Raw genomic sequence first — 60,948 nt, forward strand, 5'->3', positions numbered from 1 at the left:
TTTGTACATAAAGATAAATAAAGGAATGGAAAAGTGTTGGTTTTTGGGACCATTGGTGTTAAATTTTGACCAGAAGTAAATATAATCTAACCCAACCACGTGGTTCAAGATTCAAAGATATCTGGAAATGAAATTAACTAAACAATGACAAAAAAGCAATAAAGAAAACGACATAAAAACCATAAATATTAAATGAAAAATTAGTTTTAGTTTTAGTTTTTGGGACAAAACAAAGCAAATTTTAAGGGAAATTTGATTTTCTATACTTATTAAATTTAAAAATTTGTTTTTTAAACCAATATATTTTACACTATAAAAAATATGCCAATTTTTTGAAAATCCCAAAAATACCCCTCTCATAACTCAAATCTTTTCTCTTTCCCTAAAACCGAATGAAAAAAAAAATAAATAAATAATAAAGCCCAGGTCCGATGGTCGGACCATGGGATCCGATCAATCGGACCCATCGGACCCCATGGTCCGACCATCGGGCCACTATCTCTCTTCCTCTCTCTGAAAAATATTCAAAACAAAAAAAAGGGCCCTGGTCCGACCATCGGACCAGACCCTTTTTTTTTCAATCGTTTTCAGAGAGGAAGAGAGAGAAGGGGGCTGGGGCGTGGGTGAGGGTCGTCGGGGTTGGGGTTTTTGTGGGTGAGGGTGGTGGCTGCCGTGGGTTGCTCGTGGGTGAGGGTGGTGGGTGCCGTGGGTGAGGGTGGTGGGTGCCGTGGGTGGTGGGTGCCGTGGGTGGTGGGTTGGTGAGTTGAGAGAGTCGGCTGAGAGTGAGGGAGGAGAGAGAAAGGGTTTGAGTTATGAGGGGGTATTTTTGGGGTTTTCAAAAAATTGGCAAATTTTTTATAGTGTAAAATGTATTGGTTTTAAAAAAAAATAATAAGTTTAATACCTATAGAAAATCAAATTTCCCAACTTTAATTTATTGTTTGTTGTATTAGAATTGTCCTCTAACTTAGACTTAAGTCATCATGATGTGTGAGGTTGTTACGGACTTTTTTGCGACTAGCAAAATGCATAAAGGAGTCAATGCAACAAATATTGTCCTAATCCCTAAAGTCCAGAACCCGAAGAGAACCAACCACTTTCAGCCTATTTCTCTTTGCAATGTCTTGTATAAGGTCATTTCCAAGATCATTGCAAATAGAATTAAACCTATTCTTCCGAAACTTATTTGCCCTACTCAAGCCGCTTTTGTGCCCGGAAGGAACATTCAAGATAACAATGTTATAGTTCAGGAAATCATCCACTCATTTAATCGAAAAAGAGACAAAGAGGGTTTCTTTGCTATTAAAATTGATCTCATGAAAGCCTATGATAGGCTGAATTGGGGAGCTATTGATCAAGTGTTGTCTTGTTTTGGTATTCCCTTGAAATTTCGCAATTGGATATCCCAGTGCGTCGCCACCACTACTCTCAACATCTGCCTTAATGGGGGGCAAGTGGGATCGATTAACCCTTCCTGTGGCCTCCGCCAAGGGGATCCTCTGTCTCCTTACTTGTTCATTTGGACCGCTGAGATTCTATCTAGACTCCTAAATTGTGCCCTAGATAGGAACAATATTAAAGGTATAAGACTGAGTAGAGGAGGTCCGGTTCTATCTCATATATTCTTTGCTGATGACTTAATCTTAGTGGGGAGAGCTAACTTGGATGAAGTCAGAGGTTATAGGCAGTGTCTGGAGAGTTTTTGCTCTTGGTATGGGCAACAGGTTAATAAACTCAAAACCTCCATCTTCTTCAGTAAGAATACGCCAAGGGGCCTGAGACAGGAGATTAAAGAGATGTTGGGTATTGGATCTCCGGAAGGAAATGTTAAATACCTTGGATTACCCCTCTTCAGATCTCGTCAAAAGGATGCCGACTTCAACTTCATTTAGGATAATCTCTCTACAAAACTTCAAGGTTGGAAAGCTAAAACCCTCTCCAAAGCCGGCCGGGCGACTCTCATTAAGTCGGTAGGCCTGTCCATGCCGATGTATGCCATGCAAACTACTAAGCTATCTAATAGAATGGCATCCAGAAATGATAGTATGGTGCGTGACTTCTGGTGGGGTTTTGAGAAGGACAACCACGGGCTCTATCTTAAAGCTTGGGACAAGTTATGTCTTTCGAAATTTTTGGGAGGTTTGGGGTTTAGGAAATCGAGAGAAATGAATCAAGCTTTTATTGCCAAGTGGGGGTGGAATATCTTGAATGGAAGCCAATCTCTGTGTTGCAGAGTGCTTACTACTAAATATCTTAGAGGAAAAGAGTTTCTTAATTGTGATTCCAAGAGTTCTGATTCCTAGTTTTGGAAAATTGTCATTAAAACTAGGAACATACTAAGGAAAGGTGCTTGCAAGATGGTGGGGGGATGGAAGGGATACTCAAATCTGGGAGGATCCTTGGATTCCCCACTTAAAGGACTTCAGACCAAAGCCTCGCTCTTTAAATGTTGGAGATCACATTTTTGTGGCTGATCTAATCTCAGATGGCCGATGGGATGTTCATAAACTTAATAGCCTGTTTGATCATGTGACTGTGTCGGCTATTTTGAGAGGAGGAGTTCCATCTGGTTTGGGGCAGGACAAGTGGGTTTGGACTCTTGAAAAGGATGGACATTTCTCCTGGAAATTTGCCTATCTCTCTCAAGCGTTGGAGAGAGCTCCCCAGTGTGTTGTGGCTCCTTCTATGTTGAACAAACTCTGGAATAGTAAAGTGATGGAACGACACAAGGTTCTCTGGTGGTGCATTCCCTCCAATGCTCTCTCTCTCTTAGATCTGTTATTAAAAAGCGATTTCATATTGAGGAGGTGAGATGCCCTCTTTATGGGAGGGAGGAAGAAACTGTGGAACATCTATTCCTTACATGTGATATTGCTCTTCATGTCTGGCGCTCTTCTCCTTGGGGTATTTACCCCACTCAAGATAACGGAATTAGACTGTGGGATTGGGTCAAATTCATCTGGGATCTGTCTCACAAGGGATTAAATGGGGAAGAGGTTTTCCTTTATGCTTCTATTGTGGTCGACAATTTATGGCGTACTCGAAATGAGAAGGTCCACAATAATATTACTTTGAATATAACAAATTGCATTGATTCTATTCGATTTGCTTTTGCAGACTTGCGTGCTACTATTTTCCCTATCCCCACCCCGGGTCGAGAGGAGAGCTGGTTCCCCCCTCCTCAGGGCTGGATTAAACTGAACTGTGATGTCAGAGTGGGGCTTGATAGCATGTGTTTAGCGGCGGTGGCCAGAACCCATCTGGGTGAGGTGGTGAAGGTCCACACGGCTTGTTTGGATTTCACTGATGCGTTATGTGGGGAAGCGGCGGCTTGCTGTTTGGCTATCTCTGCAGCCTTAGAAGTGAAAGTCCAGTATATCGTTGTGGAGAGCGACTCGAGGGTAGTGATAAATGCCCTCAATGGGAAGGAGTCCCGTTGGGTCATTAGTAACTATGTCTCATTTTGTATCAGTCACTCTTCTTATTTTTCTAGTTGTATTTTCTCTAATATAAGCAGGATTTGTAATTTTGTTGCCCATAATGTGGCTAAGTGGGCCTTTTCCCACAATTTGGTTGGTGATATTTCGGTATCCACCATCTCTTTGAACATTTTAGTAATGACCGCGAGGTCTAGCTTGTTGATTAATCAAAAACGCTTTTATTCAAAAAAAAAAAAAAAAAGGAGGTCATCATGATGTGTTTGGAAGCCAAAAAGTGATGGGTGAAGAAATGTGTATATAGATATTAGGCACTCGTACTACTAAATTTATATTATAGGTATGAATAATGCTAAAATCTCTCCATGTAGTGTTATTTATATAATTAAGTATTAAGTTTTAAATAATTTAATTTAATAATTATTATAAAATATCAATAACTATTTATAAAGTGTCACTTTAACGTAATACTACTGATATTTAATAACAATATTTGTTGATATTTTACAAAGAGAAATGATAAACTACACCAATACACTTTCATATTACTATTAGTATAATTAAGTATTAAGTTCCACATAATTTTTTTTTTATCAAGAATGCAATATTATAAATTTAAACTTGCCCTGAAATCAAGTTACAAATGATGTATGCTTACTAGCCAATTCATGAACTATAATATTAAAATTACGACTAACATAAAAAAAAAATATATATCTCTCAAAGTTAATTTAGACAACAAATCCTTAATAATGGTTAAAGTTGATATTGAAAGTAAGTATTTGTAAATTTTAAGGCTTCATTACAAGGTGGTATTAAGTACTACTAATACTACATAACAATATTTTATGCAAATAATAATTATATAAATTTAACACAGAAAGTCTACAGTTTAATTTTTTTTAAAAGGGAGAACTTAATTATTTTCAAAGCACACAATAAATTAACTTTATCTATCTTTAAAATTAAGAGATTTATTTTAACTAACAAGGTATACACTTATACAATAGCTAGCTCATGATCTTGCTAAAATGGCATCATCTCTTGAGAATGTATAGTTTGGTGGCCTAGACTTCCAGTTTGTATTAGTGTATGACTATGTTTGCAGGCAGTTGCCTATTAATGAAGATTTCATTACTTAAAAAAAGTACACTTTGTAAAAGAAAAAATTGAGTTCATAACTTAATTACGTGAGTATATGAATTTGGTTATATATACTAATCACAATTTCTTCTTCCGTACTTATGACTATTTTCTCTTATACGCATCGTAAGTAATTGTTTGAACTTTATTTTTAACATTGTAAATTATTCAAAAAAAAATTCAAAGTTTATAAATGATTTTAAATAGCTATAACATACACAATCATGACAAAACTTAAACTAAATTTTTTTCTTAAATACCGAAATAGATATGATGTCTACCAAAAACCTTTCGGAGACTCTATTACAAAAATTACCAATAATATGTTACTTTTAACTATAAACTTATCAAACCAAAAAATTATAATCTTTTTCCTGAATGGAAATCGTAATTTTATTAATCATTGAAATTTGTTATAAAACACGGTAATAAGTCAGTCAGAATAGAATCTAAATCGAAATCTTAAAATAATTTAGAGCTCTTATAAAACTATAAGCTATTATATTAGTTGATGGTTTAACAAAAATACAAAAAAAATTAATTGATTACAATTATGAATAAGAGATAGTCTTATTAAAGGATGGAAGGATTGAAAATTCTAAAATTCTTATTAGGCCCACCATTTAGACTCTTTCTATTCATGGAATAACTTATAAGAGAAATTAAAAAAATAGATATTGTTAGAAATATATGAGAGATTATAATGGCAGAATAAAATAAAATGAATAAAGGATAAAAAAAAATATAACTTTAAGAAAAATACTACAAGGACAATAGATTAAATAGAGAGTTACAATACCAAAGCACAAAATAAAAATAAAAGAAAAAAGTTACAACTCAAAACTCAAAGATATAAATAAATGTAAATTATAAAAAATTGTATTTATTGTAGGAATTTTACCTTTCTAACCTACACACAACATAAATAAAATCAACTATTACACAAGGTCAAAATCGACCTTTCACCCTGAGTCAAAAACATAGTTGACTCTGTTGAATAATGAGTTAAACGACAAGCTTCAACCAAAACGCCTAGTCGTATTGAACAAATCCAATAACCTCAGAACCCTCTAGAACCAAGTCATTAACACAAACACACAATCCACAAATCGAAACCCTAGCAGAACTTCGAATTTCTTGAGAAGAAACTCGAAGACTGCTCACAACCCAAATATCCTAATCAACCCTTCCCAGATCAAAATAAAACCTTAGATTCATACACAAACAGAGATACAAAAAAAAGTAGGAGCTAGCAAAAAAAATATAGAGATTGCACCAAGATTTTATAGAGGTTCTTAAATGTTGCTGGGTACATCCTCTTTGAGCTCGCCTTAGAAAAAGCTCGTTTCCACTATTAGATTTTCAAGATCAAAGAGTTACAAAGCAAGATTCCAAATCACAGGTACAATTGATAATCCATTTTTATTACAGTGTTTATTTTCTCTCTCTCTAAATATTTTACTAACTCTTTCTTCTTCCTTTCTCTATGTATGTCTCCTTCTTGGGTTGGATCTCCGAGCCCTAAACCTAGGGCTCCAAGAATTAACCACTGTAAGTCTCTTTCTCTCAAATTTTTCTGTTCTGATAAGTGTTCGAAGTTGAGTATGCATGTTTATATAGCCTTAGGATGGATTGAGAGAGCTGGGAATTAGTTGTGGGAATTAGTTGCAACAGTTTTAATAAACTTTGCAACTAACTTCTGGATCTGTCAGAATAAGTTGTTAGAGGCCGAAGGCCACTTGTAGGTTTTATACTTGTAATCTTTGTTTTTGCTGATATGGACAGTGCACGTGGAGATTTATTTCAACATATATAATAGTGTACATATATGATATAGAATATATATATATAATATAAATAATACATAGTAAAGATATATATATATTATATTTAACGAATGTATATAGTATGTATATATTTATATGATAGTATATATATATAAGAGTGTTAAGAGGAGAAGAAGAGAACACTATAAAACTAGAGAATAGAACAAAGAATAAAAGAATAAATACCCAAAGTAGAGATAGGAATCACCAAAAGCTTGAACAAGGTTCCTACACTTTTGTCTAAAAAGATTATTTCTCCCTCTATGAAACACTTAGGGTTTTACGGAAACATTTCTGGGAATTATCAAGCCTCAAAGCTCTCTAGCTTGGTATTTGAAAGATAGAAGAGAATAGGATATCTCAAAGAATGAACTAAGTTCTCTATTTATAGTGTTTAAAGTTACATACTTTGAAATTTAAACACCCTACACCCAATGATTGTTACCATCTCTTAATTGGGTGTAAATGAAATTAAATGAGTAATTTGAGGGTTATGAGAGCTGTTAAAAAGTATTCACATTGTCAAAAACGTTCAAATCATAAAGCTAAAAAAACTAATAACTAGTTATTAGTTACTAAATTTTTCAATATTTGTAAATAACTCTCCAAAGCATTCCAAATAATTTCTAATTTATTCTATATCACTTATACACATTATAAATAATAAAATTAAATTCTCAACAACTATATTTACAATATAGTTTTAAATTTCAAAAGATTAAGTTATGTAAATACACTTTACACACTTAATTAATGATAATATAATAGAAGTTACAAAATGTAACTTTCAATCATATTATATAATTCTCAATCACAGGGATATTGGTGGCTAAACCACCTGAACTTTACGGTTTGTAACACTTAACCACAAAAACAAAAATTTTGGCAGCTAAACTACCTAAACTCCCATTCCGTTTTGCTCTGTACACCTCCGTCCAAAAATCACAGTTAAGTGCCACAGTGGACTGTCCACGTGTACACACTTGTACACGTGGCAAATTTTTAGTGGTCAACGTAATATTAGTTTTAAAAAATAATTATAAATATTTAAAAAAAATTAAAAATCAGAAAAAAAAAATTAATTAATTTTTCTTTTTTAATTTTTTTAATTTAAAAAAATTAAAAAATTAATTTTTTTTTTTTTTACTTTTTTTTTTTCTTTTTCTTCTTCTTCTTCTTCTTCTTCTTCTTCTTCTTCTTCTGCAGAAACCCTTCATCCCTGGGACCTCACAGCCTCAACCATAAACCCCCCGTGACCACCGACCTTGAACTCGAACCCCAGTGACCCCCTTCCTCACAGCCCAGAATCCCGACCTCAGACCCAAGCCCCACGACCCCCCACATCACAGCCGTGACCTCAGACCTTCAGACAACATAGAGAGAGAAAGACTAAGAGAGGTACCTCCAAGGAGAGATAGCGGATGCCAGTAAGAGATCTCATCGTCGAGAGCCACGCCACCGGTTAGTTTTGAAGGCTCCGGTGGTGAGACGAGAGAGAGAAAGAGAGAAAGGGGGTCGCTAGGGTTGGGGTTCAAGGCCGGTGGTCACTGGAGTTTTATGGTTGAGGCTGTGAGGTCCCAGGAATGGAGGGTTTCTGGAAAAAAAAAAAGAAGAAGAAAAAGAAAAAGAAAAAAAAGTAAATTATATTAAAAAAATTCAAAAAGAAAAAAAAATTATGATTTTTTTTTTAAAAATTTATAATTATTTTTCAAAACTAATATTACGTGGACCACTAAAATTTTGCCACGTGTACAAGTGTGTACACGTGGACAGTCTACCGTGGCACTTAACTGTAATTTTTGGACGGAGGTGTACATAGCAAAACGGAATGGGAGTTTAGATAGTTTAGCCGCCAAAATTTCGGTTTTTGTGGTTAAGTGTTATAAACCGTAAAGTTCAGGTGGTTTAACCGCCAATATCCCTACATTATATATTATGTTCATAATAATATACATATAAATATAAATTGAACACACTTTACAGTGTGCCTTAATCTACAATATATACTTAATTATATGAAATCAGAACTCGAAATTGTAAAAAGAGTTTATTAATTAAAAAAAAATGAGAAATTTATTTATTATTTATTGAGAACAACATGCATTTTATTATAATTGGTAAATGGTATAACCAAGGAATTCAGTCCTCCCAAATAGTAAAAAAATTGTACCATTTTAGAAAGAAAATATATAACACTGTTCTCAGAGCAGTTACAGTAGATTTTTCTAGGGTTTCCATTATATACAATATATATTATATAAAGATAAATATATATATTAATTAGCACGTGATAAATAACAGAGGTGTGTATGAGTTATGAGTTGTATTCCACTATTGATGTTCATATCGAGACCTAAGAATAATTCACTTCACTTCAGAACTGTATCTTATAGATTATTTTTGATAATATATAGGGAACTTAAATAATTATATACTGATAATTTAGTATATATTAGATGGAATTGTCTTGAAGCTAAGTCTGCACAACATATCATGTGTTCAACATTATTATTTTACCACAAAATAATCCATTTGTGTATATAATAATAATTTTCAGTATTGGTTTAGGTGCATGAAAGTGACAAATATTTATGTGTATATATACACCTCTAGCCATAAAATATGAGTAGATTTCATTAGATTTGTGTTTTTCATAATTAATGTCAAGAATATAATAGAAATAATGTTATTAATTAAACACAAAATTATGTATATGAAGAATAATTCTTGTGGTATAATTTATCTAAATGAAAAGATCTTCAAAAATTGTTTTAGTTATATAAAGTTAAATGTCATTCAAAAAGACATTTCCGAAATTTGTCCATCCAAAAAAAATCTCGTAATAAGATAGATATCGTCCAGAAGGGCATTAATCCTAGAAGTCTATCGTGTCCAATCGGAAGGAGTCTTTTCGAAGCTAGTCTTCCTCTGGAATGGAGTTCTGGATGGCTAGCTAGTTGTTCACTTTTAAGGGAGTTCCGAATAATTAACTCTAGTTGTTGCCTTTTCTATCCTAGAAGTCCCTTCAACATACGCTTTGGTCTTTTTTCCAGAAAGTGTACGTCTCATCTGGAATCACGTTACTTGTGTTGATGTGGAGATATTGTTTCTTGGAGTTTGTTAGGTTGGTTAAGTCGTAACTAACTTAACAACTTTGCACTTGCAACTATCGATCACTTTAGGATCTATATCCTAGATCTATAAATACCATCATACTCATCATTTACAAAGGTTTTGTATGAAGAATTTTTTGTAGATAAAGAAGATTGTTGAGTAAGAGTGTGAGAGATAAACACTTTGAGAGAATCTAACAGAGAGTCGATCTCTATTGTATTGTACATTGTTCTTGCTCAGTCAATAAAGAAGATTTTAGTGGTATTTCAGAATTAGAGTAGAGCTGTAGATCACATTGATCATATCAATACTCAGTTCATCCCTATTTTATCTTCAATTATCGTTTGTGAATTGTTAATCTTGTCAATGCTAATTGTTTGTTGATTTGATTCTGCACATTAGTTGTAATTTTTCCACAATTCTCTTAATGTCACGTGGTTGAACATTTGGGCTGGGTTGGGTACAAACCCGACCAACCTGCTTGGGCCTGACTCGTACAATCCAATTCTTGGAAAAAAAAATCGATAAAAAATGGATGTGTCAGGCTTAACCTGGTCACAATGAACAATGAACGGGCGAGTTCGGGTAGAGTTTTCACATGTGACCAGGTCCAAGTTAAACTCAAACACGCCCATAACCTCTCCTTTTCTCTACCACTTTAATTTTGACCAGATTGCCCCACCCCCACCCCTCTCCCTCTCTTCCACTTTGATTTAGGCCAGACCCCCCTAACTCTAAGGTTGCTGGAGACTGACCCCCCTCTCCTTCTCTATCTTCCCCTTGTGATTCACTTAGACTAGACCATCGATTTTCACCCTTGTACCCAAACTAGCCTTGCCACTACTCCCAGTCGCCACTACCCCCCTCCTCCTTCTTTCCCAACAACAATAAGAATAACATTGTTTTTTTATTATGTTTCAAATTTAATTTTATTTATAATATCATTTACAAATTATTTGAAAAAAAAAACAACTTTTATCAACTTGTGCACTTGTGAATCCGACCAACCCGGTTATTTTATAGACGAGTAAATGCTTTTTATTTTAGTTCAAAATTCATGAACTCAAAACTCAATCAACCCGTCTGATATTCAACTCTAATCATGTGTGTACATATATTATATAAAGTTTCAACATTTGTTTGATTTGAAGAGTAATTACAATAATTGTTAATAAAAGAAAGGTTACTTAGAACATTGAATTATATTATTTTTTGAGTAAGAAAAGAGATTTGGTGATGTAACGTTATCTTTTAGAGTAAATTATGTATATTAAATTATTATTTAGAGTGAAGAATTTTGAACATGTCCCATATCGTTTTTGTGGCTATCTAAGTTGGATTACTATAGCCATATATATATCACCAACTTAAAAAAAATTCCATACAAACTGTAATACTTCAACATTATTGAGGTTTGTAGAATTTAGTAGTGAGACGGCGTGAAAAAGAATATATGTATGTATTTTATTTTAAACTAAAAAGAGAATATGTAGACTAAAAATGAGTAACAATGGTACGAGTGCTAAATTAAAATTAAAAGTTGTTGCATAAATTTTAATACAAACGATCACTGTATCACTATTAATTAAAAATATACAAGGATACAAATAACAAAGGGGCTTCAACAACACAACCAACTCTCAACAAAAGGGAATTCAGTTACAACAAACAACTCAATATTCTCAAGATTCCAACACACTTCATAACAGATTATCACAACATCTTATCTGAGTCTCAACAACTAAATACAGTAACATAACAGTTTATACTCAACCATCAAAAAATTATAAAAGAAAAGAAAATCATATATGAGAGAATAAAGCTTTTACAACCTGCATTTGTGCATTGGCTCTAGAGTTTTTAGAGAGAAGCTCAGCTCTAATTTAGAGAGAGAAACCACTACAAGAAATGTCACTTTTGCTAGTATATTTTTGTGCTGGCAAAAGTTTAGTATTGCGCTAGTAAAATAGAATTTACTTTTGATGTGTTGGCAAAAGGGGTTGGCAAATTAACGTTGGTATTAGAACTTTTGACAGCACAAAATGAAAAGCCCGGGCAAAAATGACTTCTCCCAGCGCGTAAATGTGTTGGTAAAAGTTAGATTTTAGCCACTACAAATGTGCACTGGTAAAACTTTAACATTTTTGCCACTGCAGTTTGCAAAATGTATTGGTAAAAGTTACTTTTACCAGCGCAAAAGTGATATTTCTTGTAATGAACCCAAAAATACAAGAAAGAAATTGTGAGAATTAGAGAGAAAATAGAGAGATTTATACAGAGTTTTAAGCAGAAAATAGAGAGATTAAAGAGAAGCAAGAATGAGATTACCTTGTTGTTTTGTAGCTTGGAATCTCCAGCACCATTGTTTTGAACCCATTGAAGTTGATAGCTCGTGCACGATTAGGCCTTTGAGGGAGCTTGACGGAGATGTAACCTTGGTTTTAGGGTGAACTCTGAGAACAAGTTCTTCTTGTATTCTTCTTTTCTATTTGTTTGTGTATATCTCTAATCAACAACACTCAATCTAGATTGCTGTAGTTGTGTGTATACTTTTGTGTCTCTGTTCTTGTGTTTGGTTGCTGCAGGTTTGGACGGTTATATAAGAATATTTCTATATTGGGAAATATATTTCTATTTAAGGAAATAAATAAATAATTGATTTTGTGATAAATGAATATTTTATATTCATTGAATCTGGACAAAATCAACTACGTAATATTCTATATATGGTCAGATTTAAATATTCATTACCTGATTTGATTTCCTGAATTAATTGTCAAAATATTCTGACAATTAATGTGGCACAGATACTGATGGAGTATCTCACCTATAAATATAGGGTCTCGGTCCCCGAGCTCCTCACTCATTCTGTTTATACAGCAAAATCCATCTAAAGAGAGTTGAGAGAGCGAGGAAGCCCGATTACCCACATCAAACAGTTTCCTTCGCAGATCAAAGCTTGTGTTGGATTGAAGCTCAAAAATCAATGGCTGGAGGTATTTCGATCCTTATTCATAGTGTACATATGTTTTATTAATTCTGCACTTTATACATAATCATATATGTTTCAGTTTATACATATAAATGTCTAACAGGTTAGGGTTTAGAAGCTCAAGATAAGAGCTTGGAGAAGAAGAGCGGCAAGGGTTTGAAGAGTTGAAGAAGGAGAGAGGCTCGTTTGCTAGGGTTTCAAAGAGGAAGGGGTTTTTTCAGCTGCTAGGGGTTTCAGCTGAAAAGATTGGCTTGTATAACCATTGAAACGACTGTGTTTTGAGGAAGACAAGCTTGGTCCGCACAAGCTTGGGAAATGTCGTATTTGGCCTTAGGTTTTCTAATTTTGTGGTTTGTTGGTGTAGGGGCATTTCAGGTATTGTAATGAAAAATTGACAATAGCACTCATCTTATATATTTAGTTATATCATTATTTTTTTTATATTTTTAACAAATATTAATTAAATATTAAATTTTGCATCAATTCTTGCAATTATTTATACATTTAAGTACAATATTAAAAATTAATAAAAATATATCACAAAAATATTTTATGCCAAAAATAAAACACAATTTTCACATATTCCATTAATTAGATATAGGAAGAAAAAAATGATGGAAATATTTAGGGTGAAAAAAATTGAAACATGTCCCATCCAAGTAAAGATTACTAACACTATATATTACCAAGTTAAAGATAGAAGAACCATAAGAAAAATAATAACTGGACTTTATTGGGACCAAAAACAATCTATTAATAGTGAACTTAACAATGATTGCAAAATTTTCATTTATGTCATTCTTAGGGATCCCATTTCCATTCAGTCCTGGGCCCGTTTGGTACGCAGGACTGGATTGGATTAGACAGGCTAATTTGTCCAATCCAGTGTTTGGGCATGTTAGAAGTCTGGATAACTAATCCAGTTAACCTCATCTGTCTGGGATTATTTATCCCATCCAGCAGGGTGGGATAAATAATCCCATGCATGTGAGATTTTTTTTTATCGTTTTTTTTTAATTTAAATTTTATTAATATATTTTAAATTTAATAAGAATTTAAAGGAAATAATTATCACACATTTATTTATATATTTTTTTATCAAAAACTTATTCATTAAAATTAGTGAAAATGTATAATTTTGAATTATTATACATAAGTTTTTAAAATTTAGAATATTATTAATTAAATAATAGTTACTTAAATTGATTCTAAGAAAAAAAATATGACAATAAAATTATATATTATTTTTAAATTACTAAAAAAATTATATAAATATTTTAAAAAATTAATATTTATATTAAATTAGTGATTAAATTAGTGTTTAAGATAAACAATTTTATATTATTCAAGTATTTTTATTTTACTATTTTTATTATTTATTAAATAAAAAATATGACAAAATATTTTATTATATATTTATGATATATTCTTAATTATATATGATATATTATTTTTTTTTGCGACGAATTATTTATTTATATTTATTTATTATTATATATTTTAATTTTAATTTATTATTATATATTTTTATTTAATTTAAGTTTTTTTTTTTCTAAAAGCAAATAAATAAAAGTCCAGTCCATTCTTAAACCAAACACATGATTACTTTCAACATAATCCAATCTTGTCCAGTCCAGTCCAATCTTTTTCAGTCCAATCTAGTCCAATCCTGCGTACCAAACGGGCCCTAAAGGAAATATATTTACATTGCATGAACAAAGCTTGTAAATGATAAGTACCAAACAAGGCTAATAAGGAAGAGAGAATAGATGGTGTATAAAAAGAGCAATTAATTAGCCAATTTGAATAGCACAAAAATAAAACTAGAGATCCAATGTTGAAGGCTCATCACACAATCACAGGAGAAAATAGTAAAGAAAATTGAATCTCAAAGTTCAAACTATGTATTGATAATTGAATAATTATTGGTAAATCAACAATGTAAAAAAGAGATTATTATGAGATTATGAGCAATTGAAAGAGGCATTGCTAAAAAATTCTTCCAAGCAATTTAATTGAGTAATAAGTCGCCAAGTAGATCATCGGAGAAAAATTTATGGGAAAATTTATATAAAATAATAATAATAATAATAAATATTAAAAAAAATTGTTTAGAGTAACAAAGTTACCTTAGAATAATTAGAGGTAACCAGTTATTTTATATTATTTTCTCCATATTTTCTAAAAATTTTGTTGTAAAACAACTTTTTTTGAAAAAAAAAAAAAAGAAGCTATATTCTTCTCTATTAAATGTCTAAATCTCACTTTTTTTCTTCCATTTAAACACTTTGGTTTTGATTTTGTTATTTTTTTTAGGTATATAGAGACACCATTACATTGGCATTCCTACTCATAGTGTGGTGATTGAGATTGAGAATGTGAACAAGTTAAAAATGGCGCTTTATGTTACTCATACTATAAATTTTTAAGAAATTCAAAGAGAAGAATCGACGTCGAATCGAGCTGGTTATGGAGATTAAAAGAGTTTTTGAAGAGTTGAATATAAAATATCATCTTCTACCTAAAACAATTCATGTCAACCCCCATGGTTTGGACTCAAATTTAGTTCAATAATGATTTTTGGAGTATATTTTAAAAAAATTAATTTTAGACCTTGGGTTTAGTAAAATATTACAATTAGATCCTAGGGTTACAATATTCATAAATATGACCAAAATACCCTTTATATATAACGAGAGTTATACAATTTTTGGACATTATAATGATCTTGCATTTCTAGAAATTCTATTATGTATTTTAATTTTCTTTTTGAAAAATGTTAAAATTAAAAATCTAATTTGGGTGTTAATCAAAATATTTTTAAATATAGTTAAAAATACTCTTGCATTTACGAATGAATTAAAGAATAATTTTAAGTTAATACTCATAATGAAAAGAAAAATAAAGGTTTTTAATTATTGAAATTTCTAAAAATATAAGTGGTTCAAATAGAAATTTGCTACACATAAATTGTGTGTTAAACTTTTCGAGCATTGTTGTGAGGTATTATTAGTGGTGCTAAGCACTATCCAAGATGTAATATTTATTTTATGTGAAATTTTTAAAAATATCATTTTTTTTTATGTTTTATTATCAATTTTGCAGCTTAAAATTTTTAATTATAAAATATGTTTGTAGTTTTAAAATTACAAAAATACAATTTGCTCAGTAAAAAGTAAAAAAAAAAAAAATTACTTAATAACGAGAAATCAACCTCACAACAACTATAAAATAACTAAAAATAACCAAAAAAATAATTTCATAACAACTATAAATAAACTATAAAATAATTAAGAAACAGTTTACAATTTTTACTGAAGAGATATTTTTATAAATAAAAAAATTTAAAGAGTAAAAAATGAAAATTTTTCTGTGTTTATGTAATTTTATAATATTTTCCAAATGTTTGGTATATTATATAAATTTTTCTTATTTTATTATATATTTTAATACATTGTAATATTACTATTACAAATAGAAAAAGATTGGGTTGGGCTTCAAAACTTGGAGTATCAAAGAGTTATAATCATGGGAAATTTTCATATATATACGTAAGAAATAAATTAATTATACAAATAACGTTCTCAAAATAATTAACATAAATCTTGTGACACATCAGCAAAGTTATAACGTCAAACAAAACATACATTTACTGCAATTAGAGAAGGAATCCTCAACTAACCTCCACACAAACGTACCACCTTGTTTTCAAATTATTGCTTGACTAACAATTGAATAAATACCTTAAAATATTATCCAATTAATTTGCCAAATCATACAATCCTAAAATAAAAACTAGAAACCTTCATCAGAAAACTCCATTAAAACCGATCAAAAAAGCTTCAATCGTGAACCAGAAATTAGAAAGCTTCAACCATGAAACGAAAAATCAACCAAACAGTCGGTATAGCATTTCAATCAAAAATCTGAAACAAAAAACAACTTTACCTTTCACATTGTGATCGACAATTACTGAATCATCATCATCGTCATCGATGCTTCATCTCTATTGTTTTTCTCATAACTTCAAATAGTAATTGTACAACCAAAAGCTTCAACCATGTAATTTTAAAATACATTAATATCCAAGCTAATTAGTAAACGAAACAAAAATATTGATTAATATACCTTTAAAAATAGTACAATTTTATGAATATAACTTTAATAAATTGCCATCAATTTTTTTTTCGAAACATAATATCTAAGAAAAAAACTTTTTACTTATCTTATGTTGCATAAAGTATATAAATATATAATATTTTCATGAAAAATAGTGCACAACTACAATTAGTATGTTTAATTAACTATTCACTAATCAAATATATATATAATTATAATTAGATATTTTTATTTATAAAAAGTATACATTTATCGATAATTGTGAAGATTAAAGATGATAATGAATGCAAATATTTCTGGACAAATTAGAAAAAGAAAATGATGATCAGACCAGATGTGTCTATACTAGCATATATAAACTTATTAGTGTATTTTAGTATATTGAAATAAATTTATATTCTTTGTTTACAAGTAACATTTTTGTATAGCCTATCATCGGATATGCTAATAAATCTACTATTTTAATTTGGTATATTGAAATAAATTTTTATTTTTCTTTTCCTTTATTAAAACAACAATTCAATATTTTATTGTGACAGTCAGTAGTCCCGTGATCCGTAAGGGGAAATATCGGGTAAGCTGTGCAATCCCACATCGCCTGGGGAAGGTCTAATGGGATGATTCTGAGACTGTGTAGGTATGGGACTACACAGCTAAAGAGAGCTTAAATGGATTGATTGGTACTACCTATATCAACAAGGTGCATCTTGTTTTTCGGTAGCCCATCTCGAAAGAACTCCATAGTTAAGCGTGCTTGGCCTGGAGTAATTTCAAGGATGGGTGACCTCCTGGGAAGTTTTCCCAGGATGTGTGTGAGTGAGGACAAAGCACACTGAAAATACTCGTGTTGGTCTGTAGGGTCAGTCATTAGTCCATGAAGCAGCCAGAGTGATGAACTCGTGTATAAGAGTCATTAGTCCGTGGGTGTAAGGGCCCAATGGAGGCTTGAAGCGGGGACGTTACAAATGGTATCAGAGCCTTGACCCAGCCGGAAGTGTGGTCGACGAGGACGTTGGACCCCGTAAGGGGGGGTGATTGTGACAGTCAGTAGTCCCGTGATCCGTAAGGGGAAATACCGGGTAAGCTGTGCAATCCCACATCGCCTGGGGAAGGTCTAATGGGATGATTCTGAGATTGTGTAGGTATGGGACTACACAGCTAAAGAGAGCTTAAATGGATTGATTGGTACTACCTATATCAACAAGGTGCATCTTGTTTTTCGGTAGCCCATCTCGAAAGAACTCCATAGTTAAGCGTGCTTGGCCTGGAGTAATTTCAAGGATGGGTGACCTCCTGGGAAGTTTTCCCAGGATGTGTGTGAGTGAGGACAAAGCACACTGAAAATACTCGTGTTGGTCTGTAGGGTCAGTCATTAGTCCATGAAGCAGCCAGAGTGATGAACTCGTGTATAAGAGTCATTAGTCCGTGGGTGTAAGGGCCCAATGGAGGCTTGAAGCGGGGACGTTACATTTATTGTATATAACATACTATTATATATGTTAATAAACTTACTAGTTTCTGTTTGTTGGAATAACATTTTATTTTTTTTCAATATAGAGTAAACTAAAATCAAACATAATAATATACGTTAATAAACCTATTAGTCTATTTTTTATATATTAGAACAACAATATTCATTTTTTTGTTTCAAACACAATGTGCGCCTATAAAATAACAAAATAGTTAGTTTATTTTTTTTCGGTCAAGACATCAAATCTAGTTGTATACAAAGTACATGACTGTAATATATCTTACATAGTAAACTTGGATAACAATATATGCACTTGTCAAAAATTTGAATATGATGAAATGTCTTGCTCATAAGTTTATTTGGTATATATATCTATACTCATATATGGCAAATAAACTTATTAGTTTATTTTGGCATATTAAAATAGATTTTTATTTTTTTAGTTTACATAGTAGCCTTTTTGTATAGTCTATCATCGTATATGCTAATAAATCTATTAGTTTATTTTGGCATATATTAAAATAAATTTTTATTTTTCTTTTCGTATAATGGAACAACAATTCATTTCATTTTTTATAGTCTACCATTATATATGTCAATAAACCTACTAGTTTTTGTTGTCATTGGAACAACATTTTATTTTTTTCAATACAGAGTAAACTATGAAATCAAACATAGCGATATACACCAATAAACCTATTAGTCTATTTTTCGTATATTATATTGGAACAATAATTTATTTTTATTTCAAACACAATGCGTGCCTGTAAAATAACAAACTAATTAATCTATTTTTTTAAGTCGAGACATCAAATCTAGTTGTATACAAAGTACATGACTGTAACACATCTTACTAGTAAACTTGGATAACGTGTCTTACTGTAACATGTTTTATTAAAAAATACATTAATTCTAAAATAATATACTCTTAAACAAAATTAATCCCAAATTCCTTTATTATTTTTGTGGGTTTTCAAAAGTAACCTTTTGGTTACTTATTACTTATGATGCCAGTAAGAAATTAATTAGTTACTTTTTTTTTACGTAAAAAAAATATTTTTAAATTATATAATTTAATATACAATTTGGTTACCTCTAAAACCTTATTTGTAAACATCTTAATAATTAGCTAATTCTAAGTTAAATTGTGATCTTATTATTTAAAATATAGTTGGGTAATCTTAATGTTTATTTTTGAAACTAATGAGTTCTTATATAATATAATAAGCTACTATTTTTGTTTACCAATTATTTTATATACCTTTTTGTGACTTTGAAACTTATGTGTTTGTTTTTAGATTATATTAAATTAATTTATTATTTTAAATACTTTTATGTTATTTTTTATTTTACTTTTGTAAAAAATATTTATGTTACTTTCAAATCTGTTTAATAAAATAATAAGTTACAATAAAATTTTTTTAAAAAAACACAAATTAGTTTTGATATAGTATAACAAATAAGGATAGATATGAAATAATTTTATTTAGTATACTTCATAATAATATTTAAATTAATTATAATTTGGATAATATACCAATTAGTTACTTTTCATAAAAGGATTCATTTTAAATAGAAATATCTCATGTAGATAAACGTTAAATTTTAAATTAGTTATTTTAAACTATATCATCATCTTTGCTTTATATTATGTTCATTTATGTTATATTACAGTATCTTATTATTTAAAAAATAAGAGAGAAAGAATTTTTTTTTTAGAAGTTGAAGAGAAGAGAGAAAGAAATATTTATTTTATTTTATTCTTTTTTATGTATAGTTATTTAATTTTTTTAATATTGCAAGCTTGTCTCTTAAATAAAAAACAAAAGAGAAAATGACTGTTAGTTTAGTTATAAAATGTAAAATTGTATAATAATTTAAAAAACGTTAGAAAGGAACGTTAAAATTAATATTTAGATAGATTGAGTTATTATTGATAATAAAAGACAAAAAAGGTATGTACATGTAAATTATCCTATAATCAATGTTTGAACATTAGGAGTTTGGAATTGTAATTTAGAGTAATTACAAGTTTTGCTATATTTGTTTTACTAGATAATTACACAGTAATTATAATTGAAAGTTATTGAGAAGTATTAATTACTCTCCAATTCTTATAATTCAAATTAAGTATAATGATATTGTATAATTATACAATATTAACAAATTGTGTAATTAGTAACTCCTTTACCCAACACTAACTATGCAATTACTAAGTGACATGATATCTAAACACGCATTATTATATTATAAAATAGAATGTAATTACTCTCATATATAATAACACTACTTAATAATTACATAATTATTTTCAAAAATACCAGTTTAACTACTTTTTAATAGACCAAACATGTCAATTGGTATTGGATAAAGCCAGTGAGGCTAGTTTAGTGATACCCAAACCTCTAAAACATTAATAAATTATAATATGTTACACTATTTTTTTTTTTCTAGCAGCCTATGTGTAGCCACATAATTTTGCAGCAAATTATCATTATTATTAATAATTAATTAATTACATTTAAATTATTAGTTTAAAGACATGTCAAAATTTAATACATAAAACACCAAGAATGTATAATAATAATCAAGTTAATTAAAATATTTATCTCTTTTTGACATATACTAAATTATGCTCCTGAACTGTTTCAAATCACTAAAAAAATTTCTCGAATTACTAAGATTGTTATATTTAGGGCTCGTTTGGCACAGCTTTTGGAAAAGCTAAAAGCTGCTTTTCAAAAAAGTTGTAACAAAAAGGTGTTTGGTAATCTTTGGGATTAACTTCAGTTGTGCTAGGCAAATTTCCTTGAGGGCGAGTTGCTACCTGAGTTGCTAGCTGGCCCATTTGAGTCTGCAGGTCTTTAATTGAAGATCTAGTTTCAGTCATGAATTGAAGCAGTAAATCTGTTTGCAAACTAGAATTTCCACCAGAGGCTTGTTGCTGATTAAACTGTTGGTTCTGATTCTGGTTCTGATTTCGTTGCTGATAGAACCCACTGTTTCTTCTGTTATTACCCTGGTTGAACCCATAATTGTTGTTGTTATTCTGTGAAAAATTTCCAATAGCTTTAGCTTCATCCATTAGCAAATCATCCACATCTGCTTGACACTCTGAAAAGTGATGATTTCCTCCACATATCTCACAAACAATTTGGGCTTGTTTAGCTTGCTCTGCAATTATTTTTGTCAATGCCTCAACCTGAGCTGTTAACTTAGTGATGGCATCAACCTCTAACACACCAACTACCTTCTTAGATTGACTCCTTTCAGTTGGCCACTGCTGATTGTTTAGAGCCATCTCCTCCAATAGATCATAAGCCTCATTAGCACTCTTTCTCATAAAAGCTCCGCCCGCTGCTGCATCTATTAGAGTTCTAGTGTTACCAACCAACCCGTTGTAGAAGTTGAGGTAGATGAGGAGATAAAAGTTCAACCAGTGCCAACACCAACACCAACAGCAGAAAAGGCTACTGATAGCCCAGCACAACCACAACAGTCTCCACCAATTAGCATTGATCACCATGTGAAAATACCCTACCCTCAGAGGCTCCAAAAGTCAAGTTTAGACAAGCAGTTCACCAAGTTTCTAGAAGTCTTCAAAAGACTTCACATTAACATTCCCTTTGCTGAAGCTTTAGAGCAGATGCCAAGTTATGTGAAGTTCATGAAGGAAATTCTGTCAAAGAAGAGAAAGATGGAGGATTACGAGACAGTGGCTCTAACTGAAGAGTGCAGCACTATTCTACAGAAGAAACTCCCTCCAAAACTCAGAGATCCAGGGAGCTTCACTATTCCTTGTACTATCGGAAGAATTGAAGGAATAAATGCACTATGTGATTTGGGAGCCAGCATAAACTTAATGCCTTTATCAGTGTTTAAAAGATTGCAGCTGGGTGAAGCAAAACCAACCACGGTAACTCTCCAATTGGCGGATCGATCACTAGCTCATCCTAGAGGAGTCATTGAGGATGTGTTAGTTAAAGTTGACAAGTTCATCTTTCCAACTGATTTCATTGTTCTGGATATGGAAGAAGATAGCAACGTCCCAATCATTCTTGGGAGACCATTCTTGGCAACTGGCCAAGCCTTGATCGATGTTCAGAAGGGTGAATTAAAGCTGAGAGTCCAAGGAGAAGAAGTGGTCTTTAATGTACTAAAGGCTATGACATACCCAAAGGCAAGTGATAACTGTTTCTTCATTGATTTGATTGATGAAATTGTGGGTGAGAAAAAGCTGCTAGATGATTCTCTTGAACTAAGTTTAACTGAAGATGAATTGACGGAGCAAGAAGGACAAGAGGTCATGGGTTATGTGAAATGGCTTGATTCCTATGGGCCCTTGAATAGAAAATATTTTGAGGAAGTGGGAGCAGTTCCAAAAGAGCTAATGCCATCTACTGAAAAGCCTCCAGAACTTGAATTGAAGGTGCTTCCTAGTCACTTGAGGTATGAGTTTTTGGGTAAAGATAAAAAGCTGCCAGTTATTGTGTCAGCTTCTCTTTCTGATGTGGAAACTGATAGACTACTGAGGGTACTCCGAGCTCACAACAAGGCCATCGCTTGGACACTGGGTGACGTCAAAGGAATCAGTCCTTCAACAGTGATGCACCGAATTCTAATGGAAGAAAATGCCAAGCCAACAATCGATGCTCAACGAAGACTCAATCCACCAATGAAGGAAGTTATCAGAAAGGAAGTAGTCAAGTGGTTGGATGCTGGAGTCGCTTATCCCATTTCAGATAGTAAGTGGGTTAGCCCGGTGCAAGTGGTTCCAGAGAAAGGTGGAATGACTGTGATTAAGAATGAAAAGAATGAGTTGATTCCTACAAGAACAGTCACCGGTTGGAGGATCTGCATCGACTACAGGAAACTCAACAAAGCAACACGAAAAGATCACTTTCCTTTGCCCTTCATTGATCAAATGCTAGAAAGATCGGCGGGGCAAGAATATTACTGCTTTCTTGATGGCTACTCTGGATACCATCAGATAGCTATAGCACCCGAAGATCAGGAGAAGACGACTTTCACATGTCCTTACGGTACCTTTGCTTTCAGAAGAATGCCATTCGGTTTGTGTAACGCCCCTGCTACTTTTCAACGGTGTATGATGGCTATCTTTTCAGATTTGATTGAATCCTGCATTGAAATTTTTATGGATGATTTCTCGGTCTTTGGTTCCTCTTTTGATCATTGTTTAGAAAATTTAGAAAAGGTGCTAACCAGGTGCGAGAAGTCTAACTTGGTGTTAAACTGGGAAAAGTGCCACGTTATGGTGACAGAAGGAATTGTTCTTGGGCACAAAATTTCCGAAAGCAGGAATTGAGGTGGATAAGGCTAAAGTGTCAACAATAGAAAACTTACCACCTCCAGTTTCTGTAAAAGGAGTGAGGAGTTTTCTAGGACATGCTGGTTTCTATCGACGATTCATTAAAGACTTCTCAAAGATCTCTAAGCCATTGTCCAACTTACTTGTTAATGGTGTACCCTTCGAATTTGGTGATGACTGTTTAAAAGCGTTCAAAGTTCTTAAAGAGAAACTGATTTCAGCACCAATAGTTACTTCACCGAATTGGGAGTTACCTTTTGAATTAATGTGCGATGCAAGTGACTATGCAATTGGAGCGGTCTTGGGTCAAAGGGTTGACAGGGTGTTTCACACAATCTACTATGCTAGTAGAACCCTGAATGATGCTCAACTAAATTATGCCACAACAGAGAAAGAGATGCTGGCAATAGTGTTTGCTTGTGATAAGTTCCGACCCTACCTGATTGGGAATAAGGTTATTGTCTACACAGATCATTCAGCGATCAAGTACCTTATGACCAAGAAGGATGCAAAACCGAGACTGATTCGATGGGTACTTCTACTTCAAGAATTTGACTTAGAGATAAAAGATAAGAAGGACACTGAGAATCTGGTAGCGGATCACTTGTTAAGACTAGAGCTGGAAGAAAGTCAAAAATACGAAAGAGGTACAAATAAATGAACAATTTCCTGATGAACAACTCTTTAGTGTGAGGGAAAGTCTAATGGTACCATGGTATGCTGACTATGTTAACTTCTTGGCTACTAATATCACTCCTCCTGAGCTCTCTCGACAACAACTAAAGAAATTCTTTTCTGAGGTGAAACATTACTACTGGGAAGAGCCAATCCTCTACAAGCACTGTGCAGATCAGATAATAAGAAGATGTGTGCCTGAAGAGGAGATGTACTCTATTCTCAATCACTGTCATGCTCTACCGTGTGGGGGACACTTCAGTGGAACTAGAACAGCTGCCAAGGTATTGCAAAGCGGATTCTTTTGGCCAACACTTTTCAAAGACGCTTGTACTTTTGTGAAGGCATGTGATCGTTGTCAGCGTACAGGAAACATCTCAAGGAGAAACGAAATGCCTTTGACAGGAATCTTGGAAGTAGAATTGTTTGATGTATGGGGGATAGACTTCATGGGTCCTTTTCCTTCATCTTTTAGCAATCTATACATTCTATTAGCTGTGGATTATGTATCAAAATGGGTGGAAGCTGCAGCAACACCAGCTAATGATGGAAAAACAGTTCTTCGGTTCCTTCAAAAGAACATATTCACGCGGTTTGGTACTCCCCGAGCAATCATAAGCGATGAAGGGAGTCACTTCTGCAACAAACAGTTCGAAGCACTCCTTGCGAGATATGGTGTTCGTCATAGAACTGCTCTACCTTATCATCCGCAAAGTAATGGCCAAGCTGAGATTTCTAACCGGGAAATAAAGACGATTCTGGAGAAAACGGTGCAGAGATCAAGGAAAGATTGGTCAAGAAAGTTGGATGACGCATTGTGGGCCTATAGAACAGCGTTCAAAACGCCAATCGGGATGTCACCATATCGGTTGGTGTTTGGAAAGGCTTGTCATCTACCGGTGGAGTTAGAACACAAAGCTTATTGGGCAATGAAAACTCTGAACATGGATTTAAAGGCTGCTGGACAGAAAAGATTACTACAGCTGGATGAGTTGGAGGAATTTCGGAACGAAGCTTATGAGAACGCTAAGATTTACAAGGAAAGAACTAAAAGGTGGCATGACCGAAACTTAGTCAGGAAGGAGTTTCAACCTGGGCAACAAGTTCTACTTTTCAACTCAAGACTAAAGTTGTTTCCTGGTAAATTAAAGTCAAGGTGGTCGGGGCCATTTACAGTGGTCAAGGTGTTTCCTTATGGAGCGGTGGAACTGAAAGGTGAAGGCCCTAATACTTTCAAAGTTAACGGGCAGCGGTTAAAGCTCTACTTGGGAGGTCAATTTGATCAAGCCAAGTCCGCCATGATTCTGGCGCCACTATGAAGAACTCGATCAACGTCTAGCTGTACGACGATAAAAGCAGCGCTAATTGGGAGGCAACCCAAGTGTTCTTTATGATTTAGTTGAATTCTTTTGTATTTTAGCATTATTTTCTTTTTCTGCTCTGTTTAGTTTTCTTGTTAATTTAGCATTAAAAAAAAAAAAAAAACCCAGTGGCCGCGGCTAGATGTCAGCCGCCGCGGCCATAAGGTCCTTACAGAATGACCTATTTTTCACGGACATCTGGCCGCAGCGAGAGGATGTGAGGCCGCGGCTAAAAAGTGCTTACAGAGGGACATTTTTCTGGGCCTATCTCGCCGCGGCGAGCCCATTTCTAGCCGCGGCGAGATGGCAATCACGGGATTTAAATTCCAATTTCCACAATTCAAAAATCAAAACCCCTCATTCTCAACCCTAACCTCCACACCGAAACCACCTCTTCTCCACCTTATTCTTTTCATCTAATCTCTCTAAAAAGCCTTTTCTATTAAATCTAACCTCAAATCTTCATCCCAAATCTTTTTATATCATCATCCCCTTCATCAAACACTCTTCTCCTCTAAAAATCCAATCCTAAATCCCTAAACCTCACCCAAATTTCAAAAATCACTATTCATCTTCTTCTTCCTCACAAAACTTCAAGACATTCATCAATGGAGGTTGAATAAAGATGGATTTTCATTGAGGTAACAATTTTAAATCTCTCTACATAAGTTTGATTGGATTATTTGTGGATTGTTAGAGAATTTTAGACTTTGTGTTGGATTTTTGAGATTTTTGCTCCATACATTGTTCAAAATTATTGTTGTGAGTGAAATTGAGTTTGATTGTGAAAGGGTTAATTCCCGGGAAGTGGATTTTTAAGGGGAAGTGCTGTCAAAATTTTTAAAAATCTTGAGAGTTAGAAAATTTTAGGTGAGATGGGTCCTAAAAGATCAAGAGTGAGTGAGCAAGGGGGAGCCTCATCATCCAACCCACCTAGGGGTCGCTCTAATCTAGATAGAGTAAGGTTTACCAATATGGATGCTCAAGAGCGGTTTTTGAAGTTGAAGGATAGGGCATTCATTGAAGATAGAGGGATTGATATTGTTAACCTGAGCCAAACTGCAAACATTCCTGCTGTATTTGCGTCCATCAGAGATCAAATCTTAAATAGGCAGTGGACTAAGTTTGTGGACCGAGCGTAGCAACCAAACCTTAGCTCTAGAATTCTTAGCCAACTGGCCAGAAAGAGAGGATGACAAGGTGAGAGTTAGGGGGGTTAGAGTGCCTGCTTCCACAGCTGAAATTCATGCTCTTTATGAGCTCCCAACCTTTACTGTAGAACAGCAACCTTTGAAGCAGCAAATTCGGGCAAAAAGTTTGGATTATGTGGATATAGCCGAAACTCTAGGGTATCCGGGACTTAGGTTTCATACCTATGATGGAGAACCATATCAATTGTTTCGGTGTGAACTCAACCAGGTAGCCAAGGCGTTGCTATACTTTGTTAGTGCAAGGATGCTCCCGAACAAACATTTTTCAAATGCTCAGATGGACAGGCTTAAGTGGGTGTATGGAATTATGAAAGGTTATAATTTGAATGTGGGGGACATCATTCGAGTGACATTTGATATAATGGTTGAGGGGTCTTGTGGAGGTGGACTTGGGCTTGCTGGCATTATCACTGATCTGTGTGAGAAACATGGAGTACCACAGTACTCTTATGATACCAAGGTAGCGCCACAACGCAGTATTAACTTATCCACTGTTATGCGACTCAAACCTCCTCACCCTCATGGTCAACCACCAGCTCGGGGAGATCCTCCCGCAACAGAACAAGTGGAGCATGACGACATTGGACCACCACGTCTTGTCGGGCCTCTTGACCCAGCCATGCAGTACACTCACGATCAGTTGAATTATCTGATTCAGCAAAACATTCACATGCAGAATTACATGGCCCAACGGAGTGTTTTTGATGAGCAGCAGGTGGCCCAATTGAACACACTTGTCACGAGGATGAATGTCGGTGTGAACGATCCTAATTATTTTGCCATGCCACCCCACTTCAACCCCTATGATCAGCCACCGCCGCCAAACCCCTTCTAAGGGGCTCAAGTAAGTTTCTCTCATCCTGGTTTATTTTCACACATTGGGGACAATGTGCATCTTTAGTTTGGGGGGAGAGACTTAATTTTTTTTCTTTTTTCAGTGCATTTGTTTTCGTTAATTAGTATTTTTTTTAGTGTCATGTGTTGATAGCTAAATTGGAAGATTGATTGAACCACTGTTATTCACTTGTGCAATGGATTAAAACATAACTGTGTGCTTGATTTGCAACTGTTTGAATTAAGATGGATGTGTGTTAGGAGGTTGTTCATGTAGATATAAAACATTTGTTTTTGACGCATATCACTTCTATTCTATTTGGTTTGTGGAATGATTGACTGTACATGGAATAGAATTTGTTTGACATACTTTCTTGAAGCGAAATCCTTGATAATTTTTGTTTGGAAAGTGATTTAGGCAAGTTTTCTTTGGATCGATTGAGCCTTTCAAGCCTACCCGAACATTTTACCCTAGTATACCCAAAGTTGAGCCTTAACCTATTCTAAAAATTTCTCACCACTTACCTAAGCTAAACTCATTATCCTTAACCTATACTAATACAATTTATTATGCCATGAGCCTTTAAGCAAGTTTGGGGGAGATAAAGTGTTGTAAGTGGGGAAATAAATTGTATTAGTAAGAGATTGAAGAAGATATATATAATAAAGTTATTGTGTGTTGTGCCTCTATTGAAAAAAAAAAATAGAAGAAGAAAGAAAAAAAAAAGAGGAAAAATATGTGATAATGTCTTCTTGAAAATCAATTGAGAACAATGGGGTACGCACATAAAGAAAAAAAAAAGGAAATCTCTTACTATCAACTTTGGGGTATATGAATAAGAAAAAAAATAAATGTGGGTGCTTGCTTGGTTAATAGTGCTTATGGAATAATGTAGCTTAAATGACTTGTCACCTACCCGTGTACCTAAGCCATGTGATTATAACCGAAAAAGACCTATTGATTCCAAAAAGAAATTTGTCGACATTAGTGGAGAGAGGTATGTCATTCAAACTTATTGATCATGTGTTAGTGGAATGTCGGGAAGTTTAGAACGGTTGTGATATGGGCGGCAATTGCGATGTTTTGTGTTTGTATGAATTGCTTACTTGTAAATTGTACATCTGAATTAGTTCTTAGAGTTGGCAAGTTAAAATTCTGGTTATTGATGGCTTGAAGTTGTGCAGGTGGTGGTAGCAGTTCAATCGTCAGAAAGTTTAGTTATCTATGTTTGTTTGTTGTTAGTTTGAGTCTTAGTTTTACTCGGGGGCGAGTAAAGATTCAGTTTGGGGGAGTTTGTTAGGCTATTTTTAGCCTATGTTTTGGATCTATTTTATGTGCGTTTTTCGCTGTGTTGGGACGGAATTACGCCTGTTTTCTATGTTTTCAGGTTCTTTGGAATAATAGAGGTCTCGATGCAAATATTCAGTAAAAGACGAGCTGAGCCAAGAAAAAATACGATGTTTGAAGAATAAGGCACGTCTGGCCGCGGCTAGACACAGCTTGGCCGCGACTAGAACACAAAACGAATGAGAGATTTTGGGTGCTCCAGTCGCCGCGGCGAGGGTATGTGTGGTCGCGGCTAAATACTCGTAACAGAACCAGGGATTTTCAGCATTGATCTGGTCGCGGCGAGCCCATATCTAGCCGCGGCGAGATCCCGTACGGCCCAGGGGCAATTTCGTCTATTGAACCCTAAAAATTAGTTATAAATAGAAAACTGCGATTGGAAGTCAGGGGAAGCAATTTGGAACCCTAAAATACAGCAGAGAGTGGCAGGAAGAGCAGAGAGATTCAAGTGACGATCCAGAATTCATCCACCAACAGTTTCTTTCTTTATTCCTCTTTAATTTCTTTATGTTGAATATTGCTATAGGAATGGTTATGGATTTGTTTCTGAACTAAATTTCCCATTTAGGGAGGATGATGATGGTTGTTTAATGTTTTGCCTAGTTAATGTTTAATTCCCATTCCTCCATTCTTGTTTGTGAAATTATCTTAATTTGCGTTTAATTTCATGTGTAAGATTGATCACCTTGTGCATGCTTTATGATCTCAATTCAAAATCTGAAAAGTGAGAATTGAGAATGCTAAAATTTGGATAATCGATGTTCTATGTGAAACGAGAGTATTTACATGACGTATGTGACGAGTAGATTATTACCTAATGCTGATTTCATGTTAGTTTAATTAAGGAATTAATTAGATAACATGTGATTTAGAATCTAGAAGATCTGAAAAGAGCTAGGTTACTTTATAATCTGTCATTCACTTCAAGAATAGGATAGTAATTTAAGCATTAACAATTTGGGTTAAAAACAGCAGGATTCTCCTCCCTATCATCTCATCTTGCTTAAACTTTAACCGTGTTTTACGTTTTCTGAATTACTTTAATTTTCTTAAATCATAATTGTTTTCGATTTACCAAATAGAATTATAAGTATATTTTAGTGGTATTTAATCCAATTCCCTGTGGTTCAACCTCACCTGTGTGAGTTTTACTACTTGATTGCGTATACTTGCGTAGTGTTTATAATTTTTCGTAACAGGTAAGCAGTTAAAAAACAGCTTATTGAAGAATTTATGGAAAAGTTACAGCTAAAAGCTAAAGTTGGTACAACCCAACTTTTAGAAAAAAAACTGTTTTGATTAAAAGACTCTATTATAAATTATTTTTACTCAAAATTTATTTAATTATTTATTATATATTATAAACAATAAAAATATTTTTAAATGAAAAAATATTTAAAAATAAATGATATTTAAATTTCTAATTTTTTATTTTATTTTAAAAAATATTTTATATTTATATTTTTATTATTAACAAACAATATCAATTTATGTTTCTGATAAACTACAATTTTATCTTTTACAAGTGATAAAAATATAATTTAAAAATAATAAAAATTATTTTTATTAAATGCATATAAATTTATACTATAAAAAAATAATTAAAAATATATATATAAAAAAAAATTATATAACACATTTTTTTAATATATATTTGTGATTATAATGAACTAGATTAAAATATTATCATTATTATAATAGTATTTTAACAACTCACAGCACTTTAAAAATTATAATTTACCAAACATCCAGTTCAACTTTTTTTCACAGTTCTGCTACAACTGCTTTTTCTCACAGCACAGCTACAACTGCTTATATTAAATTATACCCCCAAAATTTTCATCTACATCAAACTTTCTTTAATAAAATTAAACAAAAAATTTTAAATAAAAAAATCTCAATAATTCGAAAAAAAATTCTTACAACCAAAAAAATTTAAAAAAACATAATTTAATACATATCAAAATTCAGAAAGCAAAAATTTAAATCAACCTATAATAATAATAATAATAATAATAATAATAATAATAATAATAATAATAATAATAATAATAATAATAATAATAATAATAATTTGAGTGTGTTTGATAATACAATCCCTATCCATTTATCTCTAAAAAAAATATGAAATTTGATAGAACAAATCATTTTTGAACCAAACTTGAGTCCAATTCAATGGGGTTGACATGAATTGTTTGAGGTAGAAGATAATATTTTATATTCAGCTCTTCCAAAACCCTTTTAACCTCCATAACCAGCTCGGTTCGCCTTCGATTCTTCTCCCCGAATTCTTGAAAAGTTATGGTGTGATTAACATAAAGAGCCATTTTCAACTTGTTCACATTCTCAATCTCAATCACCACCACACTATGAGTAGGATGCCAATGTAATGGGGTCTTTTCTATGTACCTAAAAAAAATAACCAAAACAAAACCAAAATGTGTATATAGAATTAAAAAAAATGACATTGAAAAGAAATTTTAAGTATTAGTAAGTAAAAACTCACTTCTTGAATTTTTCTTTGAGTTGTGCTATCTTTTCGACTGTTGTATTGAAATCGATCGAAAACTCGACAGCATCACCCATATCTGAACTTCTGTAGTAGTTGCTGATGGGTTTTGTGGACAAGACCGAGTTTGGATAGTAAACCTTTTCATTGTTGAGTTTCAAGAACACAGTTGTTAAGATGTTCATCTCTTCAACTAGCAACTGTCAAAGTTAGTGAAAAACAGTTAATTAAGATGATAAGAATAAGAATGAATATATATATGATTAAAATAAATAAATAGTCTAATCCCATGTGTGTTTTGTTCTAGATTGCTCATGTGTCGGTGATTTGTAAGATTTATATTACACTATAGCAACAAAACTATAACCCCATTATTAAATTTCGGTAATTAGATAAATGCTATGTGTGATCAAGGTCGGGCTAGGGCAGCACCTAGGACTCACTTATTTTAAGGGCCCAAATTAAAAAAATACCTTTTAAAAGATACACATTTTTTAAATAATTTTTAAAAATATCATAAGGGCCTAAAATTTTTTTTTTACGTTGGCCCATTTCAACTCAGGGCCGACCCTATGTGTGATTAAAATTTATCAACAAAATTAGAAAGTCATTCTACCGAAATAGTAGAAAAATCGTTCCATTGAAATGAAACTCAAATGTTTTAAATTAAAACCAAACAAATAAGCATAATGAAAATGAATCCATTTCTTACTTTTGTTTGGTTAGAATCTAAAGCATTGAAACAACATAGCAAAAGAACAGATTTTTTTTTAGCAAATATAAGAACTTAAGTTTCGACAGAAATGAACATTACCGCAACGCCATCAACGACACAACGATCCCCGACATCAAAAGGATGAATTTCGACAGAAATTGATATCAGAGTTCGCCCTAAATTAGGGGTACATCTCCGTCAAGCTTCCCTCAAAGACACTTGATCATCCATATCAATGTTAAGATTAGTTACAAGAATTTTCGAGATTCCAAGCCACAAACCAGCAGGTAATCTCGAATACTCTCTCAATTTTCTCTATTTTTCTAGTTTGATTTTACAGCATATCTCTCTAAGACTTTCTTTGGTTTTTCTCTCTCTTATTGCTTGGTTTAACTCTCTGCAACAATGAGTTGTTGCATCTCCCAAGGACTGGACTGAAGCTCTCTTCAAATGGGCAGGTTGATACTCCTTTTATAGTGTTGTTATTGTATGTGATTTGTTGTGTTGAGCTGAGATGAGTTAGTTGAGAAACAGTTTTAAAACTATTACTTTATTTTCTTGAGTTGTGACAAGTTGTTGGAGTCTTGAATGTTGTTATTTAACTTTCTTGTATTGTAAATAGATGTAGCTGGAGCTGTAAGATTTTAGCTTATGAAACAGAACCGACTACTCTAAGAGTTATAATGGTCTGTTGAGGTATTTCCTTATGGACAGTTAGTATGGAGATTTATCCAACAATTTCCACCTAAATATTCATACTAATAGTCCAAAAAGTATCTTTGCCTTTACAGTGTTTATTTGTTGTTAACTTTGAGGGTCATAGCTTGATTAAGTTTTCATTCACCATCATGTGTCAACTCTCAACAAGTTCATATAATGTTTGAACTTATTTAAAGTCACCACCTTAGTTCCCATATCAGCTGGGTTATCTTCTATGAGAACTTTTTCCACTTGTATCTCTCCCTGTGTTACCTTATCCCTTATAAACTGATATTTAATCTCTATGTGATTAGTCCTGTCGTGGAACACAGGGTTTCTATACAGGTGTACACAACTTTAACTGTTAGAGTAAACTCTTGGAAACTCTTTAAGTAGCTTGATCTCTGGTAAGAGTGCTTTCATCCATATGGCTTCTTTAATAGCTTCTGTGGTTGTTATGTACTCGGATTCTGTTGTTGAAAGTGCAACCGCTGGTTAGAGTTGGGCTTTCCAATTCACACAGTTTCCTCCTAATAAAAACTAAGTAGTTTAATTATGACCATTGTTATTGAACATTAGTAGTATTCAGAGTACTTTTATAGGTAGCGCCTCACGATTGCATATTAATATTTCATAAAAAAAATATTTAAGTTATACACCAATAACAATATAACACCAAAGGGAGTACTAGACACTAATAATATATTTTTTAGCAATTTTGTTTACTTATATACTTGCTACTAAAAAAGTTGATCCATATGATTATTTTTACATACATACATGTTCTTCACATCTTAAATTTTCTCATAAAAGGCTTATGTGAGTTCGGGTTGTAACTTCTGCTATGTATATATATACCATATAAATATTATATGAATGATCAGTACAAACAAATTATATTAATAATTGGAAAGTGTGTTTGAAAAACCACCAGGAAATTAGAATCAGGTGTAATTAAAGGTAAATATATATAATTTTACGTATTTGTCAGACTACGTAATTATATTGAAATTGGCTAATTATGTAATTAGAAGTAATTGAGAAGTCTCAATTCTCATGCCGTCAATATAAATTTAATATAATTACACTGTGTAATTATTTCAAATTTTCAATTTTAAAATATGCATACAATCTTTAGTGTGAATATTATTAATTAAGTCTCTTTAAGAAGGGAGGAGATAGTCAATGGCTCATATGAACACACACATGCCGTCCAACGTAGCTAAGTTGGTGGGTGTGGATCGACTTCTCTACTACTATACGGTTGGAAATATATAGATGAAATTTCATCTCAAAATTAATTGAAAATTAAAAAAGTGGTCAATAAATCTTATATATGCTATAATATTTCAATACATTAATAATCTGAGATTTTTTAACGTCTATAACTAATTTTTGCTCATCAACCTTAAAATAATTCATGTCAACCCCATTGACTTTGACTCAAGTTTGGTCAAAAAATGATTTGTTTTTCTTTATCAAATGGTTGTAAGGTTGTTCACTTTTTTCTAGAGATAAAGGGAAAGGAATTGTATTGTCAACATTGAAATTATTATTTTTATTATTATTTGAATTAAAGGATAATTTTCATTAATAAAAAAAGTTTGCCATTATAAATTATAATAATACCTATTGCAATAACTCAAGAGTCTAAAAAATAAAAAAAAAATTATTTGCAGACCCTTTAACAAAATATAAAAATTAACATTACTAATATTATTAAAAAAATTATTATAGTCAAAAACTAACAAACTAAATTCTGATATATAAATTAGTTTCAAAAGCTTGAATACAAACTAACCTGTTTGTTTCCAACTCATCGCCTCTTTGATACTAATAATTTCAGCTATTTCTCGCTTGACATGACCTCTATTACCTACGGTGAATGCTTCCAGAACTCTTCCCCCATTATCACGCGCTAAATAATTCATTCCAAACTGACCAACCGATTCAAACAATGCTCCACCAACATTTACTATTATTATTATTATTATTATTATTATACATTCTTTGTATGGAAACTATTAAAAAAAAATAACATTAAACAATAAAAAAATGTCATTAAAAAATGTCACAGTGAGAGTTACATATGACCAGACATAACAAGCAACGACAATGGAGTCATTATCATGCTATTCAACATATTTTCAAGCTCTCAACAACTCCATATTTTGATTCACACATCTCCTTATTATATATAAACAATAAAGATATGATTTTTATTCTAAAGACTAGTGCTTTATTAGTTTGGTTTGGTGTATGCATATTCATTCAAGTAAAAGTTCAGAATTTTGTTTTGTTCTCATTACTCTGTAAAGGTTTAATCTTTACTCAGTGTTATGATGGAAGTGAAGAGGGGAAAAGCTTTGTTCAACAATGGAGAATCATGTGTAGTGGATATTCGAAAGGTAGTAGAAGCTAAAGAGCAAGAAGGGTCTTCTTCAAATGTCTCCCTTGCTCCACATGAGACTCTTACTCATCGGAAAACTCTTATAAGGTCAGTCTTTTTGAAACCGAAATCCAGATTCGGAGAGACCTCAGCTCCCATTGATACAGCCATGGTTGAAGAGCACCCTTCACCAGGCCTTGATGACTTTGAGGACACTTATGAAAAAGTTGAGATGAAGAAAGAGAAGAGAAAGAAATTGAAGACCAAAGCGTTGGTTGAGTTGGTTTTGTTTTTGATCTTAGTTAGTTGTTTGGTTTGTAGCTTGACTGTCAAGAAATTAGAGAAAACAATCATTTGGGGTTTGGAGTTATGGAGATGGGTTTTTCTAGTTATGGTGATTTGATGTGGTTTATCAATGATCAATTGGTTTATGCATCTAATAGTTTTCATTATAGAGAGAAACTTTTTGCTTAGAAAGAAAGTTCTTTACTTTGTTCATGGGCTGAAGAGGAGTGTTCAAGTCTTTATTTGGTTGGATTTTATTCTTCTAACTTGGGTACTTGTCTTTATCAACCATGGTGTTCCAAGGTCTAAATTTACTACCAAAATTCTAGAGTCCATAACTTGGGGTCTTGTAACTTTTCTCATTGGGTCATTTTTATGGTTGTTAAAGGCTCTATTGTTGAAAATCTTGGCTTCAAGTTTTCATGCCAACACATTCTTTGATAGGATTCAAGAATCAATTTTTCATCAGTATGTGTTACAAACCCTTTCAGGGCATCTGTTAAATTAGACCTCTCTGTAATACTTATTATTACAGTTTTACAAGAAGAGAAGAAAATACAAATAAATACAACTAAAGACCAGAACAGATCCTATGTGGCTTCGCCTCTAGTGGATCAAGATCTGGTTGTTAGTTACAACCGAAATTGTAACTAACTTCCAGATCTTTGATCAACCCTAATCTACAAGTATATAAAGGGACTAGAGCCTTACCAATCTCTTAGTTGAGAGATACCAGAAATCCAGAACCCAGATTTCCAGATCTGGAAGCTTCAGCTCCAAATCTCGTTGTTCCAAGTTCATGCAAAGAAAGAAAAGAGAGTTAGTGAGTGAGAACAGAAAAATACAGAGAGATAAACACATAGAAAGAAAAAGAGAGACAATCAGAAATACCAGTCAAAGTTTGTGACTTGGATTTCTCACCTTTTGTATTGAACTTCTCCAAAATAGTGCAGATCTGTAGATCATCTTCAAGGCGAGCTCGAAAGAGGACGTACCCCTGATTTAGGGCGAACCTCTATAATCTCTGGTGTTCATTTTCTAACCCTAACCTAATGATCTATGTTTGATCTTTGTGTGTGTGTGTGTTGTGTGATGTTTCTGGGGTAATTTCTGGGTAAGATCGATCAAGAGATCGAGAAGAATCTCTGGTTCTAGGGTTTGAGAACCAGAGAGAAGGCAGAGAGGAAGAGAGAGAGTTCGAGAAACTCTCAAATGTTCGAAGGTGCAAATGAGCTAAGGTTAGCTCTGATTGAACTTAGTTTTGTTCAATGCAGAACGACAAATCGTTTGGTTTAAACGATTTGTCGTGTAGGTGAAAACGACAAGCTCCATTGTCGAGCAGGGAAGAAACGACTAAGGTTTCTTTGTCGTTGATTGTGTTTTAAGTTGAATTTTCTGGGACAAGTTTGTCCCTGTCGTTTTTTGACATATTGCTTGAGTGGTGTAGGGCAATCTTGGAATTTCACCAAGAAAATTCCTACAGTGGTATCAGAGCTTTGGTTCAAGCTTAAATCAACTCAAGAAAGGACCAAGAAATTGACAAAGACTGGGAGAAGAAGAAGAAACACAACAAGTAGTTGTGGATATTGGAAAAACCTGTGGAAAATCCTGCAGGCACATCTGTGGACATGCAAACAAGGAACACTCAACCTAATACTGTTCAGGTGGAACCAGAACAGATGGAAAATACTCAGGGAGATGAAAACTTGGAAGGAAATGACCAAGTTCAGGATGACAACATTCAGGTGGAACCTATTACTGAAGAAGGACAAGAAAATGAGGCAATACAAGACTACCAACTGACCAGAGACAGAACTAGAAGGGTTCCTAGACCTACACAGAGATTCAGTTTTACTGCTTGGGAAGAAGTGCTAGCCTATGCATTCTTTTGTGCTATGGGAGTGGAGATGACAGAACCTAAAACCTATGAGGAAGCTATGCAGGACAAAGATGCCAAGAAATGGTCCAAGGCAATGGACACAGAGATGGAATCTCTAAGAAAGAACAGAACCTGGATACTAGTGAAGAAACCTAAGGGAAAGAGCATAGTTTCATGCAAATGGCTTTTCAAACACAAGGAAGGACTTACAGAGGCAGATCCTAAGAAGTTTAAGGCAAGACTAGTGGCTAAAGGGTTTACACAGAAAGAGGGAATTGATTTTAATGAGATATTCTCACCTGTGGCTAAGTATAAAACCATCAGAATTATACTTACCATAGCTACTCAATTTGACCTAGAAGTTGATCAAATGGATGTAACTACTGCATTTCTACATGGGGAACTTGAGGAAGAAATCTACATGCAACAACCTAAGGGATATGAGGAAAAAGGCAAGGAAGACTTGGTCTGCAAACTGATTAAGTCCCTATATGGACTTAAACAGTCACCAAGGCAATCGAACAAAAGGTTTGATGAGTTTATGATCAAGAAAGGGTTCTCTAGAAGCTACTATGATACCTGTCTATACTACAAAGGCACTAAAATTGATGAAGTCATCTACTTACTTCTGTATGTAGATGACATGCTCATTGTGAGTAAGGAAAGGACCAGAATTGACCTAATGAAAGGTTGGCTAAGGGAAGAATTTGAGATGAAGGACTTAGGCAAGGCTGCTAAGATCCTAGGCATTAATATCTCTAGGGACAGGGAACATGGAACACTAAGGCTACATCAGAAGAATTACATAAAGAAAGTCATAGAAAATTTTTCTATGACTAATGCAAAGCATACTAAGCAACCTATGACTAATCAGTACTATCTAAGTAAAGATCAATGCCCTAAAACTACAGCTGAGAAGGAAGCTATGAGTGAAGTACCCTATTCAAGTGCAGTGGGATCAGTGATGTACCTAATGGTCAGTACTAGACCTGATTTAGCCTATGCCATTAGTGTACTTAGTAAATATATGGCAAACCCAGGTAAACAACACTGGGAGGCTATGAAATGGTTATTAAGATACCTATTGAGATCTACAGAAGTGGGATTAAACTACAAGAGAAGGGATAACAATAGAATGATCACTGGGTACAGTGATGCAGACTATGCAAGTGACAGAGATAGTAGGAAATCTACCTCTGCCTATTTCTTTACACTATGGGGAAATTGTATCAGCTGGAAAGTACAACTGCAGCCTGTTGTAGCATTATCTACAACAGAATCTGAGTATGTAGCTGTTACAGAGGCTATTAAAGAGGCTATTTGGCTTAAGGGACTACTAGAAGAAATTAAACTACTAGATGAAGAACCTATAATCTACTCAGACAGCCAGAGTTGTATCCACTTGTGTAAGAATCCTGTCTTTCACGACAGAACCAAACATGTGGAAATCAAGTATCACTTTATACGAGATAAAGTGACACAAAAGGATGTACAGATAGAGAAAGTTCCCACTGAAGAGAATCCTTCTGATATCGGTACTAAGGTGCTACCCTTAACCAAGTTCAAGCACTGCTTGGACTTGTTAGGGGTTGGTAATGGTGGATGACCATTACCACTATGAGCTAAGACCCTTGAAGAACGAAGCACTATAATAATAAGCATTACAGGAGAGATCTAAGGTGGAAATTGTTAAATTAGACCTCTCTGTAATACTTATTATTACAGTTTTACAAGAAGAGAAGAAAATACAAATAAACACAACTAAAGACCAGAACAGATCCTATGTGGCTTCGCCTCTAGTGGATCAAGATCTGGTTGTTAGTTACAACCGAAATTGTAACTAACTTCCAGATCTTTGATCAACCCTAATCTACAAGTATATAAAGGGACTAGAGCCTTACCAAATCCCTCAGTTGAGAGATACCAGAAAACTCAAACCCAGATTTCCAGATCTGGAAGCTTCAGCTCCAAATCTCGTTGTTTCAAGTTCATGCAAAGAAAGAAAAAGAGTTAGTGAGTGAGAACGGGAAAAATACAGAGAGATAAACACATAGATAGAAAAAGAGAGACAATCAGAAATACCAGTCAAAGTTTGTGACTTGGATTTCTCACCTTTTGTATTGAACTTCTCCAAAATAGTGCAGATCTGTAGATCGTCTTCAAGGCGAGCTCGAAAGAGGACGTACCCCTGATTTAGGGCGAACCTCTATAATCTCTGGTGTTCATTTTCTAACTCTAACCTAATGTGTTGTGTTTGATCTTTGTGTGTGTGTGTGTTGTGTGATGTTTCTGGGGTAATTTCTGGGTAAGATCGATCAAGAGATCGAGAAGAATCTCTGGTTCTAGGGTTTGAGAACCAGAGAGAAGGCAGAGAGGGAGAGAGAGAGTTCGAGAAACTCTCAAATGTTCGAAGGTGCAAATGAGCTAGGGTTAGCTCTGATTGAACTTAGTTTTGTTCAAGGCAGAACGACAAATCGTTTGGTTTAAACGATTTGTCGTGTAGGTGAAAACGACAAGCTCCATTGTCGTGCAGGGAAGAAACGACTAAGGTTTCTTTGTCGTTGATAGTGTTTTAAGTTGAATTTTCTGGGACAAGTTTGTCCCTGTCGTTTTTTGACATATTGCTTGAGTGGTGTAGGGCAATCTTGGAATTTCACCAAGAAAATTCCTACAGCATCCATTTATGGATGTGGCTAAGAGGGTTGGGAGGTTACCAAGCATGGGGCAATTGAGTTTTACAAGTACAAAAAAGGGAAACATGAATGAAGAAACTGAGGTTATTGATATGGCTCAGCTTCATAAGATGAAACAAGATGAGGTTTCAGCTTGGACTATGAAGGTTTGGATTGATGCTGTTTCGAGTTCGGGGCTTTCGACAATCTCTTATCAGTTTGATGAGATGGAAAATGTTGCTGCAGAACAGAATAAGGAGATTACTAGTGAGATGGAGGCTACTGCTGCTGCTTATCATATTTTCAGAAATGTTGCTCGACCTGGCTCCAAGTGTGGACATAATCTAGCTTTGTATTATTAACTTTTTCCCTTTTTGTTTTGTTTTGTGTTTAACTTGGTTTTTGCAATGGCATATAGCTACATTGATGAGGATGATCTCTTGAGATTCATGACCAAGGAAGATGTGTACCTTGTTCTTCCTCTAATTGAGACAGAGAATGGTCGAATTGACCGAAAAGCTCTCACTGATTGGGTGGTAAGCCGCAAACTCATTATTTATTTGAAGTGTTATATTATTATTATCGGTTTTCACTTATTTTACTTTAATAATAATTATAAAAAATTACTAACTATTTGTAATATATCACTTAATAGAAATGTTATTTTCTTTTAAGGTCATGTTTAGTTGAATTATAATTAGTCATTTGATAATTCAATTTCCCTTAAAACTAAATAATAAGAGTATTAGCTAAGGATAAGCAAATATGGATTCATTTAACTATTAGTCTTGAGGAATATATATTGCCTTAAAGGGGCAACTCATATGGTTAAGACATTTGATCTGTTCATACAAACTCCGAGATTTGAGCTTTCTCACAAGAGTCTAGACTAAGAATAAGTAAATATGGATTCTGTTAGAATCCCGCGTTGATTAAGTATGAGATTGGTAGGTAGTATATAACTACTTCGGTATCCTCTTTTTCTATGCTAGTTTTGGAAGTGAGTTTTACCCAAGTAGTATCAGAAGCATGCTCCCTTAAGAGTGAAAGGGGCAACGTTGGGATTAGGCTCGTAGTAAATTGGACTACCATTGACATTTGTTGAAAGAGTGTTGTTATGATCCCACATTGACTGAAATAATACGATTGGTTAGTAGTATATAACTATTTGGTAACCCTCCTTTCTTAGATTAGCTTTTTTAAAGTGAATTCTACCGAAAAAGTTGTATCAGATTCATTTAAGTTAAACATTTTACCACTCGAGTAGGGTAGCTTAAATGATCGATCATGTTAGATTTGAGTCCCTCTAGAGCACCTACATGCAATTGTTTTAGGATGTTTTTTATGAAATCATTGTGTTGAGTGTTTTTTTTTTATTGCAGGTGAAGGTGTACAATGGTAGAAAAGCACTAGGACATGCTCTTAGTGACACTAAAACAGCAGTTAATCAACTGAACAAACTTGTTACCACTATTCTCATTGTGGTGACTATTGTAATATGGCTTCTACTAATGGAAATTGATACCACAAAAGTACTAGTCTTTTTCTCATCTCATCTTGTATTGGCAGCTTTTGTGTTTGGCAAAGACATTGTGTTTGTGTTCATAATGCATCCTTTTGACGTCGGGGATCGTTGTGTCATTGATGGCATTCCGGTAATGTTCATTTTTGCAAAAACTTTAAAGTTATATGTTTGGTCGAGAGTAGTAAAAAAATGAAATTTTTAGTACATGTTTAACATCATAATTAAAAACTATTTTTTGAGAATAATTAGGCATGTTTGGTCATGTTTTTAGAGAACTAATTTCAAAAAACAATAATTTTGAGAATAACCAAATATTGTTTTCTATTTTAAATAACAATTGACTTTTTGTCAATTTTATCTGACATCATTTTACATTATTTTTTCTCTCATTACTTTTTCTCTTCTCACTCTTTATCTTTCACATCATTTTCTTGAGACAAGATTGGGGTCCAGAGCACGGGGTCGGGAGCCCAATTTGGGGTCGAGTTTGAGGTTGAGGCCTGGACTTGGGGTTGGAGCCAGGCAGAGGTTTGGGGGCAAGGGTAAAGGTGGTCAGGGTTCGAGTTTGGGGTCACGGCCGTGGTCTGGGATCCGGGTGAGGGTTTGGGGTCAAGATCAAGGTCGGTGTCCGGTCTAGGGCCCGGGGTTTGGTTCTAAGGTTAGGGTTCAAGCTCGGGATCGGAGCCGAGGTTTGGGCTCGATTCGGAGTTGAGTTTTGGGTCGAGTCAAGGTTCGGGCTCAGGTCAAGGTCAAAGTGTTAGGTCGAGGTCGGGATCCAAGTCCTGGGTCCATGTTTAGGGTCCAAGGTTTGATCCCGAGTCAGGTTTGAGTCTTAATCTAGGGTCGGGTTGGATCTGGGTCTTGTTACGGTCCAGAGTTGAGGTTGTGTTGGGGTTGGCTTGGGTTCGGGTTCACATTCATATCATGGTCTTAAAATATTGAAGTATTTTTTTTTATATAGAATGTTTAAAAAAAACTAAAAAAACTATTGTTTTGGACAACATTAACCAAATGCGCCTTATATTTTGAAAACTTGAAAAAATTGTATTATGTTTTCATTTCTAAAACCGAAAAACGGAAAACAATGTCGAGCTAATCCTTATATCGCAATGTTGCTACAGTGCCTTAGATTCTAACCAAAATAAAAGACTTTCCTACCATCCAAAACGTCATTTCAATGGAATAATTTTTGTACTGCTTCGGTGAAAATTACTATAACTCGTATTAAATTTTCTTCCAATCTTATATTTGGTGCTTATGTTTTCTTCTTAACCAACATTTTTAACTTTGATAGTTGCTAGTTGAAGAAATGAACATCTTATCAACTGTGTTCTTGAAACTCAACAATGAAAAAGTATATTATCCAAACTCAGTTTTGTACACAAAACCCATCAGCAACTACTATAGAAGTTCAGATATGGGTGATTCTATAGAGTTTTCTATTGACTTCAATACCCCTGTGGAGAAAATAGCTTTGCTCAAAGAAAAATTCAAGAAGTGAGTTTACTTGCTAATAATGATAATAATTTCTTTATTTCAATGTCATTTTTTTCTTGGGAAATTTCCATTTTAAAACTTGTTTTTGGCAAACTTTACAAGAATATAGTTTATTTTTGAAAAAAAAAAAAAACATTTTATGGGAAAATTTCCAAAAAAATAAAAAATTAAAATTAAAAAAAAAAAATCAGCTTAGGGTAACAAAGTTACTTAAGGATAATCAAATGAGGCAATTAGGGGTAAATATTATTTTGGACCTTATGTTTTACAAAAGTTACTAATTGGACCCTCTATTTTGTTAAATTACAAAATGAACCTTGTATTTTTCAAGATAGTACAAATAAGACCCTGAACTGATTAATTGTCAAAATAAATCTTAATAATAATCTGATCTAGAGATCTTATGACAAAACTGGTTACATTTTTTGTATCTGTTCGTGTTATAAATTGTCTTCAAGTTGGTTTTATTAAAAAAAAATTGTCAAAAATTGAGCTCAAAGTCCTATTTTTACCATTTTAGAAAATATAGAGTCTATTTTGCCATTTAACAAAATAGAAAATTCATTCTGTAATTTTTGTAAAATACAAGATTCAAAACAATATCTACTCTTATTTCCTTAGAGTAACCAGTTATCATATACTATCTTTTTTCCTTATATTTTTAAAAATTTATTGCAAAACAACTTTTTTGAATAATAATAAACAAAGCTATATTCTTCTCCATTAAATGTATAATTCTCACTTTTTTTCTTCCATTTAAACTCTTTGCTTTTGTTTTTGTTATTTATTTTAGGTACTTAGAAAAGACCCCATGTAATGACCGCTCTAGTAATATGATTAGAAAAGGCAATTAGCACTAATTTTTATTATTTTATTATTATTTGTGAATTAATTTATTTGTGGATCCCAATATTTAGAAATAAATATTTGAGTTATAATTTCTCAATTCCGGAGATTTTATTAAACTCTGGGGGTATTATTTAGCTTATATGTGAAATATGTTAATTTTGTAATTTTTGCTCGGCGACAACGGAAAATGCGATGGATGGCTAGATTGATCACATGGGTAAGTTTAGAACCCTATTTCCTAGTGGGGAATATTTTAGAAGAAATAAATTATCGGGATTAAGCGGGATTATGGAATTGACCATTTTACCCCTAGTTTCAAAGAAATACCTTAGTTTTAGTCTAAGGGCATTTTTGTCATTTGAAAGGGATAAGAGATAGGTGGCTTTTTGGTGGATTGACACCTAGCAAGGATACTTTCAGCCAAGGTTTAGTTAGTCCATTTCCCAAATTAGAAAATCAAAGAAAAGAAATTAAAAAGAAAACTTTTTCCTCTTGGAACTCTCTCTCTTTCTATTCGGCTGAGGCAATCAAGGAGCAAACTGGGGTTTTTTCTTCTTTATTCTGTGAATCTAAGCTAGGATTCAAGTGGTTTCATCTAAGGTAAGCCCTAGAATTATTGCTTTTGTATTTTTGAGCTTTTTCCTTAGTTTGATCATGTGATTTTGTGAAATTGGGGCTGTTAAGGTTAGGTTTGCTTAGGGTTTGGTTTTCTAGGTTTATTTGAATTGGTATTAACCTCTTGTTGCTGGTTTTGATGATTTGAATTGGTATTGTTCAAGTTTGAGCTTTGAGTTCAAAGTTTTGATCTCTAATGGCATATTTGTTTACACTGAGTTTTTCTGTGAAATACTGGCTGGGTTTTATTGTGTATGCCTTGATTAGGAGCTCTGGAGAGTTTGGTAAAGATTGGGCTTGATTTGAATCAAGGGGGAGAAATTTTTGGGTTTCTGCAGATGAACCGGAATTCCGGTTCTGGATGGTCTATACCAACCGGTCGACCGGTTGGTGACCCAGAACCGGGATACCGGTTGGATCCGGTCTGCCTGTTGGGGGTTTTTCCAGAACCTTAGTTTTGGCCAATTTTGGGTAATATAGGGTATTGCCATGAGGTTTATTGATAGGGGAACATTTAGTTTCGGGTTTTAAGTCCCGGAAAGTGATTTGGCGAGTCACTCATCTGTGTTACCGTTATTGTGATTAGGGCATCCATCTAGCACGTGAATTCCGTTCAGGTCGGCCAGCACACTTGAATTCGGAAAACAGGTAAGAACTGTGTATAATGTATGATGTGATTATCTGAATGTGTGTATATGTGTTTATATATGCATGCTTGAAATATGTTAAATACTACCAACACTTGTGTGAGTGTATTGGTACAGTGATTGTTGTTAATTTGAGTACGATACAGTGATACCAACACAAGCATAGAAAATGCTAAGGTGTGTGGTACATTACTCAGTGATACTCAGTGATTGGGATAAACCCTACCAACACCCGTACAGTGAGGTACGTTGTGTATGTGGTATAGTGGTTGTACCCTGGTATTGAACGTTCATGCTCATCTGTTAAGCTCTGTAAATAGGTGTATGGGCGCCTATTTACAGGTCGGAAATTATGTGGTATGTTATATGCATTTCTTACTGAGTCTGTTGACTCACAGTTTCTGCTTTCATGTGTAGGTAAAGGAAAGGCGAAGGCTGAACAGGAGTGAACCTGAGCTTGGTGAGATTGTACATGTCAAGCAGCGCGACCTGGAGTGTTCGGTCTCGGGACATCTGGGAGTTGTATTTTGAATGTCGCTGTGCGACCTGTAAATCTGTATATTTTGGAATGTATATTTATAAAGTAAAGATTGTAAAGTTTTAAAAAATCGGGATCCCGGCACTTGTAAATATTTTATTAAATTACAAAGTTTAATGTTTAAAGCAAAAATTTTAATTTGACACGTTTTTCGAGAAATTACTTTGATTAGCAAAGTTTGCACATTAATTGAAAAAGCACTGTAGCGTGCCTTAGCATTAGGGCGTTACACCCCATTACATTGGCATCCTACTCATAGTGTGGTGGTGATTGAGATTGAGAATGGGAACAAGTTAAAAATGGCGCTTTATGTTAATCACACCATAAATTTTCAAGAATTCGGGGAAAAGAATCGACGTCGAACGGAGCTGGTTATGGAGGTTAAAAGGGCTTTTGAAGAGTTAAATATAAAATGTCACCTTCTACCTGAAACAATTCATGTCAACCCCGTTGGTTTGGACTCAAATTTGGTTCAATAATAATTTTTCGGAGTATATTTTAAAAAATTTAATTTTAGACCTTGGGTTTAATAAAAGATTACAATTAAATCCTAGGGTTACAATATTCATTAATATGACTAAAATACCCTTAAATATAACGAGAGTTATACAATTTTTTAACATTATGATGATCTTGTATATCTAGAAATTTTATTATGAATTTTAATTTTCTTTTTGGAAAATGTTAAAACTAAAACTCTAATTTGGGTGTTAATCAAAATATTATTAAATATAGTTAAAAATACTCTTGTATTTACGAATGAATTAAAGAATAAGTTTTAAGTTAATACTCAAAATGAAAAGAAAAATAAAGGTTTTCAATTATTAAAAAATCTAAAATATAGGGATTTAAATAGATAATGAACTAAAATATAGGATCTAAAATAGTGATTCTTTATAGTGTGTGATATGAAATTTGCTACTCATAATTTGTATTAAAGTTTTGGCTAATTAGGATTTTTGCTCCCTGAACTTTGACATGCACCAAATCATGCTTCCTGAACTTTTAAGATCGTTAAAAATGATCCCTGAACTATTGAAATTGTTGGATTTAAAGACTTTTGTCAAATTCCATTCACTTTTACTATTTCAAAGATTGTTTATGTATTAAATTATGCTCCCAAATTTTGATATCTACCAAATCATGTCCCTCGAACTTTGACATGTACTAAATTATGTCATCTGAAGTTTCATCCATGTTAGACTTTTTTTACTAAAATTAGAAAAAAGTCCTTAAATCTAACAATCTCAATAGTTCAGGGGGTATTTTTAATGACCTTAAAAGTTCAAAGGACATGATTTGGTGTATGTCAAAGTTCAGGGGGCAAAAATCCTAATTAGCCTAAAGTTTTTTAACATTGTTGTGAGGTACCAGTATCCTAGGTTCCACCAAAAATAATGATATTTGTAATACATTACTCATTAGCCTAATAGTTTTCCTTGTTTTATTTTATGGGAAAATTGATAAATTATTACTTTTCGTAAAAAATTTATATTTTTACGATTAATTTTTTTATATATATTTTTTTTTTATGGTTTTTTACAAAGACACAAGAAAACCACATGAAAGTAATAAGAAAACAACATAACAAATAGGCTAATTAAGATTTTACACTCCAAACTTTGACATGTACCAAATTATGCCCATTGAACTTTTAATGTCGTAAAAAAACTCCCTTGAACTATTAAAATTGTTAGATTTTAGGACTTTCATCTAATTTTAGTAAGGAAAGTCTAACATAGATGAAAGTTTAAGGGGTATGATTTAGTGCATATTAAAGTTTGAGGAACATGATTGGTAGATATCAAAGTTTGGGGAGTATGATTTAGTACATAGGCAATCACCAAAAATTAAATGAAATCAGACAAAAGTTCTTAAATCCAACACTTAATAGTTCAGGGGGATTTTTTAAGAAATTTTTACATGAAAAATCCTTTTTGCACAATTTATTACAAAAATACTCCTACACGCCTATATCAACTTTTTTACTTACAATGTTGGTTTTATTACACAAATACCACTTAGTCATCATTTCATGCACATACACGTGTGCTTTACCCATCCATCATCAATCAAATCCTACTCTCTTCCCTCTCTTTTTTCATTTTCTTTTCATTTCATTTTCGATTTTTCATTTCTGTTTTCTAACTTCATTTGAATACAAGTAACCTCCCTTCATAAGATTAACCACCCATTATTGATCACGTTTTTCCCTCTTCTTTTTTGTTCATCCACGAATTTTCAACTCCCTCTTAGCCCACGTTTTATCAACTGTTTTTCCCTCTCTGTTTCAGTTTTTTTCAATTTTATTTATAAGATGGCAATCACTCGTTCATCATCATCCCCTTCTCCAGTTCTCAAACAAAAATCAAAAATGGGCAAGAAATCTTTGGCCAACAAATCCAAGGGTAAACGCTCGATCATTGAAGATTATGATTCTGATTTTGAAGCTCCAATGCCCAAGCGTGGGAGACCCCATTCTTCGAAGAAAACGAAGCTCAACTTGGAGGAGCACACGGTTCCAGAAATTTCTGGGAAAAAAACTCTTGCATCTGCTGAAGATCGAACTCAGGTTGGTTTTTAGTTTCATTATCGTTTCCCCCTTTTCCTTCATTTACACTTTACCCATATTTTGGCGTTTTTATGTTCATTCTGCTTTGTGTAATTTTAGGGTTTCATTTGCACATTTCGTTTCATGTTTTTAAATTTTTTAGTTATTTATTGTTGGTTTTGAACATTTCATTTGGTTCTTCTCTTGGTGTTGTTCTTTAATTTGGTTTTGTTTTCTTTATTTTCAGTGTTTTTTTGTGCTTACAGGTTATGTGTTTTGTTTTCGTTTTTAGTGTTTTCAATCAGTCGTTTGTAGTTTCTTATAAGTTTTTTAATAGTTTGATAATGGTATGTTTTGATGTGTTTTCGATTTTCATTAGGTTTAGTTGTTTGCTGTTATATTTTAGGTTTCAAAACGATTTTCAAATCTTTGCTCTATATTTTTCTATAGTTGTATCTGTTTTGTAGTTTGTTTGTTGTTTTTATATAGTTTTATTGTTCTTTTCATACTGTATTTTTCGATTTCCTTTAGGGTTAGTTGTTTACTGTTTTTTTTATGTTTCAAAACGATTTCAGGTCTTTACTGTTTTTTTCTGTGTAGTTGTATGTTATTGGTAGTTTGTTTGTAGTTTTTTTATAGTTGTATTACAGTTTTCATATTGTTTTATTCACGATTTATAATTTATTGTGGCCATTTTCGTTATGTTGCAGGTTTGGGACTACAGATTTAGTCCTTCTGATTTTTATAGATCTAAGTGTGTATGCACCAGTGTTTATTCCGTGATAGATAATATTAAGAACACTTTATCTGTTAATTTACTTTCTTTGTTTCATCAAACTCAGTTTGGGCATTTTTTGGATATGCCTGAGTTTGTTTTTCATCCGCAAGTCGTACATAGTTTATTACTAAGGGAAGTTTTCCAGCCCAATCCTAAAGAGTTTTGGGCTAAGGTTGCTGGCCGTTGCATACGGTTTAGTACCGAAGAATTTTACTTGATTTCTGGATTAGATTGTTTCGGTGATTGCAACAAGTTGTTGTTTTCACAGGAAACAAATCAATTGGTAGAAACATGTTTCCGTGGTGTAAAAACTATTGACCACAAAGCCATCGAGGATGCTTTTTTGGGTAGTCGGTGGGGTTTGGATGAGTCTCTTGGTTTGAAAATGGCTGTTTTGTATTTCATTCAGTGTTTTCTTCTTAGCAATACTCCTAACAAAGAAGTGTCTAGGTTTGATCTAGATGTAGTGGATATCGGTCGGTGGGACGAGTATTGTTGGGTAGGGAATCATTTGAATTGACAATTGACTCATTCAAAGGTAGGATCCAGCATGGGATCATTACGAAAAATAGGAAGGCAGAGAAGGGAGGCCAATATGATGGCTGGTATAGGGCATTGGGATGTCCTTGGGTTTTCACGGTTTGGTTTTATGAATGCTGTCCTGCAATGGTGAACTCTTTCTGTAAGAGAGTTTCATCTTCTATTCCAAGGATTCTGAACTGGAGCAACACCATCGTCACCAAAAATCCAACTCTTCGAGACTTGAAGGGCAAGATTTTTTATTTACCTTTGGACAAGGTAATTTACAGTTTCTTTACTGTTTCTTTTCAGTTTTATTTATGTTGTTAATTTTTGGTTTTTCCAATTGTTTTAATTTTTTTCATATTATGTTTGATTATGCTGTTCAGTTGAAGATAAAAAACATGCATCCTACTGATGAAGAGAGGCAGCAGCTTCAACTTGACGGTTTATTTCTCGATGAATCTATTGATGACCGTGGTGTAGCGAAGCAATCCTTTGAGGGTGGGTCATCTTCAAAGAAGTCTGATTCAGCAGATATTGATTGGATGAAATCTAAGTTGGAGATGGTCATTTCGAATCAATCATCATTGGCCGAGGACTTCATTTCATTGAGGTGTTTTGTTGATTTTAATTTCAAGTCCGTAATGACTGTAATTAAGGATATCCAGGAGAAGGTTAATGCCATTCATCGTCGTCCTTCTGATGAGGTATTTATTCATATTTTATTGTTTAGGTTTTTTCATATTTTTTTTTTTAAGTTTCTTTACTGTTTTATTTAAGTTTCATTTATGTTGGTTGATACAGGGAAAGTCATCGGATGAATTAGTAACTCAAGATTCTGATGATGATGCTGATGATGATGATGATGATGATGCCGAGGATGATGAGAAGCAATTGCCTGATCCAGAAAATATCGATTCCGACTCCGACGATGGTGGTGAGTTGGTTAAAGTTGGTGGGGATGTTGATGATGCTGACAAGGTTGTTACTGCTATTCCCGCTGCTGATGTGAATCCATCTGAGGCTGTTGGAGGGAGTGATAAAAATGTTAAGGATGTTGAGAAGCCAAAGGGCGATGAGTCTCGATTGAAGGGGGACGATTTCTTTGATGGGTTGAGCCAGCTTGAAATAGATAATGATCAAGTTGTTTTGGCTGGCTTGGAGGCTGTTGGTAAAATCCATGTAAGTTTATTTTTAATTGTTTTCAAGAAAACTAGGTTTCTTTTTGGTTGCTCAATCGTTTCTAGTCTGTTTTGCAACTGTTTTAATGCATTCTTTCTTTTTTAGGTCCCCGCACCCAATCCAGATGTTGTTGGTCAAAAGTCAGATGCCCTTCATACTGATGAAGAAACTGAGGACATTGTCTCTGATACACCTCTGTTGGATAAGAGGAAGCGTGCTCCGGCCTTGAAATCTCCATTTGTTGATTTCGGGTCTGCTGATGTCGGGAGCACTCCAATGGAGCTTATGTCCTCTGGTTCTCAATCAGCTGGGGATGATAGGGATTTCAAAATGGTGACTTATGTGAAGGGCCTTTATGCTCTTAATGATGCGTTTGCTGATCCCGTATCTACCGAGATTGAGGCAAAATTTGACGCTTGGATTGGTGAAGGATTGCTTAAACATCCTAGGTGACTGTTTTTATGAAATCTGTTTTTGTATTATGTTTTATTTTTCAATTTTATTCCTGTTTTTTTGCTGTTTTTTTGTTGTTGTAGGCATTATAATTGTTATGAAGATGGCGCAAAGAAATTTACCCCGGGTTTTAGGCTAGGTGTTGATTATGTTGAGGATAAAACTTGGTTTTATCATTTGGCTACATGCGACATGTTTATGAACGACTCGGTAAAGTTTCCAATTTATATTGTAGTTATGATAGTTTGTTTTCAGTTGCTTTATAAATGTTTTTAAGTTTTGATACTGCATTACAGTTTTTTTACAGTTGTTCAACCTTTTCATTTGTGTTTCTGTGTTGTTTTTTTTCTCAGCATATGAACACCATATTCTATTACCTTCGAAAAAAAGGTAAATATTCTTCCGCTGTGACGTTGAATTTCGCAACTACTGATTGTCTCTTTGATGATTCCATCCAAGCTTTGTACCACAAATATAACAAGGCCAAGTCAATGAAGACTAAGATGTCACACATTCACGCTGCCCACCCAATAGCGCATTACATCCGAGGTATGCGCATTCCCTGTTCCAAGCCTTGGTATGAAGCCGATCATGTGTTATTCATCATCAATTTAAGAAGGGAAAGTCATTGGGTTTTTGGGCGTCTTGACTTGAACGAAGGGATGTTGTTTCTGTACAATTCTTTGAGGACCGCGAAGATGAATGCAGCAGCTAGGAATGCCATGAAGGCTTATTCTGTGTTGCTGCCTTTGTTTTTCGATTTACTTGGGTTCTGGAAGAATAGGGCACAAGCTCCTGCCTCAGGTTCTGACCCTACTGCTCCCTTAAGAATCGTGGAGCTTAGTGGTCTTCCGTCTCAGCAGAAGAAGTGAGTGTTTCTTTTAAGTTTCTTTTATGTTGTTTTTTAGTTTCTAAACTGTTTACTTTTTCTTTTGTTTTTTATAGTGATTGCGGACCATATGTTGCTGCCTTTGCTGAATTCTTTATCCACGGAAAGGATGTCCCTGCGGACTTCGACATCGAAGTTTATCGTACCCGACTTGCTTCACTTTTCTTCTCGTACGGTCAAAGGAAAATTGATGAAAGCATTGACAGCGAGGATGAGAAGCAAAGCAAGTCTTCTAAGGCATCTAAATTGAAGAAATAGGATCTTTTAATTTGGTGACTCTTTTCTGTTATTTGTTGAATCTCTTACCAGACAATATTTAGTGTTATTGGTTGAATGTAGGTATTATATTTGATTTTATACTATGTACCTGGTTTAAAACTTTTAGGATATTTGACATTTACTCCTTATAATATGTTTATTGTATAGGTTTGTATTTCCCAAAGTTGTTTGTTTTTTTAACTGTTCAAGTTCTTATATACGGTCGCACAACTATGGAGAAACTATTAACCAATTGAATACAAACAATATTTTTATTTTCTCTAAATTGTGCTATGAATGTATTTTTATTCTTCGTATTCCATTAATCCTTTTCCCTTTATTTTAGTTATGTTTTATCAATTCTTGACTGACTGCCTTTAAAACTGTAAAGAAGAAGTCATTCCGGTACTTAATATTTACAAAGGGTCACAACTGTAACAAAACGATTTTGAAACTATTAAAAAACTGTTTCAAATTTCATAAAAATGAAATCTCATGTATTTAGAACATCACAGATCAACCTGTTTGAATTTGCACACAAAATTAAACAATTCAAATATTTCATATGTATCTATTTTATTGCTTGATTGTTGCATGTCTTTCGATTGTGTCCGTGTTGTCCACATTCTTTACTTTTGTTATGTTTTTTTGTATCCCATTCAGATAAAAACCTTCGTTTCCTTGGTCTTCCAAATCTTATTTTTTGGTTTGGTGGCAGAACAATGATATCTTTTATGTTTTGTGGCACATCCCAAGTTGTGTGATTGTGTACCGGATATGTTGAGCCGCTGTATGTTTCAAGCCATGTTCGCGTGGTGTAATAACCTGAACAGTAGTTGTAAACATTCAAGTTCATCTCTTTTATAACAGCAAGCGCATGAGCACACGGTAACTCATCAAGTTAGAATCTGTTGCAACTGCATGTTTTCTCCTTGAGGTTGATGACCCATGATCTGGTTAGTTCAACGACTTCGAACATGGTCTCATTTATTGGTTTTACCTGCGGATTAAGTGTAAAACTGTTAAGATGTATAACAACGACAAACAAACTATTAAGAAACTATAATGCAACTAAAATATTAAACATTTCATTACATTTTCTGTCAATGAGTCCACAAAGTTGTCGACTAATTTCTTCTCTGCTGTAGGTGTTAAAAATGTTGTTATTTTGTGCTTTTTCTGTTTGTGTATGTCCATTGTTGAATCAATGCTCTCAATGACTCCATCGGTGTTGTGATTGGTAGCTCTCTAGCTGCCAAGTTTGCTGCATTTAGAGATTCAGCAATGTTTGAAGTCATAGTTGAATACCTGTTGTTTTTGCAGTGGTATCTTGACCATTTGTGGTATCCAACTTGTCGTAAATATGGTCTTACACGGATGTCCAAGCTGTCCAACTCGCTCATATGGTATTCAAATTTCCTCTCTTGTGTATGCTGCGGCTGCTTGCGAAGAATGGTTTATCCGGCTTGCTTGCATTCTTCTTGAAGGTTGCTTTTAGGTTGCTTAACGAGGTGGTATACACAATAGCAATGTGTGATTTACGGAAATACTTGACAAGCCGCCTTACTTATGCTCTCATGTCTATACGAGATCAAGCCCGTTCCTCTCTAATCCCATATGTTTCTCTCACTTTTGTGAAAAACCATTGCCATGAGTTGTTGTTTTACGAGATCCACAACGAGAAAAAGCTAGTGGAAAAATGTGCCCATTTGCATCTTGTGTACAAGCAGAGAGCAATGTACCTCCATATGTTGATTTAAGGAAAGTTCCGTCAACAACTATTATAGGTTTGCATTTCTTCCATCCTTTTATTGATGCATCCAGTGCGACAAACAAGTACTTGAAGCTGTTGTCATCCTCTGTTTCCATGTGCACTATTGTTCCGGGATTAGTTTTTTGCAACATGTGCAAAAAACCGGGCAGCAACCTGTATGATTCGTTGGCTTTTCCTCGTAATTCTTCTTGCGCGTGCTCTTTGCTTCTCCATGCTTTCATGTAGTTCATTCTCACCCCATACTTGTGTTTCATTTCTCCTCTGATGTCTTGTGGCGTTTGAGTTGTTTTTATGTTGGTGAACTGTGGCTTGATGTAGTTTCCAATCAATTTCGTTGTAGCTTGTCTCTTGTCGGCAAATCTGATGTTTAGATCACAAGTGTGTATCACCTTTCTATCGTACTTTCGAATGATGAATGACTTTGTTGGCCTGTTTCTGGATGCTGTTAGTGCCCACTTGCATTTTGGATCCAAACAACAAATCTTGTATGTTCTTGCACATGATTTTTTAACTCTGAATTGGAAGTTGTTCCTAATTGCATAGAAACCAAGCACACTCTACAGTGTTTCTTTGTCTTTGTATATTTGTGCTTCTTCTATTTCAGGATGATGCGAATCTGTGATTAGTAGTTCGTCATAATCTGTGATTTCTGGTTCCTTTTTTCTGTTGTTTTCCAGTTGCTCAACCATTTCCTCTGCCACAAGTTTTGCATAGTCCATGAAGTCAAAACTTTCTCCCCCAAATTCCGGTACTGTAGCTTCAATTATATGTTGTTGATTTGTTGAGTCTTCTGTTGTTGTTGCATTGTATTCGATTGGTTGGAAGGCGCTTGTATGTGTAATTAATGAATTGTCATTTCCCAAGAATGATGCATCGATGGTTGTTGTTGGGTTGTTGATGAGATTCACACACATTGGGTATGTTGTGAAGTCGGGCTCTTTTAGTTTGAGTTGTATGTAGAAATGCAGGCTTTGATCATCCTTTATCCTCAATGGTTGGTATCTTTCCTTCACTTGATATTTCAGTTGCAAAACAGTGTTTTCTTGGTTGCACTCCAGGACATCTTTCAGTTTCTGTTGCAATTCTTCATAGTTACAATTGGCTGAAATGTAATGTCCACTGGCTTCATAATTTTCATAATTCATTCGATCATCGAATTGTTCATTGTAGAAGACTAGGAATGGAAAGTCTTTCCTTTCCTGTGTTTTTGCAATGGTTATTAGTCCGAGGCAACGAATTTTAAAACTGGTTTGATTCTGTTATGAAATAGAGTACAAACTTACTTCTATCTCTGTCCCTTTGTTCAAGCATTGTATTTCCTGTCCTGATTCCTGATTTTGCCATTTTTTTGTTGTTAATAAACTACAAAGAAACGAGAATAAAACTATTAAGAAACTTCATTTTAATTTTGGGAAACTAACCATTTCTCAAACTGTCCTGTCCTCTATCTTTTCCAAAATAAATTCCTGCAAAAAAACGTAATGAAACTATTATTAAATGTTTATGCAACTGTAAACCAACTTAAAAACCACAATTCTATCCCCAAAATTACATAGTTCTTACTCATTGTCATTTTTCATCATGTTTATTCGAATCAGATCGATTTACAACTATTATAAAACTAATTTGTTACCATTAACATAAATCTTACCTTGTATATATGCTAGCTCTTGGTACTTGTCATTTGACACTTCTTCATGATTTCTAAACCATTTTAAAACAATAATGCAACTGTAAGCCAACGCAAAAAAATTAAAATACCTTATTAGTATCACGTGGTTCCTTAATCAGAATCAGTTCTTGTTTATTGTTTTTACCATATGAATTTCCTGTTGTACACCAGTGAATCAACCAGAATGCAACTGCAAATAACGTGTATCATTGTTGAAAAAAAAAATTCAGTTCATACCTTTTTTTTTGGATTTGAGGGGGAGCTCCAGATCTGTTCAATACAGATTTACATTGCTTCAATATGAATTTTCGACGATCGTTTGAGTGTTGTTGCACTAAAAAAACCGAAATCAAATGTTGAATTTCAGTTTCTCCACGGTTTTCCTGGTCTTTTTTTTTTTTAAATTTCTGTTTAGATCCTTGGATTTGTTCGTTTCCTATTGAAATTCGACGGGATTTACGGTTGTTTTACGTTAGATCTGGTTTCATTCTGGTTGCGTAGCCGACTGCATCGATGGAGGTTCATTCATCCTCTCCGTTTGTGACGTGCGGCTGAAGGTAAGGGCAAGTGGTATTTTTGTAATATTTTCATTTTGGGCTGTATAAATGTTGATTGGGCCGGCCCACAGTATTGTTGTAATATTTTACCCTTTTTAGAATATTCCTGTTTTTTTCCCATTTTTTAATAACTAAAAGGTTTACGGGACATGATTTGATACATATCAAAGTTCACGGAGCAAAAACTTAATTAACCTAAAAAATAATATACAAATAACAAAAAACCAACATCAAAATAACAATAATACAACATAAATATACATTAAAAGCCCGTATTTTATATAAATAAAATCTTTAAAACTGTAAAAAAAATATATTTAAAATTCTATACAATTGTATTTTTATATTTTTTTTAATTATTTTTGTGTGTTTTTGAAATAATCCCTTATTTTATTATATATTTTAATACATTGTAATATTATTATTCTCTCTCCTGAAAATGAATATAATTACACTGCAATTACATAATATTAATTAATATTATTAAACTGTATAATTATTAACTCATTTACCAAACACGAAAATAAGAATTCACATCCAATTAGATTTTTATATATTGAATTAAATCTAGAGTCTAAAAAAATTTAGACCATGCACCAAAGAGTCGTTAATAATAATAATAATTTCAGTGTTGATAATACAATCCCTATGATATCCATTTCTCTCAAAAAAAAAATGAAATTTGATAATAACAAATCATTTTTGAACCAAACTTGAGTCCAATTCAATGGGGTTGACATGAATTGTTTGAGGTAGAAGATAATATTTTATATTCAGCTCTTCCAAAACCCTTTTAACCTCCATAACCAGCTCGGTTCGCCTTCGATTCTTCTCTCCGAATTCTTGAAAAGTTATAGTGTGATTAACATAAAGAGCCATTTTCAACTTGTTCACATTCTCAATCTCAATCACCACCACACTATGAGTAGGATGCCAATGTAATGGTGTCTTTTCTATGTACCTAAAAACACACAAAAAAAAAAACAAAACAAAACCAAAATGTGTAAATAGAGTTACAAAATATTGACATTGAAAAGACATTATTAGTATTAGTAAGTAAAAACCCACTTCTTGAATTTTTCTTTGAGCTGTGCTATCTTTTCGACTGTTGTATTGAAATCGATCGAAAACTCGACTGCATCACCCATATCTGAACTTCTGTAGTAGTTGCTGATGGGTTTTGTGGACAAGACCGAGTTTGGATAGTAAACCTTTTCATTGTTCAGTTTCAAGAACACAGTTGTTAAGATGTTCATCTCCTCAACTAGCAACTGTCAAAGTTAGTTAAAAACAATTAATTAAGATGATAAGAATAAGAATGAATATATATATGATTCAAATAAATAAATAGTCTAATCCAATGTGTTTTGTTCTAGATTGCTCATGTGTCGGTGATTTGTAAGATTTATATTACACATAGCTACCAAACTATAACCCCATTATTGAGTTTCGGTAATTAGATAAATGCTATGTGTGATCAGGGCCGAGCTAGGGCATCACCTAAGGCCCACTCAATTTAAAGACCTAAATAAAAAAAATACCTTTTAAAAGATGCACATTTTTTTAATAATTTTTAAAAATATCATTTATCTTTATAGTAAAGGTCTAAAAAAATTTTTTTAATTATGGCCCATTTCAACTCAAGGCCTCAGGGCCGACCCTGTGTGTGATTAAAATTTATCAACAAAATTAAAAAATTATTCTACCGAAATAGTAGAAAAATCGTTCCATTGAAATGAAACTCAAATGTTTTAAATTAAAACCAAACAAATAAGCATAATGAAAATGAATCCATTTCTTACTTTTGTTTGGTTAGAATCTAAAGCATTGAAACAACATAGCAAAAGAACAGATTTTTTTTAGCAAATATAAGAACTTAAGTTTCGACAGAAATGAACATTACCGCAACGCCATCAACGACACAGCGATCCCCGACATCAAAAGGATGCATTATGAAGACAAACACAATGGCTTCAAATATGGTCTTGCAGGTGTTACCAAACACAAAAGCTGCCACTACAAGCTGTGATGAGAGAAAGACTAGTACTTTCGTGGTAGCGATTTCCATCAGTAGAAGCCATATTACAATCGTCACTACAACGAGAATAGCTGTCACGAGTTTGTTCAGTTGACTAACTGCTGTTTTAGTGTCACTTAGAGCATGTCCTAATGCTTTTCTCCCATTGTAGACCTTCACCTGCAACACCGAAAAAAACAATGAACAATGAGCCTAGTTTTCTTTTCAATACAAGTTTTGATTTGATAGCTCGGATATACTTGAGAAAACATCCTAAAACAATTGCTATGTAAGTGCTCAAGAGGGACTCGAATCGCTGATAATTTAAGCTATACCCTACTTGAGTTTCGAATCAATGTCTTAATATGAGCAGATTGCATGTTTGATCATTTGAGTTGTATTTGAATGAAATGCAAAGACTTACCACCCAATCAGTGAGAGCTTTTCGATCAACTCGACCATTCTCTGTCCCAATCAGAGGAAGAACAAGGTCCACTTCTTCCTTAATCATGAATCTCATGAGATCATCCTCATCAATATACCTATATGCCATTACAAAACCCAAGTTAAACACAAAAACAAAACACAAAGTGAAAAAGGTAATACTGAAAAGCTAGATTACTATGTCCTCACTTGCAGCCAGGCTGAGCAACATTTCTGAAAATATGATAAGCAGCAGCAGTAGCCTCCATCTCACTAGTAATCTCCTTATTCTGTTCTTTAGCAACAATTTCCATCTCATCCAACTGATTAGAAATCGTCGAAAGCCCAGAACTCGAAACAGCATCAATCAAAACCTTCATAGTCCAAGCTGAAACCTTTTCTTGTTTCATCTTATGAAGCTGAGCTATATCAATAACTTGAGTCTTCTCTTTCTTCTTTCCCTTTTTAGTACTTGTAAAACTCAATTGCCCCATGCTTGGTGATCTCCCAACCCTCTCAGCCTCCTCAATGAGTGGAGGCCCAGAAAGGGTTTGCAACACATACTGATGAAAAATTGATTCTTGAATTCTATCAAAGAATGTGTTGACATGAAAACTTGAAGCCAAGATTTTCAACAACAAAGTCTTTAACAACCATAAAAATGCCCCAATGAGAAAAGTTACAAGAGTCCAAGTTATGTACTCTAGAATTTTGGTAGCTGTTTTAGACCTTGGAACACCATGATTAAAGACAAGTACCCAAGTAAGAAGAATAATACCTAACCAAATAAAGACTTGAACACTCTTCTTTAACCCATGAACAAAGTAAAGAACTTTCTTTCTAAGCAAAAAGTTTCTCTCAATAAAGAAAACTATTATATGCATAAACCAATTAGTCATTAACAAACCACAAAAGATCACCATAATTAAAACAAACCATCTCCATAACTCCAAACCCCAAATGATAGTCTTCTCTAATTTCTTAACACTCAAACTAGAAACCAAACAACTAACTAAGATCACAAACAAAACCCACTCAACAATAACCTTCATTTTCAACTTCTTCTTCTTCTCTTTATTCAACTTAACCTTTTTATAAATCTCCTCAAAATCATCACGACCAGGTGAAGCATTAGATTTCTGAGCCATTGAAATGGTTCTAGCCACTGATATGTTATTAGGAGAAGCCATATTGAATGAGTTTCTATATGGAGATCCAAGTGTTGAAGCATGTTCTTCAACCATAGCTGTATCAATAGGTGCAGAGGTCTCTCCAAATCTAGATTTGGGTCTAGAAAAGACTGACCTGTTAAGGGTTTTCCTCCGAGTAAGATTCTCATGTTGTGGAGCTGGTGATCTTGGAGGCTTATTGGGGCTTGGACTAAACCTTGAAATCTCTGGTGAATCCATAAAAGCAGCTTTCTTTGGTGATTCTAACACTTTTGAAGGAGACCCTTTTGCCTCTTTAGCTTCAACACTTCGAATATCAACCACAAATGATTCAGTACCATTGTTGTCTGGTTCCAAAGATGAAGCTTTTTCCTTCACTTCCATTAAAACCCTATAAAAGTAAGAAAAAAGCTTAGCTTTTTAGTAAAGTCAAAATAGAAACTGAAATGCCCAGAACCATATTCATATTTACTCATAAATAAAAATCAGATCTTTACAGATCTTGTTTCCTTTTTCTTTCTTTCATAATAAAAGAAAAAAGACAGATCTTTTTGGCGCGAAAAAAGAGTGTAAAATACTAAAATATCTTAAACTAATAAAGCATTAGTCTTTACAAGATTTACCTATATATATATTATAAATGACTGAACTTAGCTCAAGAAAGAAGATGAAGATGAAGAATAAAGATCATATATTTATTGTATATATATATATATGGAGTTGTTGAGTGAACTTAAAAATGTGTAACATGATAATGACTATATTGTCGTTACTTATTATGTCTGCGCGTATGTAATTCTCATTATGACATACATTATATTATATATTGTTGTTTGTTGTTTTGTTTAATGATGTTATTTCTTATCAAGTTTTAATATTTTAAAATTCCATTCAAGTATTATCTGAAATTTGGGGATCTTGTAGATTGGATCATTAAACCGACTATATGTAAATATATTTATATTAAGAAAAAAAAATTGAATTAAAAAATTCTTCAAAATAGTAAATGGTGTTTAGTGAATTG

General features: G+C 33.6%; 2 protein-coding genes across 3 annotated transcripts; one reads left to right on the forward strand and one right to left on the reverse strand.

Moving 5' to 3' along the window:
- Window positions 1-30,902: 30,902 nt before the first annotated feature.
- LOC115706361 (mechanosensitive ion channel protein 10) lies at window positions 30,903-60,713 on the reverse strand. 2 transcript variants are annotated; one of them, XM_061105320.1, is made up of 6 exons: window positions 60,548-60,701; window positions 58,966-60,315; window positions 58,757-58,874; window positions 58,219-58,512; window positions 31,367-31,569; window positions 30,903-31,269 (listed from the first exon to the last, which is right to left on the reverse strand). In XM_061105320.1, exons 2-6 carry the CDS (start codon window positions 60,306-60,308, stop codon window positions 31,005-31,007), a joined length of 2,223 nt encoding a protein of 740 aa, XP_060961303.1. In that variant the 5' UTR covers window positions 60,309-60,315; window positions 60,548-60,701; the 3' UTR covers window positions 30,903-31,004. The 2 variants fall into 2 exon arrangements, with proteins under 2 accessions (XP_060961303.1, XP_030489843.1); XM_030633983.2 differs by lacking the exons at window positions 30,903-31,269; window positions 31,367-31,569 and adding exons at window positions 56,929-57,276; window positions 57,384-57,586 and having other exon boundaries at window positions 60,548-60,713.
- On the forward strand, window positions 34,882-43,034 carry LOC115706372 (mechanosensitive ion channel protein 10). The gene is given in 6 exon segments (XM_061107209.1): window positions 34,882-35,955; window positions 39,998-40,339; window positions 40,427-40,544; window positions 41,391-41,782; window positions 41,975-42,128; window positions 42,828-43,034. Coding segments are annotated over 6 exon segments (2,046 nt in total). The 5' UTR covers window positions 34,882-35,122.
- Window positions 60,714-60,948: the final 235 nt, after the last annotated feature.

The sequence above is a fragment of the Cannabis sativa genome, chromosome X, assembly GCF_029168945.1.
Source record: "Cannabis sativa cultivar Pink pepper isolate KNU-18-1 chromosome X, ASM2916894v1, whole genome shotgun sequence".
NCBI classification, from domain to species: domain Eukaryota; kingdom Viridiplantae; phylum Streptophyta; class Magnoliopsida; order Rosales; family Cannabaceae; genus Cannabis; species Cannabis sativa.

What these genes read in the sequence shown, in the direction of transcription:
- LOC115706361 (XM_061105320.1), bottom strand. Translation starts at nt 60,308, where the DNA reads ATGGAAGTGAAGGAAAAAGCTTCATCTTTGGAACCAGACAACAATGGT. An exon ending in AAGCTCTCACTGATTGGGTG is followed by an intron (nt 58,513 to 58,756) that starts GTAAGTCTTTGC and finishes TCGGTGTTGCAG; the next exon opens with GTGAAGGTCTACAATGGGAG. An exon ending in CTCAAAGAAAAATTCAAGAA is followed by an intron (nt 31,270 to 31,366) that starts GTGAGTTTTTAC and finishes TATTTTTTTTAG; the next exon opens with GTACATAGAAAAGACCCCAT.